This window comes from Herpailurus yagouaroundi, unplaced genomic scaffold (assembly GCF_014898765.1).
Source record: "Herpailurus yagouaroundi ecotype Mexico unplaced genomic scaffold, PumYag 207, whole genome shotgun sequence".
Taxonomy (NCBI): domain Eukaryota; kingdom Metazoa; phylum Chordata; class Mammalia; order Carnivora; family Felidae; genus Herpailurus; species Herpailurus yagouaroundi.
The window spans coordinates 5,592,042-5,659,271 of NW_024412438.1; the positions used below are offsets into that span (position 1 = coordinate 5,592,042).

At 50.4% G+C, this 67,230-nt stretch overlaps 5 protein-coding genes and 2 long non-coding RNA genes across 12 annotated transcripts; 6 read left to right on the forward strand and 1 right to left on the reverse strand.

Annotated features, from left to right (window-relative positions):
* The first annotated feature begins 5,475 nt into the window (after positions 1–5,475).
* On the forward strand, positions 5,476–12,767 carry S100A2 (S100 calcium binding protein A2). Of its 3 annotated transcripts, none has more exons than XM_040452917.1 (3): positions 5,476–5,589; positions 11,565–11,712; positions 12,529–12,767. In XM_040452917.1, exons 1-3 carry the CDS (start codon positions 5,498–5,500, stop codon positions 12,676–12,678), a joined length of 390 nt encoding a protein of 129 aa, XP_040308851.1. In that variant the 5' UTR covers positions 5,476–5,497; the 3' UTR covers positions 12,679–12,767. The 3 variants fall into 3 exon arrangements, with proteins under 3 accessions (XP_040308851.1, XP_040308850.1, XP_040308852.1); XM_040452916.1 differs by having other exon boundaries at positions 5,483–5,589; positions 12,526–12,767; XM_040452918.1 differs by lacking the exon at positions 5,476–5,589 and adding an exon at positions 10,167–10,278 and having other exon boundaries at positions 12,526–12,767.
* Positions 12,768–13,738: 971 nt separating this feature from the next.
* On the reverse strand, positions 13,739–24,125 carry LOC121015708 (uncharacterized). The gene is made up of 4 exons (XR_005783933.1): positions 23,457–24,125; positions 22,886–23,016; positions 21,886–21,979; positions 13,739–14,404 (listed from the first exon to the last, which is right to left on the reverse strand). It is a non-coding gene; the product is annotated as an uncharacterized LOC121015708 (long non-coding RNA).
* A 1,418-nt stretch (positions 24,126–25,543) lies between these two features.
* Positions 25,544–27,482, forward strand: S100A3 (S100 calcium binding protein A3). Of its 3 annotated transcripts, none has more exons than XM_040452328.1 (4): positions 25,566–25,581; positions 25,851–26,000; positions 26,640–26,785; positions 27,147–27,482. In XM_040452328.1, exons 3-4 carry the CDS (start codon positions 26,645–26,647, stop codon positions 27,309–27,311), a joined length of 306 nt encoding a protein of 101 aa, XP_040308262.1. In that variant the 5' UTR covers positions 25,566–25,581; positions 25,851–26,000; positions 26,640–26,644; the 3' UTR covers positions 27,312–27,482. The 3 variants fall into 3 exon arrangements, with proteins under 3 accessions (XP_040308263.1, XP_040308262.1, XP_040308261.1); XM_040452327.1 differs by having other exon boundaries at positions 25,851–25,985; XM_040452329.1 differs by lacking the exon at positions 25,851–26,000 and having other exon boundaries at positions 25,544–25,581.
* A 1,319-nt stretch (positions 27,483–28,801) lies between these two features.
* S100A4 (S100 calcium binding protein A4) lies at positions 28,802–31,235 on the forward strand. Of its 2 annotated transcripts, XM_040452920.1 has the most exons (3): positions 28,802–28,930; positions 29,802–29,957; positions 30,937–31,235. In XM_040452920.1, exons 2-3 carry the CDS (start codon positions 29,817–29,819, stop codon positions 31,099–31,101), a joined length of 306 nt encoding a protein of 101 aa, XP_040308854.1. In that variant the 5' UTR covers positions 28,802–28,930; positions 29,802–29,816; the 3' UTR covers positions 31,102–31,235. The 2 variants fall into 2 exon arrangements, with proteins under 2 accessions (XP_040308854.1, XP_040308853.1); XM_040452919.1 differs by lacking the exon at positions 28,802–28,930 and having other exon boundaries at positions 29,583–29,957.
* Positions 31,236–33,811: 2,576 nt separating this feature from the next.
* S100A5 (S100 calcium binding protein A5) lies at positions 33,812–36,475 on the forward strand. The gene is made up of 3 exons (XM_040452330.1): positions 33,812–34,128; positions 34,368–34,517; positions 36,195–36,475. Exons 1-3 carry the CDS (start codon positions 34,018–34,020, stop codon positions 36,336–36,338), a joined length of 405 nt encoding a protein of 134 aa, XP_040308264.1. The 5' UTR covers positions 33,812–34,017; the 3' UTR covers positions 36,339–36,475.
* Positions 36,476–37,471: 996 nt separating this feature from the next.
* On the forward strand, positions 37,472–38,674 carry S100A6 (S100 calcium binding protein A6). Its single transcript, XM_040452921.1, has 3 exons — positions 37,472–37,595; positions 37,973–38,131; positions 38,444–38,674. The coding sequence occupies exons 2-3, from the start codon at positions 37,994–37,996 to the stop codon at positions 38,576–38,578; spliced, it is 273 nt and encodes a 90-aa protein (XP_040308855.1). The 5' UTR covers positions 37,472–37,595; positions 37,973–37,993; the 3' UTR covers positions 38,579–38,674.
* A 1,443-nt stretch (positions 38,675–40,117) lies between these two features.
* On the forward strand, positions 40,118–44,203 carry LOC121015711 (uncharacterized). The gene is made up of 2 exons (XR_005783935.1): positions 40,118–40,608; positions 43,623–44,203. It is a non-coding gene; the product is annotated as an uncharacterized LOC121015711 (long non-coding RNA).
* Positions 44,204–67,230: the final 23,027 nt, after the last annotated feature.

Below are 67,230 nucleotides of genomic sequence, written 5' to 3' on the forward strand. Positions count from 1 at the left end.
TAGGTGGAGCACGTGACTCTCGATCTCAGTTTAAGCCCCGGGTTAGGTGTAGAGATTACTTAAAAATAAAATGTTAAAAAAAAAAAAAAAAAAGATCCTTGGGGAGCCTGGGTGGCTCAGTCTATTGAGTGTTCGACTTTGGCTCAGGTCATAATCTCATGGTTCGTGGGTTCGAGCCCCATATGGGCCTCTGTGGAGCCTGGAACCTGTTTTGGATTCTGTGTCTCCCTCTGCCCCTCCCTGACTTGCACTCTCTCTCTCTCTCTCCCTCTCAAAAATAAATAAATATTAAAAGATAGAAAGATCCTTTTGGGTAATTGTTTACTTTGAGTGGAGCCAGTTACCGCCTGAAGGGTGGTGTGCTGTAGAGTGGGTGGGAGTGCACTGGCTCTGCTGTACCTGAGGGTGTGTGGAGGGAGCTGTGTCCTCTCCGTGTCTGGAGGGAGGGAGATTTGGGAGATAGGGTCGTGTCCCAGTAGCACTTGGTGGCACGCGATCTGACATTCTCTGCCTCTTGTTCTGCTCTGCCCGCCCCGGTTCGTCCTTGACCAGGAGGCCACGTGACAAAGCAGTAGGACTGTCATGCCAGCATGGTTTCTTCTTAAGCTACCCCTTCCCTGCCATCCTGTCAAACGAGGTCTCCAGGGAAGCCTCTCCTCAGCCTGTTCTCAGTGTTACTGCTTCCGTCAAAGGGACATTGGCTATGTTCTATCCAAGGGCTCGGGGAGCATGTTTATGCTGTCACGGAATGCCCTTGCTTAGACTCACACATAACAACGCTTGGCAGGTGCCTTCAGGATGTGTGGCTTACAGCTATACAAGTTTCATTAAACATGGTCTTTTTTTCCCTTTACATGTTGTTTCGTTTGGTGATTCTTAGTGAGGTTCTGAAGTGGACAAATAAAAAATACCTCCACTTTGCCACCCTTCTCTGAGGGTTTCCAGAATCATCTTTTTTATTTTAATTAAATAATTAAATAATTAATTTTTAAATGTTTATTTATTCTTTAGAGAGAGAGAGAGAGAGTGTATGGGGACAGAGGATCTAAAATAGGCTCTGCGCTGACAGCCCGACGCAGGGCTCGAACCCACAAGCTGTGAGATCATGACCTGAGTCAAAGTCGGAAGCTCAACCAACTGAACCACCCAGATGCCTGGGAATCATCTTTTTTTTTTTTTTTTTAATCTTTATTTATTATTTTTCAGAGAGGAAGAGAGACAAAGCATGAGTGGGGAAGGGGCAGAGAGAGAGAGGGAGAAACAGAATCCGAAGCAGGCTCCAGACTCTGCACTGACAGCAGAGAGCCTGATGCAGGGCTCGAACTCATGAGCTATGAGATCATGACCTGAGCTGCAGTTGGACGCTTAACTGACTGAGCCATTCAGGTGCCTCTCATCTTTCTTTCTTTCTTTTTTTTTAATTGTTGTTATTATTATTTTTTAAGTAGGCTCTGTGCCCAATGTAGGGCTTGAACTCACAAACCTGAGATCAAGAGTCACATGCTCTACCGACAGCCAGCCAGGTGCCCTCCTCCCCCAGAATCATCTTTCAGACCTAAATTAGATTATGCCATTCTTTTTAAAAAAATGTTTTTAATGTTTATTATTTTTCAGAGAGAGAGAGACACGGAGTGTGAACAGGGGAGGGACAAAGAGAGGGAGACACAGAATCCGAGATCATGGCCTGAGCTGAAGTCAGATGCTCAACTGACCGGGCCATCCAGGTGCCCCTATGCCATTCTTTTGCTTAAAGCGCTCCAATGGCTTCCTGTTGTACCCAGAGTAAAACCCAAAGTCCTTATGCTGGCCTACAAGGCTCTGCATGATTTGGCCCCTCCTGACCTCCTCAGTTCCATCTCATGCCCTTCTCCCTTTCACTATCCGTGGCCCACCCACACCGCTCTTTTCTCCTTTCACACCCCAAACTCCTTCCCATCCCTGGGCCGTGCCTGGAGTGCACACCCGCCCCTCCCCGTGTGGGTGACTCCTCATCTGTCAGGCCTCCTCCTTCGCAAGTCCTTTCCTGGCTTTCCCGCCTAGGTGACGATTCTGTCTTGTGCCCCTTGTTTGCGTTCATAGCTCTTGCTACAACTTGCACCTTATATTTGTGTCCCGTCTTCCCTGTTTGATTACATGCTCCACTGGGGCCAGGGATGTGTCTGTTTTATTCACTGATGTGTCCCTCGGGCCTAGTGCAATGTCACTACCAAATAAATATTTGCTGAGTGCACGCATAAGGGATGAGCTGAAGACTTGGATCCTTGAGAGCCGCACTGAAGAGTTTAAGTGATGTGTTGGTCAGTAGAGAGACGTAGAAGGTTTTTGAACAAGTGAGTGACAGAATGGATACGTGGATACGTGGTGACTCCCTGAAGAAGGGAGTCCGGGCAGAGACTGGCCAGGAGGCAGCAGCTGCAGGCACAGAGAGGAAGGATCAGCGAGGTGGGTTCCCAGGAAAGTCCAGCCGCACTGCGGCTGGCAAGGCTGCCCAGCCTGGTCTGAGGCTTTATAGTGCAACGCAGAGATGATGCCCATGTTGGGGCCGGGATGTCTGGGGAAGTAGCAGGACCTGGGGCTGGGCTGGCGGGCTGTCTGAGCACAGATTCAAACCCTTTCCTTTTAGGAGTTGTCTACACTGAAGGATGATGATGCTCTGAGAAACAGGGAGAGAGAGAGAGGGAGGAGACAACTAGAAACAAGCAAGAGAGAGAAGTGTAGAGACTAATGACAGCCCCACCAGCAGGCATAGGAACAGGAAGAGGAGCCAGGAAGTAGCCAGGGAAGGGGCTTGAGGTGGAGAGGTGGCCGTGAAGGTGACTGAGGAGCGGGGCTCCTGAGTTCAGATCCTGGCTCTTTACTTAATCCCCTGAGCTTCTGTTTTCTGATCTATTAATCACAGACATTGCCCACAGTATAGGGTGGTTGGGAGGATTAAGTTAGGTAATGTATGCATTGTACTTAAAACAATGGCTACACAGAGCAAGCACTCGGTAAACTTTGGTTTCTTCCCTCCTACCTGCCTGCTGCCCTCTTTCTTTCTTAAGAGCAGATGTTTAGCCCAAAGCTGTGCAGGTTCAGAAAGTCATTTTTTTTTTTTTTTTATCACTTCACTTAGTGATGATCTTGTTCTGAGAGATTAATTCTTCTTCATTCTTACAACTGCATGGGAAACCCGAACATTCCAGAAATCAGCTCAATTTCTTCCCAGGAGGAAAGTCCCTTTGAGAATCCAAATGCAAGCCAGAGGCTAGTTGGTGAACAGAGAGCCAGGGTGACTGGAGGTGAGTGGTCTTAATGGGTTACCTGAGGAAGCCGGCAAAGTGGTGTGAGTGTCTACTCCTCTGCACGGAATCGGTTTGCTTGTCTAAGAGATGGAGTGTAGGGAGGCATTGAACTAGATCAGCAAAACTCCACTGTTTTTGCAGCTGGACCTGGGTGTTTTGCCAATTTTAGTGGGAGAAGTATGATAATTTCAAAGCTAGGAGAAACAATCAAGCGTATGAACAGGTTTTTCTCAATTTTAAGATTGACTTTACTATTATTATTATCTTAAAGTTTATTTACTTACTTTGAGAGAGAGTGGGAGAGTGAGTGGGGAGCAGCAGAGAGAGAGGGTGAGAGAGAATCCCAAGCAGAGGTTGGGTCAGTGTGGATCCTGACATGGGGCTGGATCCCATGACCCTGGGATCATGACCGGAGCCAAAATCAAGAGCCGGGTGCTTAACTGAGTCACCCAGGTGCCCCTGATTTACTTTATTATTTTTTCCTAAACTGTTAATATCTGATATTAGCAGATGACCAAATGAAGTGTCAAAGGACAAATACATATTAACAAGGAAAATGGGGATAAATTATTGTTCTTTTTATTTTAGTTTTTAAATGTTTATTCATTTTTGAGAGCCAGAGAGACAGTATAGAACAGGGGAGGGGCAGAGAGAGGGAGACACAGAATCCAAAGCAGGATCCAGGCTCCGAGCTATCAGCACAGAGCCCAGTGTGGGGCTCGAATGCACGAACCCTGAGATCAGGACCTGAGGCAAAGTTGGATGCTTAGCCAACTGAGCCACCCAGGCACCCCTAAAGTATTGTCCTTATGTTTTAGGGGCTGTATGGGGTTTGATTGTACTTTCATGTTGCTGAGATGTCAGACAACCCCATCTCGGCAATGATGTTGGTTCTAACTGTATGTCATGATTTCTCCTACTGCTGTATCTAAAACACTCATTGGGTGCTCACTCTGCGCTTTATATGTGTCATCTTATTTGATCTGTGAGGGGTGTGATAGCATCCTCACAATACAGGAGAGGAAACTGATGTTTTGAGGGAGATTAAGGACCATCTGTAATGTCAATGGCTAGTGTAGTGACTGTGGTAACTTTCATCCTTCTTCTGGTGAGAGTCCCTTGACCACAGAGCTGGGAACCTGACCCACCCTGGCCAGTCATATCACCCTGACTCCCTAGACACTGGGATTGGTTCATGGCTAAGTGTGTGAACCAAGCAGGGCCCATGAGGGCTCTTCCTGGGAAGAGCACTGGGTTTATAAAGCTGGGACAGACTGTGTCTACATTCCTTGTTCTGCTGTGGTAAGAGTAAAGCCAATGTGCAAAGAGATGAACAGGGATGAGAGAAGGATGGGTGGATGGATGGATGGTGCTGAGTCCCCTGTTCTAGCCCCAAGGCGATGGTTCATGGATCCTTTGAATTATCTCGGTGACATTACCAGCTATGTAACACAGTACATTCCCTTTTTTGCCTCCTTGAGCTTCTGTCTCTTACAGCTGGAAGACCCTGACTGATAGAATGAGAACATGGTGAGGTCAAGGTGAAAACCCAGAATTCAGCGTCTTCTCTGCTGTCACCGTTTCCTGGCATTGCACATCGATCTCTTAAAACGTCTCTCTTTAAACCACCTCCTCATGAGCAACACCGTAATTTTTAAAATCACTGCTCACCTTCCTCAGTCGACTTTCTTCTTTTTGAAACTGCCCTGTTCCCTTTCTGAGATTCGAGAAGCTCCTGGGTTCGTCAGAATGCGTCTCTCATGTTGGGTGTTTCTGGGAATAGCGTTAGTCTTTCTGCTTTATGTTGATTCCTGTCGGCACCAGTCTTACCAAGTAACGTCTTCCACCCTTGGAACCTCCATTCTGGCAAACGGTAGAGCTTTGCCAACCCAGGCCTGCTGCTTGCTGGGATAGCAGCTGGCCCCCAGGCTGCGAGGCTGTGAGGGAGCTGCAGGCAGGGGTGGGGGCAGGGTGAAGAGTCTCAGGCTTCCGAGTCAGACAGACACCAGACCTCAGGAGCTACAGGCCTCTGTACACTGACTCTGTAAAGAGTTGTGGGGAGGGGAGGCCAGTCCCCAAACCCGAGGTCCAGCAGTACAGGGGACTGTCTGCTTTCTTCACGAGGACGTGGATGCTGGTGGGCGTGGCTGGAGGCTGGGGGCACAAGAAGTGGTTTGTTCCTGACCAGATCCCCTGAGGAATGAGCCTCGTTAATGGTGTGCTCCTCTCCTGCTGCTTCCCGAACTGACCTTCCCCACCTCAGCACAGAGGGCAGCTGCCCAGCGGGGCTGGGCTCACCAGGGGGGTGAGGAAGGTGCTGACCGAGAAAGCAGGAGCCACAGCTAGACTCTCACCTCTTCCTTGTTGACAGGGGGAGGAGCAGAAGGGCTCCTCCCCGCTAGAAGCCCTTCTGGGTGGTGGGGAGCTAACCTGCCTCTTTCCCAAAGCACTGTCATGGGCAAGGAGGCATCTGGTGACACTGGAGAGAGTTGGGTGGGTACGATGGCAGCAAGCTGGCATCTAGAAGGTTTAGGGGGGCAGATACAGCCTGGTCTGGAAATGTGGTGTTGAAGGAAGGGGGGAGGACGGTGGCAATGAGGGACAGCACTGGCCATTCGCTAGCCATCTGCTCTGCATCAGACACTGGGGACACTGGGAATGGACGATACTCATTCTATTTGTCAGCAGCCCAGGCTAGTGGGGGAGACGCATGAAGAAACAGTCTCATAAAAGTTGCTGTTGTGGGGAAGGGGGCCAGAAGAACCCCTAAAGACTACGTGCGTGTGCGCTCTAGCATTTGGCGAGGCTGCAGAGCAGATGCGGGTGGTGCACAGAGGAGGCGATCTTTGAGCGACAGGGGACAAACCGAGATAACGAAGGGCTTAGGAAGGGCCCTCGGGCATGGGAGCCTGTGGCCTGTGCGTCAGCGAGCTTGGCCCCCGGGGAAGGCGTGTCGTGCTTGGCGGCCTTCTCCTCAAAGTTATAAGACATCATTATGTTTTCACCTGAGGGGTTACATGCTCAGATTTGAGTTTAGGAAGATCAGCCTGGCAGAGCTGAGAAGGGGTTGGAGCAGGGGCAGGGGCAGGGTGGGAGGGGAGTCCAGCTGTGTGTACAGCGGCTCAGGAACGGTGATGTGACAGCGGCTCAGGCAGTGACAGAGATGAGTGGTATTGAGTAGGCAGGTGGCCTGACCACCATCTGGAGGGCAGTGAGGGGGAAGCAGGAGGCTAGGAGGACAGCCAGCGTTCATCAGGTGGTTGGTGGTGTTATTTGTGGCCAAGAGGGGTCCTAAGGGAGGTGGGAGGTCCAGTGAAGGCTTCTTTTAAGCTTGCTTAAAATAGAGGCCGAGTGCAATTGGAGGCCAGAGAAAAGGGGTGGTTGGAGATGCCAGACCAGAGCAGGTGCAGGATATGGGCCCCTGGGCACTGGTGAAGTTGAGAAGTGAGTCCAAGAGGCTAGGGGTGGGTGTGGGGAGAGAATGGCAGAGAGACCGAGGGTGGTCAGTGTGGAAATTGGAAGGTTAGCGCTCTCGGGGTTCTTAATGATTGGGGCTTATAGAGGGAGTTTACCATTTGACCACCTATGTGCAAGCCGTATCTTGTTAATTGTGTGAACTTGGGCAAACTTCCCTGAGCCTCAGTTTCCTCCGTTGTCAAGTGGGTGAGATTGTACCAGCTTCCCGGGATGGTGGTGTAAGTTAAATGGAGTAATACGCCGAGATCGCCTTGGCACCTGCGCCCGGTAACCTCAGCCCCGCACCCCTCCAGCACGAGCTCATTGCGTGGTGGGATCATCAGGCTTTCTGGTGCCGACCATGCAAACAGGGGTAGTTAGACAAATTATTCAATGCAGTTTGTTATGAGAAAATATTTCAAAGCATATTTTGGGGGATAGAAGGATAATAGATGTTTGTGGTGAAAGGGTGGACGCTCGGAGGTGTGGTGGCCCTGGCAGGGGTCTCACGGTGGGCCCACAGCCCCAACCCTGCAGCCGTTTTTCTTTCTGCCAAACGGCCCTGGGGAAAGGGGTGTGTGGGCAGAGCTGGTCAGTGCCCAGCCCCTCACCCCAGGCTCTTCATCCAGCTTCCGTCAGAAGTCCGCCTGTGCTGCTCAGCAGGCTGTCCAGGGAACACCTTGCAAGTCAGGCAGGTGTGAGGGTGTGGGTGTGGGAAGGCCCCTTGGAGGTGAGTCAGCACTGCCTCCTCCTGGGTGAGTCAGGAGCAGGGCAGGTAAGGGCTGGGGAACAGGTCAGGTGGGAGGGAGGACGTGGAGCAGGGAGGGACCAGCCCGCAATGACAGGGCTCAACCACCAGGGGGCAGGAGCCAGGCGGGGAAAGCCAGCCACCCGGTGGGGGAGGCGGGGGCCGGTCGCCTGCGGCTGCAGAGCTGGGAGGAGGGGAAGCCTGGACCCAGCATCTCAGGCTGGGACGGGCAGAGTCACTGCCAGGGACGTGCCCAAGGCCCGGCGGTGCCCGCTGCCCGGTTGTGACCGGCTTCTCTGCCTTCTGGGCTACGGGGAGGATGTGGACCAGGGTTGGACCCTGGGGCCGTTCTATTCAACCCTCCTGTTCTGCTGGCTGGGAGGGAGTTGCTCAGGTCACACTGTGCGTTAGTGCAAATTGATGTCCCGGCCCAGGAATACAGCCACTTGCTGGGCCCCATCCCGGCCCGGCCTCCTGCTTAGGGACAGGTGTCCGGGTGCTGACCCTGGCTGTGAGCTGCTCTCCGCTCTCACATCCCTTCACAGTCCCTCTGTTGCTGTGGCTCTCTGACCTTCTCTCCCAGCTTCCAGGTCCCTGTCCCTGCCGCTGGGGGAGCTCAGCTGCCTCCCCAGGGGTTTGTGGCTGTTTTCTAGCCCAGTGTCTCTGTGCCACTCCTGGGATCGGGACAAATTTTGATTTGGTAGCAGAACCAATGGTGTGATGTTGGGAGGTGAGAACACCCCTTGGCTCCTAAATACTATCCTAGTGGGGGGCTCCCCAGTGCCCCCCATGGCTTTGAGTAACCACAAGCACTGGTTGGGTGTGGGTGAGACCCTTTGTTCCTGCAGGAACGGGTAAGACCCAGTCCCTGCCCAGTGAGCTCACCATGTGGGGGTGAGGGCAAGAGAAGACAAGCCCTCAAGTGATTCACCCGGGGCAGATTGTCTAGTGCGCAAGGACAAAAGGAGCCCGTGTATGGGACAGCAGGTAGATGTGGAGTCTGGCTGGGCCTGGGAACCCTCCATGGAGTAGGTGGCATCTAACCAGACTTTGAGAGAGCGTTGGGGTTTTGGCAGGAGGACAGGTGGGGAGCAGGGGTGAGCAGAAGCGATGGGTCTCGGCGCACCGGGGGACGATGGGCAGGCAGTTAGGGTGTGTGCAGACGAGGCTGGAAAGCAGGGTGGGGGGCAGAGTCCACGCACCTCACTGCCAGGCTTGGCGGAGAAGGCGTGGGCACCACTGCCACGTCTGAGTGAGCGGGTCCGGAGTGAAAACGGACAAAGTGCTTTGAAAGACAGTGGGCCTTACCCTTGGGGTGAGAGACTTTATTTCAGGCTTTACGTGACATAGGGTTTGACAGGGAGGAGCAGTAGCATGAGGGGTCCAAGTGCTTGGACAGGACGGGACACTGGGTGGCTGTGCAAATATGTGGGTTCCAAGGCCTGGCTTCACTTGCACGGTTCAGGCTGCCCCAAGTCCCATGGTGACCCCTGGAAGAAAGCAGCCTGGTTTTCCTCTGATCCCGTCAGCCCTTGGCCCCAGCTCCTCTGTGCTGTCTACCTCAAAGCTCCCAGGGCGCCCCCCCCCGCCCGCGCCCCGCCCCCCCGGGCGGCCCCCCGGCGCGCCCCCCGCCCCACGCCCCCGGCCCCCCCCCCCCCCCCCCCCCGCCCCGCGCAGGGTCTCCTCCCAGGCTGGGTAGGGGTTTCCGCTGCTGCCCTGGCCTCCAGGGAGTAGGCTGGTGTCGCTGAGTCACTGCCTGGGCATCTGGGCCTGGAAGGGTGGGTGAGTCACCTAGGACCGGGGGCGGGGCGCTGGGGGAGGGGAAGAGGCTTCGGGACATCTGGAGGAGGGAGGGGAGATGGGCCGGCAGGAAGGGCGGTGCCCACACGGGTGGGGGGAGAGGGGGAGCTTGGGAGGGGGCAGCAAGAAGCCAGCTCTTCCCGGAGAGCCCCTCCTCTGGGCTGGGTCCCGGACGCCCCCGCGGCGGCGTGTTTGCCTCTCTCTGGGCAAGGGGAGGAGTCTGCAGGGATGGGGTGTGGGAGGGCGGAGGCCCGCCCGCGGCCCCTCCTCACTCACCCACCCTCGGAGCTGGAGAAGGGCGCCAAGATTTCCCTTCTCCCTTCCAAACCTGCAGGGGCTTCCCTTCTGTGCACACGGGCTGCTGGTGTCCCTCCCTGCCTTCCTGCCTCCTTCCAGGCGCCTCGCTACCCAAAGGGGGCCTGTCAAGGTGTTTTCAGGCACATGATTCCCTCATTACCAAGGAGGATTGTGCCGCCAGCTCGGAAGCTTCCCTGCCCCGCCCCAGTCAGCTCGAACACGCGCGCGTGTGCACACATGCGTGCTCGCACACTAAACACACACACACACACACACACACACACACACACACACACACGAGGTCTGGGAAGTCCCTGGGTGCCTGTAGCCTGACTCACACATGAGCTGTGACTCGAAGGCCTGTGTCCTAAGAGCAAGGCCGGCATGAGTCTCTAGGCCCACAAACAGGGGCTATCTCCCCTCACCCTGGGTCCTGGCTGCCCCTTCCCCATGGTGCCTCCCAGCCCCCTCTGTGGCCTAGAAGGGGCCTTCTCTTCTGGCTGGCAGGCTGGGTTGGAGCTAGCAGTCTCTGGGAGGGAGGGGGCCAGTAGGGAGTGGGTGGGGGTGGCAGGAGGCCAGGCTTTGGCGGGATCAGGTTAGGGCAGGTTGGGGGCCAGTGGGGCGGGATATAAACCCCACTGTACGCACCTGGCCCTTGGCTTTCCTTCCAGAACCTCTCTGCCATCTGGTCTGGTGAGTGTGTCTGTCCTGCTGAGGGCTGGTTAGGAGGCCCCCTGGGTCTCCACCTTGTTCCTTTGTCTTAATCTTTGTCTCCATAGTTGCTTTTCTCATTCAGGGCCTCTCCCTTTGGGTGACCTTCTGTGAAGTGTCTGATCGAGGGCTCTTTCCAGGTTCCTCTGTGAGGTCTCATTTAGGGGTTACTCTGTGGCCTTCTCTTAGGTCTCACGGTCTGGGCATCTCAGTCTAGAGACCCTTCTTGGGGACCTTGGACCAGGAATATGATATGTGTGTGGGTGCTTTAATGAGAGTCCTGAGTTTGTTTGGTTTTGTTTTTTGTTTTTGCAAAGTCCAGGATTCTAGCAAGACTAAGGGACAAGGGCCAGGGATGTCAAGTGTGTGGGCTGCCTGGGTCCCTGTCCTGTGTAGTTCCATAGCTCTGCCTTCCGCCCCTTCCCATTTCCTCTGCCTTGAGAGCTAGCAGGATGGGCCCAGGGCTGTCCTTGCCCCTGACACCAGCTACTGTGGCCTCACCCCAGGACACCCTCTAAGCCTCCCGGGGCTGCTCAGAGCATTCTCAGAGGCAGAGCCTTGGAAAAGATGACCTCTCAGTTCTGTCCTTGTGATCCTGGTGCATAGGACACGCATTTTCTTTAATTCCAACCCCAATAGGACGCTCCCTGGTTCCACATCCAATAGAGACAGCACCCCCTGGCTCAGAGGTCTCCAGTGTGATGGGAAATACATCCCTCTGAGAGTCCCGTGTCCAGTGGAGGAAACATACTTGCCCGAGGGCGTTTCCAGTCTCACCCCCCCCCCCCCAGCCTTAGGAGTCCGTTGTCTTGAGGGGTGGGGGTGGGGGGCGGAAGTGTTTCCTCAGGGAAGCTCATACCCTGGGTTGCAGCCATGGCTACTGCCAGAGCCCAGTGAGCCCCCACTCACTGGCTCATGGAGAGGCCACCTCCCCAGTGCTGGCCTGTGGAAGGGGCTCCATAGAGAGGACCCAAGTGGGACTCCAGCCACCTTGCCATTTCCCTTCCCACAGACAGAGTGGGGAGCCCTGCCCTCAGGGGTGTGCCACAAGTGTGACCAGAGTAGACATGAGGCCCCTCCCTTGGTGACTTCCAAACACAGGGGAAGGTTTAGCATCTGTCCACAGTGGGCCCTGCCTAGGAAGGCCCTGTCTCCGGGGCGATGTGGAGAGGGGTTTGGAGATGAGATGGAGTTTAGGACACAAGGGCAGGTGGGTCCCCCTGGCTGGGCTGAAGTTGTCTCCATCACCTGCAATCCTATGGCCCCAGATCCAAGATGTCCAGTCCCCTGGAGCAGGCACTGGCTGTGATGGTCACCACCTTCCACAAGTACTCAGGCCAAGAGGGTGACAAGTTCAAGCTGAGTAAGGCGGAGATGAAGGCACTTCTGCACCAGGAGCTGCCCAGCTTTGTTGGGGTGAGTGGGGCCAGCTGGTGGGAGGGTCCTGCTGACCAAACATGGGGCACAGCCTCACCAAGGGGGTGAGGCCCAAGTGTGAGTGTCCTATTGCTGCTGTCCCTGCAGCTTGCCACAGGATGGGTGTGTGTGCTGTCAGGGCCCTCGGCATCCATCTGTCCAGCCCCCTCCCTGAATTGAACAAACCGGAGCCCAGAGAGGGGGAAATGACTGGCCCAAGAGCCCACAGTTCTGTCAATCTTAGTTTCCATATTATGTGCCAAACTAAGAAGGTGTATAGGGACACAAAAGCCCAGCTAACACATGTACCCTGGGACATTTTGCAGGAAAATGCAGTCAACTTTCAGTTGGCCCCTCACCTGTCCCGTAGTGACTCCTGGATAATTACGAAGTCAGGTCTAAGGCTTTGAACTTGTGAGGCATGGCCTTTTTTTCCTTTCAAATTTGTTTTTGGTTAAAATTTTCTAATTTTGTTTCACTTTGGCAGGTATTAAAAAGTTTTCCTTTTCTGAATTCAGAAATTTTTAGTTTCTTCATGAGCAAAATGGGGGTAGTGATAATGCCTACCTCGCTGGGCCCAGGGAATCCTGGCATGTTCCTCACTCCCAGCAGTGAGCGCTGGAGACCTTCCCCGATGAACATCCAGCTACCTGTCCTCATTCACAGGGCCCCTTTGTAGCTTCCAGGGGCTCCCTGCCCACCACTTGCCTGCTGCCCAGTGCAGACAGAGGGCTGGGCTCTGACCAGTAAGTGTGTGTTTGACGCAGGGGTGTGTGGAAAGCAACCTGCTGAGTCATTCCCTCTTGCTTTCAGGAGAAGGTGGATGAGGAGGGCTTGAAGAAGCTGATGGGAGACCTGGATGAGAACAGTGACCAGCAGGTGGACTTCCAGGAGTATGCTGTTTTTCTGGCCCTGGTCACTATCATGTGCAATGACTTCTTCCAGGACTCCCCAGACCGGCCCTGAAGCGAAGCTCTCACTCTACCAGGGGCCTGATGGGCCCATGAGGACTCTCCTTACCCTTTTATACTCAATAAACTTTTCTGTTGATCATCTTTTACTTGCTCATTGATGCCCTATACCCTGGCTGGCTCAGTTGGGGTGCTGGAAAATGAGGTCTTCCTTGGATCCCACCCCCTCTGGGCCCTGACTTTTCTGGAAATCTCACCAAGGCCAGAGCTGTGCCTTAGGTCCCAGACTTTGGGATTCCAAATACTGGTAAAAATTTGAGATAGTTTGCTAAAGTTTCCACACCCCCCCCCTCCATGACGATATTAAAAGGGGCAAAACCATCTACCATTGCTGTCATTTCATGAAAAGAAAGTCCCAACAAAGAGGGATATAACTTCAGAACAAAGGACAGACCTTGACATTCAATACTATGAGCAATCAGTTGTACTGGAATCAGCTCAAGAGGCATCAGTTAGTCTCATCCACCTGGCAGACCTTTGCATTGAGGACTTCTGTCAGGTTGCAGGCCCTATTTCAGCAGTGGCCCTATTTCAGCAAAGCTGTATTTCTTTTGATATTTGCTCTTAGATTGGCTCTAGTTTGAGTTCTTTCTTCTTCTGTGTGTCTCTACTGAAAACTACCAGGTGCTACTTCATATCAACATCCTGATTTTTTTCTACCGTTTTCCCTAAACTTGTAGCAAGGTTGCCATCTGTTCTGCACACTGTGGTGCATCAGGTGACAGCCAAATGCTTTGCCACCTGCTAACAAAGTCACTGACTTTCCAGCGGGCAAAGGTGAGGTCCTCATATTTATTCTTTCTCTCTTCAATTAATTACACATGTTAGGCTCTCTCTCTCTCTCTCTCTCTCTTTTAGTGGATCCCATTTCTAGTTACCAAATTCTCTACCAGTTACGACTGTATTCAGTTGTAAGGCACAGGAAACCTGACTAACAATGGCATAAAGAAATTTGCATTTAAGTGCCTTATAAAATAAGTCCGAGATTCAGAATTCAGACTCAGAGATCCTGTTCTGGCCCCCTATTGCTGCATTACATACCACCCAACACTTGGTAAATTAAAACAAATTTATTATCTCTCAAGGTTCTATAAGTAGACTGTAATCAGTCAATGGGGTTCTCATTTGGGACCTCTCATGCAGTTGAAGACAGATGTTGGGGCTGGAGTCATCAGAAAGTTCAAATTAATTCAGTTTCCAAGGTGGCTCACTCAATTACCCTGGCATTTGGCACCAGTTGTTAGCTGGGAGTCAGCTGGAATGCCTACCTGTGACCTCTCTATGTAGCTTGGGCTTCTCAGAACATGGCATCTAGGTTCTGAGAGGAAGTGTACCCAAAGTGAGCAGCCCAAGAGGCCCCAAAGGGGGCTATGAGGCTTTTTAAGATTTATCTCAGAAATCCAAGAGCGTCATTTCTGCTGCATTCTGTTGATCAAGTAAGTCATTATGCTGGCCCAGATTCAAGGAGAAGAGAATTAGGCCCCATCTTTTCATGTGAGGAGCAGTAGCATGAAGTTAACAGTGGCCATCTTTGGAGACTGTATACCATGGTCTGACTTCTAGCAACCATGTACAAAATGCAGTCACCTCCTTCCCCAAACCCACCTCATTAAGGCATCAATGTGAGGCCGAGGGGCTCGTCATCCATGTCAGGTCTGAATCTGGATGTCATCCATCTCTGCATGTACCTCATCAAGAGTGCTTCTCCTTGACTTGAGGATCTATGAAGAACAGATTCAATACACAAAGGTGAGACAGGTAATAAATACTCCTAGTCAAAAAGAGTGGTGGTAGATTGAAGGCACAAAAGTGCCATTGGTCCATAGCAATTCTGAAATGGAGTCAGACACATGCCATCAGATTCTTGACTAGTGTCCAGTTCTGCTTCCTATAAGTGGTTCTTGGATCCACTCTCTTGGCTCTCGGTTTCATTTTCTTTAACTCTTTATTTTCTGTACGCAATGTCTGTGTTTGTAGCTAAGCGGCTTTCTCAGCCTTGGGCCTTCTGCCCAAGGAAGTCGATCACCCAAAGCTTCTTTTGTTTGAATTGTCTCTATCCCTTTCAGTCAAAGCTTATGTAATTCCTTTAAAAATGTTGTGGACTTGGGGTGCCTGGGTGGCTCAGTTGGTTAAGCCTCCGACTTCAGTTCAGGTCATGATCTCACAGTTTGTGGGTTCTGGCCCCATGTTGGGCTCTGTGCTGACAGATCAGAGCCTGGAGCCTGCTTCAGTTTTGTGTCTCCCACTCTCTTTTCTCCTCCCCCACTCATGCTTTGTCTTTCTCTCTCTCTCAAAAATAAATTTAAAAATTTTTTAAAAAAGGAAAAAGGTTGTGGACTTCTTGTGTATCAACTTATAATTCACTTAATTAGACAAAAGCCACACTTAACAAATCTCTCTGAGACTGGTGCCTCCCTACCTTACACCGAGGAACAGGGAGCTGGGAGAAAGGCCCTCCTGTCTGAAAGGGTCTAAGAGGCACACTTCTTTCTTTCCTTTCCTTTCCTTTCCTTTCCTTTCCTTTCCTTTCCTCTTCTTTTCTTTTCTATCTTCTCTTATTATCTTAAATACAATTTATTGTCAAGTTAGCTAATGTACAGTGTATACAGTGTGCCCTTAGCTTCAGCAGTAGATTCCCATGATTCATCACTTATGTACAATACCCAGTGCTCATCCCAACAAGTACTCCCCTAATGCCCATCACCCACTTTCCCCTCTCCCCTGCATCCCCCACCCGCAACCTCAGTTTGTTCTCTGTATTTAAGAGTCTTTTATGGTTTGCCTCCCTCTCTGTTTGAAACAATTTTTCCTCCTTCCCTTCCTCCATGGTCTTCTGTTAAGTTTCTCAAGTTCCACATATGAGTGAAAACACATGGTATCTGTCTTTCTCTGGCTGACTTATTTCACTTAGCATAATACCCTCCAGTTCCATCCACATTGTTGCAAATGGCAAGATTTAATTCTTTCTTGTTGCCAAGTAGATTCCATTGTATATATAAACCACATCTTCTTTATCCATTCATCAGTAGATGGACATTTAGACTCTTTCCATAATTTGGCTATTATTGATAGTACTGCTATAAACATTGGGGTGCATGTGCCCCTATGCACCAGCACTTCTGTATCCTTTGGATAAATTCCCACTATTGCAATTGCTGGGTCATAGTGTAGTTCTATTTTTAATTTTTTGGGGGAACCTCCACACTGTTTTCCAGACTGGCTGCACCAGGTTGCATTCCCACCAACGATGCAAGAGGGTTCCCATTTCTCCACATCCTCTGAAATTCCACATGTATTTTCCTGAATTGTTAATTTTAGCCATTCTGACTGGTGGGAGGTGGTATCTCAGTGTGGTTTTGATTTGTATTTCCTTGATGGTGAGCCATGTTGAACATCTTTTCATGTGTCTGTTGGCCATTTGGAGGTCTTCTTTGGAAAAGCGTCTGTTTGTGTCTTCTACCCATTTCTTCACTGGATTATTTGTTTTTTGGGTGTTGTGTTTGGTAAGTTCTTTATAGATTTTGGATACCAACCCTTTATCTGATATGTCATTTGCAAATATCTTCTCCCATTTTGTCGGTTGCCTTTTAATTTTGTTGATTGTTTCCTTTCCTGTGCAGAAGTTTTTTATCTTGATCAAGTCCCAATAGTTCGTTTTTGCTTTTACTTCCCTTGCCTTTGGAGATGTGTCAAGTAAGAAGTTGCTGCGGCTGAGGTCAAAGAGGTTGTTGCCTGTTTTCTCCTGTAGGGTTTTGATGGTTTCCTGTCTCACATTTAGGTCTTCATCCATTTTGAGTTTATTTTTGTATATGGTGTAAGAAAGTGGTCCAGTTTCATTCTTCTGCATGTTGCTGTCCAGTTCTCCCAGCACCATTTGCAAAGAGACATTTTTCCATTGGATACTCTTTCCTGCTTTGTCAAAGATTAGTTGGCCATACATTTGTGGACCTAATTCTGGGTTCTCTGTTCTATTCCACTGGTCTATGTGTCTGTTGTTGTGCCAATACCATACTGTCTTGATGATTACAACTTTGTAGTAGAGACTAAAGTCCGGTATTGTGATGCCTCCTGCTTTGGTTTTCCTTTTCAACATTACTTTGGCTATTTGGGGTCTTTTGTGGTTCCATACAAGTTTTAGGATTGTTCTAGCTCTGAGGAAAATGCCAGTGCAATTTTGATTGGGATTGCATTGAACGTATAGATTGCTTTGGACAGTATTGGCATTTTAACAATATTTGTTCTTCCAATCCATGAGCATGGAATGTTTTTGCATTTCTTTGTGTCTTCTTCAATTTCTTTCATAAATTTTCTATAGTTTTCAGCATATAAATCTTTTACATCTTTGGTCAGGTTTATTCCTAGGTATTTTATGGTTCTCAGTGCAGTAGTAAATGGGACTGATTTCTTGATTTCTCTCTTTCTGTTGCTTCATTATTGGTGTATAGACATGCAACCGATTTCTGTACATTGACTTTGCATCCTGCGACTTTGCTGAATTCATGTATCAGTTCTAGCAGCTTTTTGGTGGAGTCTTTCGGGTTTTCCATGTAGAGTATCATGTCATCTGTGAAAAGTGAAAGTTTGACTTCTTTGCTAATTTAGATGGCTTTTATTTCATTTTGTTGTCTGATTGCTGAGGCTAGGACTTCCAACACTATGTGAAACAACAGTGGTGAGAGTGGACATCCCTGTCATGTTCCTGATCTCAGGGGGAAAGCTTTCAGTGTTTCCCCATTGAGGATGATATTAGCTGTGGACTTTTCTTATATGGCTTTTATGATGTTATGTTCCTTCTATCCTCACTTTCTTGAGGGTTTTTATTAATAAAGGATGCTGTATATTGTCAAATGCTTTTTCTGCATCTATTGACAGGATCGTATGGTTCTTATCCTTTCTCTTATTAATGTGATGTATCACATTGATTGATTTGCCAATATTGAAACAGCCCTGCAGCCCAGGAATGAATTCCGCTTGATCATGGTGAATAATTCTCTTAACATGCTGTTGAATTTGATTTGCTAGTATCTTGTTGAGAATTTTTGCATCCATGTTCATCAGGGATATTGGCCTGTAATTCTCCTTTTTAGTGAGGTCTCTGTCTGGTTTGGGAATCCAGGTAATGCTGGCTTCAAAGAATGAGTCCACAAGTTTTCCTTCCATTTCTATTTTTTGGAACAGCTTGAGAAGAATAGGTATTAATTCTGCTTTAAATGTCACAGAATTTCGGGGCGCCTGGGTGGCGCAGTCGGTTAAGCGTCCGACTTCAGCCGACTTCAGCCAGGTCACGATCTCGCGGTCCGTGAGTTCGAGCCCCGCGTCAGGCTCTGGGCTGATGGCTCAGGGCCTGGAGCCTGTTTCTGATTCTGTGTCTTCCTCTCTCTCTGCCCCTCCCCCGTTCATGCTCTGTCTCTCTCTGTCCCAAAAATAAATAAACGTTGAAAAAAAATTACAAATAAATGTCACAGAATTTCCCTGGGAAGCCATTTGGTCCAGGACTCTTATTTGTTGGGAGATTTTTGATAACCGATTCAATTTCTTTGCTGATTATAGTCTGGTCACATTTTCTATTTCTTCCCATTTGAGTTTTGGTATTGTGTGGGTGTCTAAGGATTTGCCCATTTCTTCCAGGTTGTCCAGTTTGTTGGCATATAATTTTTCATAGTATTTTATATTTCCCTGATAATTGTTTGTATTTCTGAGGGATTGGTTGTAATAATTCCATTTTCGTGATTTTATCTATTTGGGTCCTCTCTCTTTTCTTTTTGAGAAGTCTGGCTTCTTTTCTTCTTTCAAAAAACCAGCTCTTAGATTCATTGATCTATTCTACTTTTTAAAAAATTCTATATTGTTTATTTCTGCTTCAATCTTTATTATGTCTCTTTTTCTGCTGGCTTTGGGGTTTCTTTGCTGCTTCTAGTTCTTTTAGGTGTGCAGTTAGGTTTTATATTAGGGATTTTCCTCGTTTCTTGAGATAGGCCTGGATTGCAATGTATTTTCCTCTTAGGACTGCCTTTTCTGCATCCCAAAGTGTTTGGACTGTCGTGTTTTCATTTTCATTTGCTTCCACATATTTTTAAATTTCTTCTCTAATTGCCTGGTTGACCCATTCATTCTTTAGTAGGGTGTTCCTTAACCTCCATGCATTTTGGAGGTTTTCCAAACTTTTTCCTGTGGTTGATTTCAAGTTTCATAGCATTGTGATGTGAAAGTGTGCATGGTATGATCTCAATTCTTTTATATTTATTGAGGGCTGTTTTGTGAGCCACTATGTGGTCTATCTTGGAGAATGTTCCATGTGCACCGGAGAAGAATGTGTATTCTGCTGCTTTTGCGTGAAAAGAGGCACACTTCTAAAATTATTAGAAGCCAACTTGTTTATCTAGATCTATGAGACTTGTCCTTAAATCTTTTTAAGTCTCTACTTTGACTTCAGTTTTTCCCTGATCTCTTTTTACTGGCAAGACCCTGGATTTGATCTTTGTCCTGAAGCCATTTATTACTTCTAGAGCCATTTGCTGGCTGTAAAGATTGTTCGGGGCCCTCTATATTTCCTTTAAAAAGACTGAGTCTTGGGGCGCCTGGGTGGCGCAGTCGGTTGAGCGTCCGACTTCAGCCAGGTCATGATCTCGCGGTCCGTGAGTTCAAGCCCCGCGTCAGGCTCTGGGCGGATGGCTCAGGGCCTGGAGCCTGTTTCCGATTCTGTGTCTCCCTCTCTCTCTGCCCCTCCCCCGTTCATGCTCTGTCTCTCTCTGTCCCAAAAATAAATACACATTGAAAAAATAAAATAAAAAGACTGAGTCTTTTAGTTCATCTCTTTCTTCTCATATCATATTTTATCATAGGCATCCAGAAAAAGCAGGCACTTGTAACATTCCGCCTAAACCTCTCCTTAGCTAAACCCATGAGTTCATTAGGTGCTCTTTCTGTTTTCCATATTACCATAGACAGTAATGTTCCCAGACATTCCACTGCTACATAACAGGGGTTGCTTTTCTTAGCTTCAGTAACAATTTCCTCACTGTCCTTCCAGTTATTACTACTAACCTCCTGGAGGTCCGTGTAGCTTTCAGTCATTGCCTGGTCCCAAAGCCAATGACACGTGCTTCAGGTTTTTGTAACAGCGGCATCCCACTTTTGCAGGTCTTTGATGAAAGATTCAAGGAACCACCTCATGCTAACTTTCTACACTTTTTGTGCCAATTCCTTTATCACTACATTTAGGTTTCCATTTGGTCTGCATCCCAAGGTACATCAATGGACAATTAGACCAAATATTTTGTCATTTCCTAACAAGGGTCCCGGCTTTCCAGCCTGCACATATTGGGTTCTCCTGTCTCTCTGTCTTCCCTCCTCTGCTTAGCCAATTCCACATTTTAGATTCTTTTACTTTAGAACTCCAGTTTCAGATGCAAAATTGTCTATCCATTTGGAATTTATTCACCTATGAATTGCAGATAACCTGACCAATAATAGTGGCTTTAATTGTCTTATATAACAAGAAGTCTGGGGTGGGCAGTTCAGGGTTGGTTTGGGGCACTAAGTGTCTTTTCATTTTTTTTCTTTTTTCTTTGTAACCTATAGTATATATGCTTTTCCCTTCTTGCATGCTGCTTCATGATCACAAGATGGCTGCTATAGCTCCAGGTTTCACTGTCCATGTTCCAGTCTGGAAGATAGAGGAAGGGTAAGATGCAGAAATCTTTCACTGAGATTTATTTTTGAGAAGAGAGAGACAGAGCATGAGTGGGGGAGGAGAGAGAAAGAGGGAGACACAGAATCTGAAACAGGCTCCAGGCTCTGAGCTGTCAGCAGAGTCTGACATGGGGCTCAAACTCACGGACCGTGGGATCATGACCTGAGCCGAAGCCAGACGCTTAACCGACTGAGCCACCCAGGTGCCCCGAGACTTTGCTTTTTTATTATGCAGGAAGTACTCTCTCCAGGTAATTCCACTTACAACTCTTTGGTCATAACAATGAAATATGATGTAATGTGGCTTAGCTGAAACCAAGTAGCTTTAGCTGGGTATGTTGACACTTTGAAAGAAAAAAAGTTAAAAAAAATTAAAAAAAAATTTTTTTTAAGTAGGCTTCATGCCCAGCATGGAGCCCAATGCAGGGTTGAACTCATGACCCTGAGGTTAAGACCTGACCTGAGGCCCAAAGTTGGATGCTTAACCAACTGAGCCACCCAGGCACCCCTAGGTTTTAATAATAAGGAAAGAGAGACTGGGCAGTTGCTTTCTTACTTTTCTTACTTCCATGGGAAAGTGTGATGCTTGCCAGACACTTAGAAGGAGCTCAGACTAGAGCCCCGAAGACGGAGGGGAGCTGAGGGAGAAGGTACAGGGGACAACCTGCTGGTTCTCATGCTTCTGCGTAACCATGTGTCTGGGCCAGCGAGGCAGGCTGGTCAGGCCCAGCGACAAGAAGACAGAAGCCTGCCTGCTACCGTCTTGTAGGAGAGGGCCTGAGATGGAGAGAAACACGCCCACAGCTGCTCTCTCAGCCCCGTCACTAGACTCTCTCCACAGAGGAGGAAACAGGGAGGGAGCAGCGTCTGCAGTTCCTGGGGGTGTCCCTCCGCCCAGGCTCTCTGCTGGGCCTGTCGAGCACTGTCTCCTCGAGTCCTCACAACGGTTGGAAGAGGGCTGTGCTGGTAGTAACTGCACTTCCAAGAGGAGGGAATCGGGGCTGGGAGAGTCGAATAAGGAGCAGTGCTGGGACTTGACCCCGGTCTGTAAGAAAGGCCTCACGTCTACAGGACACAGGATACTGGAGTCAAAGGTCTTCCTCCCCTTCTTTTGGCTACGTCCAATGCCTTGGGGTTTGTGTGAAGGCAAGGGGACTTGGGTGACGTGAGAGTAAGTGAGATGGTTCATTTTCAGAAATACCAAATAAAGCTGTGCTGTCTAGTTACCAGTAGGTTTACAACCTATTGGAAATATGTATGAACCCCATCCCCGCCAAACAATAGAGTCCCAAACCCTTAGACATAGCACTTTCTGGTTCTTCTTCCCCTCTCCATTTTGCCGGCTGTGCAATGAGCATGAGCCAAAGAACTGGAGTCTCTGCCTCACCTCAAGGAATGTACATTTGTTCCAATCAGACTACTTTTTGTCTTATGTGGGCACAGGTGACTTCTGGGTAAGGCTGTAACCTCTGTCGTGCTCAGCCAATGAGGAACCAGGGCAGGCACTTACCTCTGTAGTGCTCAGCCAATGAGGAGCCAGGGGAAGGACTTCACACTAGGAGGTAAGTTTCTGTAACTGCCCCGAGCTTGCCTGTCCATCAGACCTGCTCTTGCAAGAATGTTGGTTAAAGCCTTGCTTCACTGTGTTGTAAGTCTCCATGGTCCCTCCTTTGATTGGGTCAGTGGGTTTATTTCTCACAGGGGAGCGGAGTCCAGACCTTCTTGGTCTCTTGATTCTGAATCAAGGGGAAACCCGACTCACTTGGTGGTGGTCTGATTGCTCACGATGGATCCTGGCTTCTGCTGGGACTTAGTTTCCCATTCTTGGACTGTTTTGGCTGGTGGAGACTGGCCTCAGATGGCTGGGCATTAAATGGGGCTAATTTCTTTTGCTTCTGAGCATTTGACACACTAACAAACGCCAGACTTACCTAGCTGGTCGCAAGAATCCTCTCACAAAATCTCTGCTGAGGCAGAGCAGGAGGGTCCAGAAAATGGCACTGTTCAGAGGACCGTTGGCCAAGTTACTTCCCACCTGCTCTTGGAGCTACAGCTGGAAGGAGAGCCCCAGGAGAGCCTCACCTCCTATCGGGGATTGCTGCCGCCTCAGCCTTTGCTCTTTTGGGTCTACCCTTGACAGCCTATTGACCCTCCAAGAAAGAGGTACTGGAGTCACAGGTGGCTTCTGAGACCGGGGAATGACTGAAATGGGGCTCCCCATGCTCCTAGCTTCAGGTCACATGATCTCTCCACCAGCTCACTGCTCCCATCTGGGAAGTGGGCACAACTGGCATTGACTTGGCCATCAAAAGCGGTAGCAGGTCTAAGCCCCACAGGCTCTCCTTGGTCTCAGTTCAGACATCCCCAGAAAAGGTTTCTCTGGCTGCAGCCCCAGTAATCAAACATTCCCTCCTCACCTCCCCACAGGTGGTTTAGATGATGAGAAATAACTCGCATCAGAGGGACAACAGCTCATGGCTCCGTGGGGCTTGGGGACTGGGAGTGCTTACCCTGTCCCTTGGGCCCAGATCCTTCTGGAACAAGCACTTGAATATCCAGGTGCTCTTTATTTCTCCTTGAGGTGAAGAACCAGACACTGACCTTCAGAGGGCCATGCAATTTCCCAAGAGCCTTTCAAAGGCTGTGGTGATAATAGTGGGGGCAGTGGAGGGGGAGGAGGAGAAGGAGAGAGAAGGGGAGAGGAAGGAGAAGGGGGAGGGCATGGGGAGAGGGGGAGGGGGAGGGAGAAAAGAAGAGGGGGGAGGGGAGGAAAGGAGAGGGGGAGGGAAGGGGGGGCGAGGGGGAGGGAGGGAGAAGGGAGGAGAGATGGAGGGGGAGGGGGAGGGAGAGGGAGGGGGAGGAGAGAGAGGGAGGGAAAGGGAGGGGGAGGGGAAGGAGGGGAGGGGGAGGGGGACAGGGAAAGGGGAGGCAGGGAAGGGGAGGGGAGGGGGGGGTGAGGGGGGCAGGGAGAGGGAGGGGAAGGGGAGGGAGAGGAGGGGGAGGGTCAGTGCTGTAGAAAGTCCTTCCCGGTCAGAGGGCATCTCTCCCACCCTCCCACCCACAGGTGGGGCAGAGACTCACCTTCTAGATGTGCTGCCGTCCTCAGCAGCAGGCTCCACGCCTGCATCGCCAGCTGTGGTGAGGGCTCCAAGGCACAGAATCAAGTGGACCGTGGAGGGTGGGGAAGGAGGAGCATCCAGGGAGCTGTGCCCGCCTCGCGGGTGAGCGCCCGCCCCTCCCCCCGCAGCGGGCAAACAGGCGCAGCCTCACTCGGGGAAAGGGGCCGTGGGCTGAGGACCCCGCCCTCGGTGCCGGCCCGCCACCCCCCTTTCCCTTGGCACGGATACCACCAACCTGGCCTACGTTTGTTTGTTGTCACCTGTGTCCCCCATTTGGTTGTCATCGCCACAGAGCCAGGACGAATCTGTCTTGTTTCTGAGCACACCCACGGTGCCTCAGACAGGTGCCTTAAATAGTTACATGAATAATGAGCGGCTCTTAGGCCTGCCACTTGTTAGGTATGTGACCTCAGGCAAGTCACCTACCTCTCAGTTAACATCTGTGCCCTGACTATGAGCAGGCGCTGTGTGTGCGTTTTGTACACACGGACTGACGTAAGCCCGGAAGGAATCCCGTGAAGTAGCCACCATTATTACCCTTGATCCGCAACAGATAGGGACGTGAGGCCCAGAGGGGTGGGGTGACCCTGCTTCAGCTCTGCCGGCAAGGCTGGGGTATCACAGGCTGGAGTCAGTGAGTGGCCTGGAATTGGATTAGCTGCTGGTCCCCACTTCTGTCCCCCCTGCTCCTCATAACCTTGCCTATAAAACAGGGCTAATCACAGCTCTCCCTTCCCTCCCCTGCTTGTTCCCTTCACCTGCAGGGGCTGAGTCCTCAAGGAGATGATGCCCAGGCTGGGCCTGGATGCTGGGCGCCCTGGCTGAGGTCAAGGTGTCGTGAGATCTGGGGCTGCCTCCACAAACAATAGGGCTTCTTTGGAGGCCTGGGTGCGGCTCTCCTCTCCCCCTTCCCACCCTCCTCTGGGTGTTGGGCTCTCGTGCTGTGAAACAGGGAGGGGTCTCTCAGGCTGGGGCATGCATGAGGGCACAGAGAAGTGATATGGAGGGATTTCCACGTCTGATAATATGGTGCTTTGTGCCTGCTCCAGCTAAAAATAACAAAAAATGCTGGATAGAATTAAAAAATAACATGTTTCAAAGCAATGAAGAGCTCACAGGGCAGTAAGAGAACGCTGAGTCCCAGAGGTGAGCAGGACACCAGGGCCCCTCATGCCCTGAGAGCACTGGCCCCACTAAGCCAAAAGGACCTTTGGTTTCACAGTCTGTGGAGTGAGGAAGACAGAGCCTGAAGCCCAGCGTTCGTGGAGGAGAGGAGACACAGGGGCAGCCCCCATGATGCTGGGACCCCAAAGGGCTCCACACTCCAGCTAGAGCCAGAGGAAACCCAGCCCCACCCCATCGGACCCTCCCGGAACGGAGGGCAGGACACAGACCTCAGGCTGTACGCACAGGGGGCCGTGCAGGGTCTGAGGTCACTCGCAGCACTTGGGGGCCGTGGGGGCCGCAGAGGAGTCAGCATGACCGTGGAAGGGCTCTGCCGGCAACTTGCCTTCCTCTTCCTCCAGGCCCGCTGAACAAGGTCTCACACGGGGGAGAGCCGTTCACAGCTGAAAGTGACCAAGGACACTGATCCAGAGGCCAGGCAGGGAGGGTGTCTCATACCTCAGTGTCCTCACTTGTAAATAGGGGGGGCTAAGCAGATGTCTCCAAGATCCTCTTTGGCACAGGGGTTCCCTAGGGGTGAGGCTAAGTGTGCCCCCCACTTTGCATGCTTCTAGGGTGCTTGTTCAGAGTGAAGAGGTGGGGACAGATGTGAGGGGTTAGCCTATCTCCTCCAACGGGCGCTGGAAGATCAGGGGTGGGGTGCTGCGCCCGGTCCCCAACTCTGGGGGCAGGCAACGAGGGGGTAGTGTCTGTGGCTCAGACTTGGCCTTTGATGTGTGCATGGATGGGGGGGTAGTGGGGCTGGTAATAAGGGCCGCCAGGGAAGGAGGCAGGGGAGCCCCTGGGGGCATCCTCAGCTTGACCTACTTGGGCCCCCATAATTGCTTCCTTCCTTCCATGGGAGAGTACAAATAGGGATGTCCTGTCTCTTGCCTCCTACAGCTGAAACGCCGACACCAGTGGTGAGTGCCAGCTGCTTGGGTCCTGCCCTGGATTGGGTGTTGGGCAGTTCGGGGTCTGTCTCCTGGCCCAGGTCTGGGTCTGGGGGCAGAGTGATGAGCACAGCAGGGACCAGAGAGGTGAGGGCAGTCAGATATGGTGGGCTCAGGGGTTCTTTGTACACTCAGGGGTGTGCAGAGCTGAGGTCTGCAGGGGTGGGGGCCGCGGGCTAAAAGCACTGGTGTTGGCTCCCTTTCCATGTTGTCCCCCACCCCCCCTCTTCCTGCTGAAGCCTGAGACAGGCCAGGGCTACGCCGCTGGGAAGAGGAATCCCTCCAGTCTCCAGGCACCCAGCTTCTGAAAGATCAAGCACGGTGGCATCAGCCCGGCTGGCAGGAGCCCCGAAGGGCCGCTGAGCACCTCTGAGGTTGCTATTCCCTGGGTTTGTGGCCCTTTCCTCTACTGAGAACCCAGACACCCTGCGCCACAGGGCTGTCACAAAGGGACCGCAGCCCCCAGCCATGCGCGCCTCTCACTCCACAGGGCCCAGCAGAGGGGAATCAGGGAGAGAGCCCTGGCACTGGCAGCCGCGCTGCAGACTCCTGTCCCCTGGGGGACCGAGCAGGGAGGCCCTGGGCTCCCCTGGGAACAGCCCCGCCTCCCCTCCGGCTGTTTCCTACAGAAGGAGCTGGGATCCTTTAGGCCAGGGGGCTGTGTATCTCATGGGGTGGTTGGGGCTGAGCCCTTCCTGGGTGTCAGGGATGCCCAAAGGCAGAGAACTGGGGAGTCCTCAGGGATCCCCAGTATGGAGGTGCAGTCAGAGGACAGGGCACTCTCCCTGAGAAGTGTGCGGTGATGTTAGGGAAACGAGACCTCCGCCGGGAGAATAACAGTGGAGGCAGTAGGGGGAAAATTAGAAGGAGCCGGAGAGCTTAAAGGAGAGGGCAGCTCAGAGGAGGTGGAGCTTGTGGGGCTGGAAGCCGAGTGGAGATGAAGACAGGACTGGGAGCAGACCCTGGGAAGCGCAGAGGGCAGAGGTGCCCTGGGCCTCTGGTGTGAGTCAGCCCTTGTTCTCCCACAGTGAGGATGGCCACACCTCTGGAGCAGGCGTTGGCTACAGTCGTGAGCACCTTCCGGAAATACGCGGAGCTCTCCGGGGGCAAGCACGGGCTCTGCCAGGCAGGGCTCAAGGAGCTGCTACAGAAGGAGCTGCCCACCTGGACCCCGGTGAGCCCCCTGGGGGCCCCAGGCAGCGCTGCCTGGACTCTGCAGAGGCAGAGCTGGGGACGAGCCCCCGGCAGGTGGGGTACAGGCGAGGCTGTGGGCCCCTGAGTTCTCATCCGTGTTTCGGGAAGACAGTCACTGGACCTGCTGCTTTGCAGGGCTGCTGGGAGGACTGATTCACAGCACCGTGGAGAGTTCCTGACGCGTAGTAGGCACTCAGCAGCCAGCAGGGGGGTCTGAGAAGGAGGGTTCAGGGGGCACTGAGGTTCAGGGGAGGTGTGGGACCACCCAGGAGGGGAGGGTGCAGTGGTGGCACGCTCTGTCCTCAGCCTTGCCCCCCCCCCCCCCGCGCCCCACTGCACAGATGGGGCTCCGAGAGTGTGACTACAGTGCATTCATGAGCGTCCTGGACACCGACAAGGACTGCAAGGTGGACTTTGTGGAGTACGTGCGCTCCCTGGCCTGCCTCTGCACTTTCTGCCACGACTACTTCGAGGACGTGACCCCTGTGACCCCCTGCTCCCAGTAGGCTCTGCTCCTGAGGACAGGGGTCTGCTCGGGCAGGACCTGTCCCCCCACCCCCGTCCTGCACCTCCAACATCCCAGCTAGAGAGTCACAGAGCTGCTGCCCCCTCCCACGGCCGTGACTGTGGTGGGGAAGGGCACATTCAACCCCTAATAAAGTGCTGGTGTCACTTGGTCTGGTTTGCTTCTTCTGGGAGGACAGCCGGGGCCTGGGGCAGAGTCTTCCCTTCTCTCCGGTCTCAGGGCAGGCGTCAGCTTGGCAGCAGCCTGGTCTCCAGCTCTGGCAAGAGCGGTGGGGTCAATACAAGGACAGCATCCAGGGGCCTTGGGGGGTTCTCTTTCTCCGTCTCTCTGGGGTCTTTGGAGGACAGCTGTGCTCACCACTGTACCACCAACGCTCTCTGGGGTCTTTGAAGAAGAAGCTCCCTTGGGCTGCCAAGGAGGACGCCAGGGCATCCGTTCCCTGGGGACAGAGCTCAGTCCTCTGTGAGGCCGCTCTGAGGAGGAGGGTAGGGGTGGGGCGTAGGGGTGCGGCGGGATTGTCCCTGCCTGGCTGTGGGAGTCCAGAGAGCAGAACTAATAGGATTAGGGTGTCTGAGGTCTGACTGGGGTACTGCTCCTGGCCAGGGAGGCGTGCCGCGCCCTGCATTGGAGGGGGAAGGGGACGCCTGGAGACAGACCCCGCCCCTGAGGCTGTAGCCACGTGAAGGTCAATTCGGGTTCGTACCGCACTGAGAAGCTGACCCCGTTCCCTGCCTTCCTTGTTTTGTGGGATTGCTCCTTTAACTTTGCACCCCGCCGTGCATGCTTCACCTTAACACCATCCCAACTCCAGATGCCCCCTCCCCACCACTCTGGGTAGCTGCAGTCCACCCCTGAGCCCTGCACCTGGCTCCCACTCCATCACCGCCTCAGCCAGGACCTTCGTCCACTGACATGCCTGGGATGGTCCCAGCAGTGACTTTGGGTGTTGGCCTGTTCCTCCTCCAGACTCCCAGCTGCTGCCCTGGGCCTCACTCAGCATGTCAGAGAACCCTCTAGAGAGGGGAAAGGCAGCACGAGCACTGAGCCTGGGTGCCCCCCCCCCCCCATAGTTCTTGGGCAGCCACATTTCTAGGGCAAATTTTGTTTAAGGCTTTATTTAATTTATTCTTTTAAGCAGGCTCCACGCCCCGTGTGGGATCACACAACCCCGAGATCGAGAGCGGCACACTCTACCATCTGAGCCAGCCGGGCGCATTTCCAGGGCAACGTCTCACTCGCCACCCAGCACCCCCTATTCTAGGTGCCCAGTGGGACCACTTCCTCCCTGGCCCCCACACCCACGGCACAGACTTCTTCTGGCACCTGAAAACTCAGGTTGTGCTGGGCCACTGGGGGGGTGCCCACTCTCCTGAGAGCCCTGCCTGTGTGGGCTCCCCATTGTCCAGTGTGCCAACCCAGGGCAGGGAGCTGGGTTTCCAGCAGGGCTGGTGGAAGGGGCCGCAGGAGGACTGTCTCTCCCTCTTCCCCAACCCCTGCCATGGGCAGGGCCTGGCCAGGGTATAAATAGCACGGACCGCTGGGCTCTCCCCACTCTTCCTCTCTTCTCACCCTCTCTTCTCGTCTCTTCCTCTTGGCCTGGTGAGTCGTGGCCTCCCAACTAGCACACAAGGGTGTCAGGCCGAGGCTGGGGCAGGCTGGGCAGAAGGAGCGGCTGGTGGGGGCCAGGTGTGCTAAATGGGTCCAGTGTGAGATTCCGATGTGGAGGCCCTGGGGGGTGTGTGTGGATGTGCGTGCACCTGTGTGCCTGCATGTGCAAGAGGGAAAAACACACGCACACACAAAAGAAGTGCAGGTGGCTGGATCTGACCTAGCTGAGCGGTACTGAGATGCTGGCTTTTGCACATGCTGTTGCTGTAGTATGTGATGGTGTGTGTGTGGCATGTGGGTGTGCACATCGGCGTGTGTTTGCTGGTTGCACAAGCCTGTGTGTACACACTCGAGTGTGGGGAGCCAAGTGAAGGCAACTGTGGCCGTTTGTCTGGTCGTGTCCTCTGAGATTCTGCCCTGCACCCGGCAGCCCAGCCAGAGGCAGCTCGCCTCCCCTCCCCTCCCCTGCATCCCTGCCCCCGCCACTTCACCCTGCCCCTCCCTACTCTAGGGCTTGGTCGCTGGTTTTTTCCGCTGCAGGCCCCTGGGCAGGCCTCCAGCAGCACCAGGGTGCGGCTGCTGTGGTCACGGGGAGGCCTGAGTGAGGGGTGGAGCCGTCTGTTCGAGAGGCCCAGCCTGAGGGAGGCTGGGGAGTTTGCTGCCTGAAGCATCCGCTTCCCACTGTGCACCTTCCCCACCAGGAGCTGAGCCCCACCGTTCTGGGGTCCTCCTCTGGTGGCAGCAGAGGGTCATCAAGTGCTCCCTGAGGGATGGGAGTGGGATGAGACATTCTGACATTCTGAACACAAAGTTGAGGGTGCGGATGGGGAAGATAAGGGTGTCTCTGGGACCCTGTCCTCAGATCCTGACTGCCACCATGGCGTACCCCCTGGAGAAGGCTCTGGATGTGATGGTGTCCACCTTCCACAAATACTCTGGCAAGGAGGGTGACAAGTTCAAGCTCAACAAGTCAGAGCTAAAGGAGCTGCTGACCCGGGAGCTGCCCAGCTTCTTAGGGGTGAGTGGCCACTGCCTGGGAGTAGGCCCCATGTGCCCCCTTCCCCACAGAGGAGGGGCAAGGCCTGGGTGGGGGCTGTAGCCACAGCAGGCATCTGTCACCGAGATGGGGAAGTTGGGGCAGAGAGCTTGCCCTGACGGCTTGGTTGGAAACACACTGAGCACCTACCACTCTCTTCCTAGAGCCCAGCAGGAAGAGGGCTGGGAATGAACAGGTAGGTTGCGGACCAGACTCTGCCAGGTGCTTTGCACAGCTTAACTGAAGGGAAACAAAAGCTCAGAGAGGCTAAATAACTTCCCAAGGTAGGCAGAGTGCAAAGCCGAGACCCGCGAGTCAGGACTGTCCTGTTGCCATCAGTCCAGCAATGAACAATTTTTGAGTCTGGCTTGTGAATGTAAAGACACAGTTATGGAGACACATGCTTACTGCGCCCCCCTGCCCCCGCCCCCAGCAATCACAGATCCCATCTATATCAAACTTTATGCAGTTTATGCGTTACTTTCTAGGTGCCTGAGTAGCTCAGTAGGCCAAGCATCTGACTCTTGATTTCAGCTCGGTCATGATCTCATGGTTTGAGGGTTCAAACTCCGCATTGGGCTCCGTGCTGAGTGTGGAGTCTGGTTGTTATTCTCTCTCTCCCTCGGCCCCTCCCCCCACTTGTGGTGTTCCCCCCCCCCCAATAAACAAATAAACATTGTACATTTACTTTCGTGACTATTGTCTGACTGGATTCTTGAAACAACCTTGGGGAAGACACTGCGGTCCCCCTCTCCAGCTGCACCCAGGTACTCAGACTTCCTCACCCCTCGGGTTGACCTTCTGTGGCCCCAGCTTAGCCCCTGAGAGCCCAGAGCAGAGCACCCAGGGCAGGCCTCCTGGGAGTGGCTGCACTCCCGTGCCCCCATCTGGAGACGGAACCCTGGTCTGCACTCGGCTCCATCCAGGCTTTGTGGTTCTACCTGTCGCCTCTTCCTTGCAGAAAAGGACGGATGATGCGGCCTTTCAGAGACTGATGAGCAACTTGGACAGCAACAAGGACAATGAAGTGGACTTCCAGGAGTACTGTGTCTTCCTGTCCTGTGTCGCCATGATGTGCAACGAGTTCTTTGAAGGCTTCCCGGATAAGCAGCCCCGGAAGAAGTGAATGCCCGTCATGCGGGTGGGGGGCCTGCCAGCTGGGGTCTCACCTGTTGGCAGTGGCCACAGGGCCTCACCCTGGCTCCAGCAGGTGTGTGCACGATGTGGATAAGTTCAATAAAGATTCTTGGAAGCTTTGAGGCTGACGGTCTGAGACTCTGAGTATGGGTGGGAGTTGAGGGGCACGTGGGGGGTGGGGAGCCCTGGCTGTTGGCAGCTGTTTTGTGCGGAGCCAACTAGTGAAGGAAAGAAGGGGTGAGTGGAAGGGCGTCCATGTGTATGTGTGCGTGATGGAATTGACTAAGGGGCCGAGGGCAAGGAAAACACCCTCTAAGACTTGGAACACCCCAGCCGGGGGGTCTTGGCCAGCACACTGTCTCCTCCCACCCCAGCCCCACCTCTGGAGGGACTGAAGGTCACATCTGCTCCTGGCTGGGGTCTGGGATGGAGTTGGGGCATGCCTGGGTCGGGGGGCGGGGGGAGGGCTGAACCAGGAGGGCCCTGCCACCCTTGGGAGGCCACAGCATTGCAGCCGGCTGAGGATATCACCCTCTCAACCTCTGTTCCTGCCCCCAAAACCGTGGGCCGAGGGCCGTTATCACTTAGGATCCTGGTCCTTCAGAGAAGGACAGAGGGCCTCAAAGGGGCGACAGGAGGGTGGAAGTGCAGAGGTTGGGGGGTGACCGTAATTTTTGAGATGAAATTCCAGACACATGATCTGATAAATGAAACGGGAATTTTCCTTCCCCCAGAAAATGTCAGTCGTGATGTTCCTTCCCTTCGGATTAAAGGCTCGTGGGTAACTGACCCCACACTGCTGGCCGCCTGGGTGGTCGGGGGGCCTTTCAGAAGGAGGCGGGTAAAGGTCGTGTCCAGCAACAGGGGATTTTGGTTTTCTCAACCTTTCAAGCTTCCCCTTTTCTTCTCATTACATTATGTTTTTCTCTCAAGCGTCAGAGGAGTGGGGCAGGTGACTCAGATGTTCCCTGAGTGTGACTGCAGAGGCCCCGGGTAGGATTTTGGTCCAGGAAGAAGCCTGCCTCCTCCCCTTCTGTCTCCCCCTGGCTGCCGTCTGCCCTCCGGGGAGCCTTCTCCTGCATCATCTCTCTGCTTCGGAAACTCCTGTTGCTCAGCGACCAGTCCCTGGGGCCTCTCCAGGCCTGCCAGCTGGGGCGGGGGTGGGGGGGGGGGGGGCAGCGAGGAACACCCAGGCAGGCCAGGGGGAAGCTGTGGCACCCACAGGCGCGAGCCCCTAATCGGCCAGCTCTGCTCTCAGAGAGAGAGAGGGAGAACAGAGGGAGAACGATGTCCCTCCTGCGATTCAGGCAGCTCCCCCTGACTCTTGCCCCGTTCATTCCTGCACCCTGAACCTGCAGCCTCAATCCGCAGCCTCTACCCATCACTGGGCCCTAACTCTTCCTGGGTCCCCTCCCTGTCCCTGATTCTAAGTCTCTGAAATTCTTTCCCACGAACACGAGTGAGGTTTAGAAGAAATCATTCATTTAAAAGCCCTTTAAAAACCTTAGGCTCCATACTTGCTAATGACCTTGACCACGCCCTTGGCAGGAAACATCTTCCCTTCTGATCCATCTCAAGGTGTGATGGATCTGCTCTGCTCCTGGTGTGGGTGGGAGGGCCCCAATGTGGAGAGTGACTAGGGCATGAGGAGATACGCTGTTTTTGGCCCATGCTTCCTGGGTCTTTTTTCCAGGGATTTTGGTTTCTCTTCCATCCTGTTGTCCCATCAGATTGTGAGTGGTGATCTGTGGTTGGGAAAACAAAGTTTCTGGGACTGACGATGTGTGTGCCATGATGAACCCTACATGCTCCCTTCCCCTCTGTTTGGAAACCAGGAAGGTACTGGCAGAGGGGTTTCTCCCCAGCCCCATCCCAAGAGGCTCTGACTCCGGCCTTCTTAGGTCCCTGCCTTTCTCATTGGCTCTTTCCTTCCCCTGGTTTCCTGGGGACCAGAGCAAGGGAATAAAGGCAGGGAGTAGTGGGAGGGGGACTGTTTCTGCTGTTGTCTGCCCTCTCCTTTCCTGGTGAGTCCTTCCTTCTCACCTCCTTGCTCATCCGTACGGTGGGGCAAGCTGGGCGTAGGGGCCAGTGGGTGACAGGCTGTGGTGACCACCAGCAAGGAAGACCTGGCCTGATGAGTGGGCATGTGCTCAGGAGGGAAGGCGGAGCCTGGAATCGTGGCTGTCAGAGTTTCTGGAGAAGTGGCTCTGGGCACCGAGGTGTGATCAGAACCGCCAGGATGCTGTTGCAGACGCCCAGAGGCCCTTCCCTCCGCTGTGGTCCTGGCTGAGTCTCCTGGAGCTGGAGAGAGGCTGAGGTTTTGGGGTGGTAAGAGGTGAATGACAGATCCAGTTCAAGAATCAAAAGGTGGGCTTTGGGCTGAAGGCAAGAGCCAGCTGCCTCCTCCTTCTTGCTCTGGACTCCACACAGATTTACCTGGCATCCCCAGGTTCCTTGGGTGTTGTCCCTTTCTTCAAGTCTGGTGGGGAGTGGTTTTCAAGTCTGAGTCATGGGAGCTCCAGCTGCAGCTTCCCCTGGTGGGCATGACAATGCTGAGGGACACAGGGGACCCATTCAAACCCAACCTCTGGATCCAGCTTTCAGAGTGATCCTGGAGATTTCAACAGTGCCCGCCCGCCCCTGCCCCACTGTTGGTCTGTGTGTGCAGTTCTCAGGGCCAGAGACTGGAGACCAGCTGGACAAGTCGGATGACCTCTCCCCAGTGTCCTGCTGAGATATTATCTCCCAGTTCCAGCCCCAGCCCCCTCCAAACTCTGGACTCTCTCTTTGCCCTGTCCTCCACTTCTATAATGGGACACTCCCCACTAACAGGTGATTCAGGCACCCAGGCCAAGGAGGGTGATTAGGGTGAGGGCTGCCTCTGACAAACAAGTGCCCAAGCTAGATGGGCCAGGGACCCTTCTCAACTCCATCATCTGCCTCCAGTTCATCTTCTGGGGAAGTCCTCTTGTCACCTGCCCCTAGAGCCCTCTTCCAGCATCTCCTAAGCAGGAGAGTGCGTAGGCTCCTTTGGGGGATGGTTAGTCTCATCGTCCCGGCTCTTCCAAGTTTGCCTTGGGTCTTATTACAACCTTCCCTGGCACATTTGGGTCCATTTGTTGGTAGATTTCTGTCTCATCCAGGGTTCCAGTTTCTGGTCCTTTAGAGAAAGCCTTGGGGCTGGGCTGGTGATGGGGAAGCAGAAGGTCCGGCTTCCGGAGGATGGTGATCCTCTCCTCCCCCTTCACCCTCCAGAGCCACACACTGATGGAGACACCTCTTGAGAAGGCCCTGACCACTATGGTCACCACTTTCCACAAATATTCGGGGAGAGAAGGCAGCAAACTGACCCTGAGCAGGAAGGAACTCAAGGAGCTGATCAAGAAGGAGCTGTGTCTTGGAGAGGTAGGTGACCTCACCCCCACCCCAAAGCCCGAGTGCTTCCTGTGTACATCATGGGGGAGGAGGAAAGAAGGGGAAGCACCATACCCCTGCCAAGGGCTCCCCTCCTGTGATGTTGGAAGCCCAAACTGCAGGGACACACATCCGCCCTCCAAGTGCTCTAGTCTCAGCCAGGAGCAGGATAGCTCAAGGGAACCATCAGAGACCTAAAGCAGAGTGTGGACATCTTGGGCCAACAGATGCAAGAGCTCTATGCTGGGAGATGAGTTGTGTTTCACTGGGAAGGAGGAAGGGTGGTGTCCAGAGGGTGCATTACATTCCGTGTGAAAGTTTAGAAGTCAGAGAGCCTTCTGTGTTGAGGCCAGGCCCAGGCAGCCATGGAAGAGCCTTTGAGAGGGATCATGGGGGATGAGGGGCGTGGGTGTCCAGCTCGAGCTGGGTTCAGCTCAAGGCCAGGGCCTGCACCTGACTCTCCACGTCTCCAGGACTCCCAGCTGGCACTGACACAGGGACAAAAGGGGTCATTCTGCTAGTTGTGACACAAGGTTGGAAGGAGACAGATTGCTTCTTGCCGGATGGTGAAGGTGCGAGGTAGCTGACCAGGGTGGGTGGGAGTGAAGGCCTATGAGGAAATTACTATATTATTTTTACAGTTAAAAAAAAATGGAGGCTCAGAAACATGATCCAACTTGTCCGAGGACACTAGTGAGAGGCGAGTACTCCCTTTTTCCTTGAAAATCCAGGGTGGGGTCCTTTCTGGTCACATCCTGAACCTTGGTGGACCTCCCCAGAGAGACTCTCTCTGAGTTTGGCCCTTTGGGCAGCGACTGGAGCAGGTGTGGGTATCACTGAGCCTGCCCTCTGCTTTCCCGCCAGGTTGTCTGCATCCTGGAGTTAATGAGGGCAAAGGAAGGGGCACGGGTCCCTTAGGGGTTAATTACAGGGGGACAGAAGCCCTGGGGGAAGGCCTAACTTTAACAGGAGCCCAGACTGGGGACAAGGATCTCGTCACAGAGAGGCTGTTTCCATCTCCATTTGTCCTGATGTCTGTCTCCCGTGGGAAAGCGGGAGCTGGGGGCAGTGAAGAGGGGAGGGCAGAGTGTGTCTGTATTTTCTTCCTGTCCCACCTGAGGGCCCCGTCTCCACCCTCTTGGCGGAGAGCAAGGGACCGGACAGGGTGTAGCTGAGCCAGGGACTCCAGTCCACACGGCTGGGCTGCAGGCTCTCCCCGCAAGGGAAGGCTGGGGCGGCCGCTCAGATCCAGCACGTTGATCTCAGGACGTGTTGTCCGGGTCCGTCCTCGACTATCGTCTATGGGGTAAGCCTGAGACTTGGATCATGCTCAGTACCACGTGGTCACCAAGACATTTCTGCTAGACATTGTATAAAATCTAGAGACTGTTTCTGTGGATGGTGGAAAGTGTTGTGGAAAAGGGAGGCTGGACGGGCTTTCCTACTGACATTTGCTTAGATTCAGGAGTCGGACCACTGAACCCTTGCATGGTTCCAGGCCTGTGCTGGGTGTGGGCTGGGGCAGTCTGGGGGTCGAGATGTTCAGAGTGCTGCTGACCCTGCTGAGGGTCACCCTGAGGCTACCCCGAGGGGGTGGGTGGCACAGTGCAGTGGTGAGGCAAGGCTGGGCAGGGTGGCTGACCGGACCCTCTCTCTGGGCTCTCTAAGAAGATGAAGGAGAGCAGCATTGATGACCTGATGAAGAGCTTGGACAAGAACCGTGACCAGGAGATCGACTTCAAGGAGTACTCAGTGTTCCTGACCACTCTGTGCATGGCCTACAATGACTTCTTCCTGGAGGACAGCAAGTGACCAGAGCTCAGCCCCTTGCCTGTGGCCTCTGTAGCTCCTCTCACAGACCCTCTGTGGACCCTTGCCCTCCTCTCCCTTCCGGACAGACCCTGCTTCGGCCTTCCTTCTGGCAGGGGAAATAAAAATGTTTGATTCCAGGCTGGTTTTGAAGATACCTTGTCCACCTGGGTTGGGGGTGTGTGGCACAAGGCAGAGCTTCTCTTCCAGGGGGTTGAGAGCCTCTGGGGTTAGGGTCCTGGGCTCCGCCCCTACTTCCTGCCCTCCTTCAGTGTGGATGTCACTGAGTTTACTGGGCTTCCAGAAAATGGGGAAGTTGGGCCAGGTTTTTTCCCTCGCTTCCAAGAGAAAGCTAAGGGAAGAGCTTGGGGAGGGGCAGGGTGGGGGTGGGGGAGGCTGGGGTGTGGCTCCTGAGTGCAGCGGTGGGCAAGCCAGTCCGAGGCCACAGGAGGCCACCCTGACAACACCCTTGCCAGCCCCCTTTACGTCTCCCCCAATTCCCCCCCCCCAGAACCCTCCCCCCCCCCCCCCCCCCCCCCCCCAGTCTGTGGGGTCCAGTGCTTTCTGCTGTCCCCACTTCCCTTTATGAAAGTCCTTTCTCAGGAGAAGATCTGGAAACCTTTTCACTGGAGCGTAAATAACTAAGGCCAGGGCCAGTGTGCACACAAAGGCGGGTGGGGGGGGGGGCGGTACTGCAGGTGGGATTCCAGGTAGGGGGGCGCGGAGGTGCGGAGGGCGCGGGGGCGCGGGGCTGCGGGGCTGAGGGGGTGCGGGCTGAGGGCTGGGGAGGAAGAAGGGTTGTGAGAGTGGTGCTGGGAGTTCTGCCGAGGCGTGGGCGCTGTAGATACCTTTAAATCGAATCCCGCAGACCCCTGGCTGCCCCCCTCCTTCATCTAGGGCTGATCCTGAACCCCGTCTGGGGATCCTAGCCCCCTGCCCCGGGGGCTCGGTGTCCCTGGATGCAGCGACCTCCCGTAGGATTCCCGTTCTTCCACCGGCTCTTCCAGCCCCGGAACCCGGAACAGCCCCGGGCAGGAGGGGGGCCCCCCGGGGGTGTGTGGTATAGACGGCTGGCGCCCGGCGGGCCTCGGCGGAAGGGTGGGGTGGGGGCGGGGCTGGCCTGGGGAGGGGGGCGGGACCGGGGGGGTGTTGCCCGGGGCCCCGGGGGTGGGCTCTGGCCCGCCCGGCCTCCGCTCCCCGGCCGCTAAAAGGCGCCCTGGACGCCACCCCGCTGGTCGCTCGACGCTGTCCCGCCGCGCGGTGAGTGCCCTGGGGTGAGTCCGGCCCGGAGCCGGCGGGCGGCTTCCCCGAGTGCGCCCCGGGCTGCAGGAGGGCGCTCCCCGGGAGCGTCGGCACCGCGTGTGTGCTGCCCCCCTAGTCCCCTCCTCCCCAACCTGCGGGACCCCTAGAGGCCGGGTCTCAGCTGGTGCCCCGTTTGCGCCCCGACCACCTCTCCTCCAGGACTGAGGTCCGCCTCTCCCAGCCTCCCCCCCAATCCCTCCCCCCTCTCCCCCAAGTCCTGGGCTGGCTCCTGACTCCTGCGCGGCTGGGCAAGGCAGTCCCAGGCGGGATGGTGGGGGCCGAGCTCTGGGGTATGTGGGAGCGTGGGAAGGCCCTGACCAGCCGCTCCACCCCAGCTCCCAGCCCAGCGCCCAGCCATGGCATGCCCCCTGGATCAGGCCATTGGCCTCCTCGTGGCCATCTTCCACAAGTACTCCGGCAGGGAAGGCGACAAGAACACCCTGAGCAAGAAGGAGCTGAAAGAGCTTATCCAGAAAGAGCTCACCATTGGCCCCGTGAGTCTCCCCCCCCCCCCCCCCCCCCCGGGGCCCCAGAAGCAGGATCAGGAGAAGGGGAGGTGCCATGGGACTCACAGGTATCCACGTCCTGGGGCCCAAGTCGCATACCTGACTGGGACGGTTGGTCAGCCCTCCTATGCAGCCCCGTGCTCGCTGTCCCTGAGTAACTCTGCAGGAGCGAGCACTACAGCCAAGTGACCCCGGGGGGGACAAGCCAGCACAGGGCCACTTGTGTGAGGGAGGGGGAAAGGGAGAGAACCCAGGGCTCTCACCACTGTTGAGTCTGGATTTCCCATTCTAACGTGTTAGAAGCTGCAGGATGCTGAAATCGCAAAGCTGATGGATGACCTTGACCGGAACAAGGACCAGGAGGTGAACTTCCAGGAATATGTCACTTTCCTGGGAGCCTTGGCTTTGATCTACAATGATGCCCTCAAGGGCTGAAAATAAATCAGGAAGGTGGAGACACCCTCTGTCGGTCCTAAGTCAAATCCAGTGGTGGGTAATTGTTCAATAAATACCTTTTTTGGTCAAGTTTTCCTCTGTCCTGGCTTCCTAGTGATTTGTTCCCCTCGGTGCTGCACCAGCCATCATACAGTTTGCTCATGGTCACCTCTGCAAGTGACTCAGCGATGTCCCCTGCCTGGGGCCACCCTAACAAGGCCGCTACTAACTCATAAGGTGCCTTTACATCAATTAGAAAAGGGTCTCACTCGGGGCAAAGACATCTTAAGGAAGTCCCCAGTAGAGGGTCCCCAGCAGAGGGGGTTCTGGGATGGGAGTGCCGAAGGAGATGGTTCCTGAGCCAGGCTGTGCTAGGTCCAGAGTGGGGCAGACATAGTCTGGCCGGGGTCCCTGAACACAAAGCTGTTTTGTTCTGAGTGTGCTGAGGGGAGAAGGGCCGTGGGGTTGGACCCATCCACTTTCTCACCGCGGTGAGACGGAGCAGAGGGCACATCTGGCCCAAAGCTTGGCTGGAGAGTGTTCTGAGGCCCTGGAGGACACTGTATGGCTGAGTCCACAGCAGCTGCCCGTGGCCCAGTCAGAGCTGGGGGGCCTACTTTAGGAGTCTGTCCCTGTATTTAAGTACAGGGTCCTTTGTGTTGGGGGTGGTGATCTGAGGAGCAGGTACCTGCACAGATAAATCAGGGGGTGTTCAAGAAGGAGGCAGGGTGGGGTGCTCACCAAGGGGGCAGAGTGAGGGGTGCTCACCAAGGGGGAAGAGTGAGGGGTGCTCACGAAGGGGGCAGGGTGAGGGGTGCTCACCAAGGGGGCAGGGCAGGGTGCTCACCAAGGGGGCAGGGTGGGGTGCTCACCAAGGGGGCAGAGTGAAGGGTGCTCACCAAGGGGGCAGAGTGAAGGGTGCTCACAAAGGAGGCAGGGCGGGGTGCTCACCAAGGGGGCAGGGCGGGGGTCTCTGGGGGTGGGCCAACTGCAGGTTCAAGTCTTTCAGTCAATACTGAGCTGGCCCATCCCTGCAGCCTCAGCATAATGACTCACCCTTGGAACGCAGCCTGGCTCTCAGCCCCGTCAGGGAGGGTGACTAACTGAATGATTGAGTCCATTGTTTGCATTTGTGTTTTCAGGGTTGGGGGTTCAGGGTGAACTGTGTCTCAGTCACTGTGCTCAGCCCTCCAGGCCTAGTCTGAGCCAGGCCAGCGCCTCTGTTTTGGGCACCTCAGAGGGGGGCCATGTTCTCCTTCCTCTGTCTCTTCCCCACTTCCCTGGGGGCCCAACTTAGTGGAGTTGTCTTCCTTCTCTGTGGGGAAGCGAAGAGAGCAACTAGCCCCTCCTCTCATCGTCTCTCCTGCTTCCAGGGAGTAGGAAGTGACACTGGTGGGAGCAGGAGAGACCCAGGGTCCCCGAGCTCCCCGAGCTCCAGGTCTGCAGGGCATCGTCCAAGCCTTGCTTGGCTCTATTCAATTCCCTCTGGAAAAGTACCTTCCCCACCCACAGTGGCTGCCAAGTGGTGGAGCCCGCGCCCTCGTGTGGGCAGAGAGCAGGGTGCTGGGGGAAAGTGGGATTGGTCTTCTTGAGCCCTGGGGAGGGCGTGGGGGGATGGAACCCACAGCTCTGGCCCTCACGGAGCCCTTCTTATGAGGAGGGAGATGGGACTTGGCTGCCCAGGGAATGTCAGCAGGGGATCTTTTGGCTCCAGCAATTGATTCCCATATAAAGCCCCTCGACTTTGTCTAAGACAAGCCTGCATGAGTCAAGGAAAGAAAGGCGACAAATAGAATTTGAACCCCGCACCTCCTCTTCCCTCTTTCAGGGGAAGACTTGGTGCAAAGAGGGAGGAGGAGCCGCTCAGGCCAGGCTCAGCCCCACGTTTCCGGAGAGCCCTAGTGCCTGGAGGGCCAAGAGGCCGAACACAGCCCACCTGCTAGATCAGCAGCATATGGTCCCCAGCTTCTGCTTCTCCACGGTAGTGGAGGGAATGGGCACATGGATTTTAAAAATAAAACAAACCCCAAGTAAATAGCAAAACTTTTTGTTGGCTTTAAGGGTGATTAAAAAAAATTTTTTTTTAATGTTTATTTATTTTTGAGAGAGAGAGAGAGCACAAGCAGAGAAGGGGCAGAGAGAGAGGCAGACACAGAATCCGAAGCAGGCTCCAGGCTCCAAGCTGTCAGCACAGACCCCATGCGGGGCTCCGGCCTCGAACTCACAGGACGTGAGATCAGACGTCCTGCCGACTGAGCCACCTAGGCACCCCAATTTTTTTTTTAAGATTTCAGTTTTAAGTAATCTTTACCCCCAACTTGGGGCTCAAACTCAACCCTGAGACGAACAGTCTCACACTCTACCGTCTGAACCAGCCATGCACCTGAGGGTATGATTTTAAAGGTTTTTAGGGGCCCCTGGGTGGCTCAGTCAAGCATCCGACTTCGGCTCAGGTCATGATCTCACAGTTCCGTTCGTGGATTAGAGCCCGACGTGGGGCTCTGTGTTGACAGCCAGAGCCTGGAGCCTGCTTCAGATTCTGTGTCTCCCTCCCTGCTCATGCTCTGTCTGTCTCTGTCTCAAAAATAAGTAAACATTAAAAAATTTTTTAAAGGTTTTTTTCTGGGGGGGGGATGGTGGTGGGAGGAAGCAGTATTTCTAAAGGAATCTGGTAGGTGAAGACATTAAACGTGGAATCGGGGGTGGAAATGAGCACAGACTGCTCATTTTTATCTTGTTTGCCTTTAATTGACCTAAAATTGAAGTAAGCCCTGTGTGCTCACTCGGTGGTGTGGGCGTCTGGGCTTAGAGGAGAGGGAGACGTTCAGAAGTGAGCCGGGGGCTTCATTCATGCTCTGTCCCTTTGCTGAGGCTGATCTGGGAAGTCCAGTTCACCTGCAGGTGGGACGGTGGGAGTGGCTGTGACCCCATTCCCGTAGCTGAGGCTCTTTCCCCCGTGGATGACCCCCTTCGACCTAGTCATCCTGACACCCTGAGGCTGAAACCACAGGGCAGCCCATTTTGTAAGCTGGGACGGGGCCAGGAAGAGGGTGCAGAACTGAGTCACAGGACGTAGCTCTGTTCTCTGTCCAACAAATCTGAAATTGTTAAAGATGATGCCACTTTACATTTGTGTAGCACTTTTACTTTTATAAGACACTTTTGTATCCGTTGTCTTTTGTGAGCCTCAGGTTTGTGTGTAGTATGTATTGTTAGCCCCATTTAATGGGTGAAAAGACTAAGTTACAGGTAACTAAGAGCCTCTACCTGGGGGTGCGGTCAGAGCTTGGCCGTCCCCCTCCCCTCAGTTCACTAGTGCGCATCTTATCATGACGTAGTTTGGCCATTTTTGCTTCATCTTTTTCTTTTACATGTTTTAATTGTGTACAAAATGATCTATGGAACACATCTAAGAAATAAGAATCGAGGGGCGCCTGGGTGGCGCAGTCGGTTAAGCGTCCGACTTCAGCCAGGTCACGATCTCGCGGTCCGTGAGTTCGAGCCCCGCATCAGGCTCTGGGCTGATGGCTCAGAGCCTGGAGCCTGTTTCCGATTCTGTGTCTCCCTCTCTCTCTGCCCCTCCCCCGTTCATGCTCTGTCTCTCTCTGTCCCAAAAATAAATAAACGTTGAAAAAAAATTAAAAAAAAAAAAAAGAAATAAGAATCGTGCACAAAACCCTTGAGTTTAAGAAATGAATGTTACTTTTACTTTGCAATCCCCTGGATAGCCTTCCCCATCTCATCTCCCTCCCTTCCAGTGGAACCATCATCTCATCATTGTGTTTATCATTTCTTCTTTCTTCAATAATAATTTTTGCTCCTGGGGCACCTGGGTGGCTCAGTCAGTTAAGCATCCAACTCTTGATTTCTGCTCAGGTCATGATCTTTCAGTTCACGGGATTGAGTCCCAAATTGGGCTCTGTGCAGACAGTGAGGAGTCTGCTTGGGGTTCTCTCTCTCCCTCTCTCTCTCTGTCCCTCCCCTGCTCACGTTCCTGTGTGTGAGAGTGCCCTTGCAGTCTCTCTCAAAGCAAATAAGCATTAAACAAGAGAAGTGTTTAAAAAATATTTTTGCTACTAATATTTTAGTATTAAATACTAAATATTTAATCTTCTGTTCCAGAAAAATGTATTAAAAATTCCATCTGTTCATCACTCTGTAATGTCCGTTGTGTAGTAAATGTAAGAGGGTCTGTTTTCAAGCTCTCTTTTCTGTTCCATTGATTGATCTACTTCTATGCCAATGCCACTCCATCTTTAAAAAATTTTTATATTTCTGTAATAATCCTTGACACGTGGTGAGGCAAATCTCTCACCATGCTCTTCATTTTCAGGGATATCTCTGCTATTCTCTACTTTAATTAATTAATTAATTAATTAATTAATTAATTTTTGGATTCTACTCCTTCTGTCTTTATTTTCCAGAAGGAAACTGTCCTCAATCTTCTAGTCCATTAAAAACCTGCCATGTGTGATTGTGTCATCCTTGATGATCTTCCCTGCAGATGACACAAATGGCCTCACATTGCTTCAGTCCACTGGACAGTATTCAGGAGCATGTGATGCCATGGGCCACTCTCTTTTGCACATCACACATTACTGGCTTGGTTTGCAACACACTGCAGGCTCTGGTGTTTCTTGGTCCTCTACTTTAAAATATACACGTCAGCGTGATCTTGTTAAGTCCCACAGAACAACTTGTTGGGGTTCTGTTTGACATTGCATAGATTCTGTGGATCAGCCTGTGGAGAATGTTGAATCTTCCAATCCATGAACATGGTTTACCTCTCTATTTATTTAGATCTTTAATGTCTTCGAATAGCATGTGATCATTCTCACCAATGCACACTTAATTGTACAATTTATTGACATTGTTGCAAATGGCATGTTTTAAAAAAATGTTTGTTTTTGTTATTGGTATAGAAATGCAATTGAGTTTCTACATGCTTAAATATAAAACAAAACAAAACTTACCATTTTAACCATTTTCAAGTGTTCAGTTTTGTAGTTGGGCAACAGATCTCCAGATCTCTTTCATCTTGCAGAACTGAAATTCCACATCCATTAAACAAAAACTCCCCATTTTCTACCCCTCACCTGGTCTCTGGCTCCAGCATGCTGCTTTCTGTTTCTATGAATCGACTGCTTTAGATATCTCATGTAAGTGGAGTTATACAGTATTATCTTTTTTGGTGACTGCCTTATGTCACTTAACATAATGTCTCCAAGGTTCATTCATATATAACATGTGACAAGATTTCTTTCCTTTTTGTTATTGAGTTTTGTATTGATTTTATATTCAGAAACTTTGCTAAATTTGTATTATTTCTAATAATTTAGAATCTTTTGGGTTTTCTTTAGAGCCAATTATTTCAATCTGCAAATCAAAATTTCCCTTTTTCTTTTATAATACATATGACTTTTATTTATTTTTCTTTCCTATTGCTTTGGCAAGGACCTCTTGTATTTTGTTAGTACCTTGTTAAATAGCAGTGTTGGTGGACACACCTTTTTGTTTCTAATCTTAAAAGAAATACTTTCAAATGCTACACCATTAAATGTGATATTTACTGTAGTTTTTTTTTTAAAGAATCTTTAATAAGAAATTAAAGTTCTCTTTATTCTGTTTTCTGAGTTTTCATTTAAAATCATGAATTTATATTTTTAAAATGCTTTTTCTGCATATATTAAGATGATTGCTTAATTTTCTCTTTTAGCTGTTAATAATGAATTATGTAAGTTTATTTTCTTTTTAAAAATACTATATTTTAAAATGTTTATTTATTTTTTGGGGGGAGGGGAAGAGAGAGATGAGAGGCAGAATCCAAAGCTGGCTCCATGCTGTCAGTGCAGAGCTGGCCTCAGAGCTTGCTGTCACAAACCGTTAAGATCATGACTTGAGGGGCGCCTGGGTGGCTCAGTCGGTTAAGCGTCCGACTTCGGCTCAGGTCACGATCTCGCGGTCCGTGAGTTCGAGCCCCGCATCAGGCTCTGTGCTGACTGCTCAGAGCCTGGAGCCTGTTTCAGATTCTGTGTCTGACCCTTCCCCGTTCATGCTCTGTCTCTCTCTGTCTCAAAAATAAATAAATGTTAAAAAAAAAAAAAAAGATCATGACTTGAGCTGAAATCAAGAGTCAGACACTTAACTGACAAAGTCATCCAGGTGTCCCTATAACTACTTTCTATCATTAAACCATTTTTATATTTCTGGGATAAACCCATCTCAGTCATGACGGGTCAGTTTTTATATGTTGCTGAATTTGGTTTGCTAGCATTGTATTTCAGATTTTTACTCTTGAGTAAAACTGGTTTATAATTTTCCTTTCTTGTATTATCCTTGCAGGTTTGGATATAAAGGTTATACTGGCCTCATAAAATGAACGGGAGAAAGTTTTCTATCCTCATTTCTTTCTTTCTTTCTTTTTTTTTAACTTTTATTTATTTAAGTGATCTCTACACCCAACATGGGGCTCCAACTCATGACTCTGAGATGAAGAGTTGTTCACTCCTCCAACAAAGCCAGCCAGGAGCCCCTTTCTTCCTCCATTTCTAAACTTAAGCATATTGTGTAGAAACCTGAAATTTGTTCCTTGAATGGTTTTCATGAATCTCATTGGTAAAATCTACCAGGAGTTTTCTTTGTCATAGACTTTGAACTACTGGTGCCATTTCACATGGTCATTGAGCCATTCAGTCTCTCTACTCCCTCCTTGTGTCAGATTGGTGAGATTTTTCTTTAGGAATTTACCCATTTCATCTACATTTTAAAATTTATTGATATAGGGGCACCTGAGTGGCTCAGTCGGTTGAGCGTCTGACTTCAGCTCAGGTCATGAACTTGCGGTTCATGAGTTCAAGCCCCACATCAGCCTGTCAGCACAGAGCCTGCTTCAGATCCTCACTCTCCACAGCCCCCTAAATAAATAAATAAATAAATAAATAAATAAATATTTATCAATATAAAATTATTCATTATATACTCTTATTATTTATATACTGGAAACACGAAAACTCCTCTTTTGGTTCCTATTGTTAATTTGTGCCTTTCGTTTCTTTTCATTTTCCTTGAATAATATTGTTAGAGGGATGTCTTTTTTTTTCCAGTGTTTTTAATAAACTAAGTTTGGCTTTATCAATTCTATTGTATTTTTGTTTTATATTTTATTAAATTATGCTCTTTTATTTTCTTCCTTCAGCATAGTTTGGATTTATTTTGAGATGACTCATTTATTTGTAAAATTTTGTCTTTTCTAATATATGACTTTAGGCTGTACACTTTCCTCTAAGAACTGTTTTCGCCACACCCCAAAATATGTATATTGTTGTATTGTTGTATATAAATATGTAATTGAATTGTTAAGCTCTAAGCATTTTCTAATTTAATTATGATTTTCCATCTTTTTAAACATTTTTTTTTAAAATTTTTTTTCAACGTTTATTTATTTTTGGGACAGAGAGAGATAGAGCATGAACGGGGGAGGGGCAGAGAGAGAGGGAGACACAGAACCGGAAACAGGCTCCAGGCTCTGAGCCATCAGCCCAGAGCCTGATGCGGGGCTCGAACTCACGGACCGCGAGATCGTGACCTGGCTGAAGTCGGACGCTTAACCGACTGCACCACCCAGGCGCCCCTGATTTTCCATCTTTTAATCAATACTTTTTAAAAGCCTATATTTGTATTAAAATATTTAAAAGTCTATAATTTTCAAACATATGCCTTTCTTATAGGCATCCATTTGTTATTAATTTTTAGCTTATTTAAATTGTAGTCCCATAACAGGTATGACATCAATCTTATGGAATGTGTTGAGATGTCCATTCTCCTTCTTCTAGCATGTAGTCAATTACATAAAAGTGTAGAGCTTCAGAAGAGCATGTATTCTATAGTTTTCTATTTCCTTTTTTCTTATGGAGATTTTTGTCTGCTTGTTCTCTGAATTACTAAAAAAAGGATGTTGAAATATCTCTCCACGGCTGTGAATTTATGAATTTCTTGTTGTAATTCTGTTAATATCGGCTTTATATATTTTGAGGCTATGTTATTAAATGCAGAAAGTTCAGAATTGTTATGTCTTTGGGGGATTTTTGTATTAATATGTGACTATTTTATCTTTGATAATGCTCTTTATTTTTTTTTAAGTTTATTTATTTGTTTATTTATTTAGAGACTCAGAGAGTACTAGTGGGAGAGGGGTAGAGAGAGAGGGAGAGTGAGAATCACAAGCAGGCTCTGTGCTGTCAGCCCCATGTGGGGCTCAAACTTAAGAACTGTGAGATCATGACCTGAGCTGAAAGCACTGGTTATGGATAGTAAGAAACCCTCTTTATGGCTCCGAAGCATTTTTCAGGAATTGAAGACAAGAGATGAAATATTAAAACAAAAGAGGCTTCCATTGCTCTTCTTACTCAAGAAATTCCAAGGTTTTTGGGAGTTCTGAGCCAGAAACTGGACGAAGTCTAAGTATAAATGAGAAATATACGTTGGTCATTTGAATGACCAAAAATACATATTTCTTATATCACAACATCATACTCCTCTTCTTTTCTCTTTCAATGTTGGGTTTTTAATATTTATCTTTATTGATTTTGTCCTGAATGTATACATGAGGCATTGCAGACAGAGACAAGATTTCTTATTAATGACCTTAAATTAAGTACATAACCAAGGTGTCAGGGCTGCCTTGGCTCAGATGTCACCCTGGGCCAGGCCACATTCGGGGAGCAGCATCCAAGGCTAGAACAAGGAAAAATGATTTTTCTTTACTTATAAAGGGGGTTTAAAAAGAGAGAACAGGCCACAAATGGAGTCAATAAACCAAGACTTAACACCTGACCCAACTGCAGCCTCAACCTTTCCCAGGAAGGTGAACTTTAGCTAGTCAATCTGGAATTATCTGGCCAGCATTAGTGAGGTGATCACTGATAGACCCTGTCTGTCCCCCATACGAAGATGAACTTGCCTCAAACAATCGCCCCCCCCCTTTTTGGTAGAAATGTCTTTTTCTTCTGCTTTCTTCTGTCTGTAAAAGCCTTCGATTTTGTACAGCTCTTTGGAGCTCCTATCTGTTGGATGGGATGCTGCCTGATTTGTGAATCGTTGAATAAAGCCAACAAGATCTTTAAGTTTTACTTTGTTGAATTTTGTTTTTTAACAAGGGGAAGAGGACAGTTGTCCTCTTTTTTTCTGAAAGAGTCTCCTTGGAAGTATCACAGGCCTGAATCTTAACACCACCCTTTGAAATGTGAATAAAATTTATCCAGGAAGCAAACAGCCCTGGTTTAGGTCCCAGAGATGTCTCTAAATTCTGCCTCTTCATCTCTATTAAAGTATAAATACCTAGCACGATAGCCTGCCAGTCTCCCAGGCACCTTAGGCATAGGGACCTACTCCAGGTGGTAAGCACCTTCCCTTGGGAGATAAGAGAAGTTTTATTATTCTTTTGGATCAGAGCACTTAACTACACAAATGGCTACAAATATAATCCTCAAGGTATGTGACGAGTCTCAGGAGGCTAGGGCTTGTACTGCACCACAGAGCACTGCCCTGAAGTTTTATTTCCAGACTCAGCCAACCACTGTTAATGAACTGAAATGCATTCTTCTGTAGATGTCTTTATGTGCTTTATACTTTACATGTATAGCTGCACTAAGATGCAACATAGGTGTTTTTGTACACTGTAATTACATTATAAAAATGGGATCATGAAAGATACCACTCTCATTTTTTCTCATTTAGCCATATATCACGGAAATCCCTTCAAGTCAAGCCGGCAGAGCTCTAAATCTTAGTTTTAATGGCTAAATCTTTGTTTTAATGCTACGTGGCAGGTGGGCAGGGACAAGCGAAAGAGAAACTTTAGTGAGCCGGGGGTCATTCCCAGTGCGACGTCCAAGGAGCTCTTTACCCCCGCGCCCGGTCCTCCGAGAGCCCAACTTCCTTGCCCTGCCCTCCCAGAGCTCAGGGGGAGGAGGGCAGGTGAGAGGGCCCCTTCCTCTCCTCAGGAAGGCCAGAGTCACAGCTGTTGGACGGCTTTCTCCTGCCTTCAGGCTCAGTTCACGGCTTTGGGACAGAGAGGGTTCCAAAGGGCTGCCCCACCTCCCCCCTCAGGGGCCACCCTTCCCTCTTCCGGAAGTCCGACCTCCGGAAGCTCCCGAGCTGCCCTGCGCCTGTCTGCGGCGCCGCCGCCTTGCTCTTCTCGGGCTTCCCCCGTGCTCCGGAGTGCTAACGGAGCTTCCCTAAGCCAGGCTTTGCCGGCTGGTGGAGAAGGGGGGGGGTATCCGGAGGTGGGGGGCGAGTTCCATGCTCAGGAATGGCGGCTCTGGCGGCTCTGGCGGCTGTGACTGATTTCCTTCCGGGTTATTCGGAAGCAGGGCCACTGATGACCCAGCGGCCCTTGGCGCTTCTGCTTCCAAGACTCTTCTCCACAGAAACTATTAAACATTATATTTTGTGACGGTGTTAGTATGAAGACAAATGTAAACCAAGATGGATTCATTATTATATAATCATTACTATTGTATTCAAATTTCTTGTGTTTTTAAAAGAAATGAAGATGAACACATTTCCAGCACCCTTGGCATGGTGCTTCCTGGGCCTGATGGGTGCCCCCCATCTAGAGACCAGCACTTCACTTAGGGAATATTTTCTTCTCAAGAAAAAAAAAAAAACAGCTTAGTCTTTCTTTTTTAAAAACACAACTGTATTGAAGAATTGAAATTAGGATCTCGTAGAGACACCTGCACACTCATGTTCACTGAAGCATTACAATAGCCAAGATATGAAAACAGTCCAAGTGACCATAAGTGGATGAATGGATAAAGAAGATGTGGTGCATACAAACACAATGGAATATTATTCAGTTGCGAGAAAGAAGGAAATCCTTCCATTCACAAAACTTGGATGGACCTTGAGGGCATTATGCTAAGTGAAATGTTGGAAAGAGAAAGACAAATACTCTATGATAGCACTTATATGCAGAATCTAAAAAAGTCAAAGTCCGAGAAACAGGGTAGAGTGGTGTTTACCAGAAGTTTGGGAGTGGGAGAAATGGAGATGTTGGTCAAAGGGTACAAACGTGTGGTTATGATGAACAGGTTCTGGGGATCTACTGTGCAGCATGGTGATGATAGCTAATACTGTATCATGTACTTGAATGTTGCTGAGAGAGTAGATCTTAAAGGTGCTCACCTTAAAAAAAGAAAAATAGTAACTATGTGTCAAGATGAAAGTGTTAGCTAATGTTATGGTGGTAATCATTCTGCAACATATAAATGTATCAAATCAACATGGTGTACATGTTAAACTTACATAATGTTACGTGTCAATTATATCCTAATAAAGCTGGGAAAAAGCAAAATAAAATGAAAAACCAAAACCAAACCAGACAAACAAAAGCTTTGAGATATAATTCACATACCATAAAGCTGACCCTTTTTAAGTGTATAATCCATGGTATTTTGGGTGGGGGTTTAGGACAACAGACATTTATTCTGAAGGCCAGAAGTCTTAAATCAGGTGTTGGCAGGGCCACATTCCTTCCAGAGGCTGGAGAGGAGAATTGGTTCTTTGTCTCTTTCAGAGTCTGGTGGCTCATTGCTTGGCTTGAGGCTGCCTGCTCCAGACTCTGCCTTGGGTCACACTGCCTCCTTTCTGTCTGTGTCAAATTCCTCCCTGCCTCACCCTTTCCACCCCCTCCCCCCTTAAAAAATGATAGTAAAATGCATGTAACATAAAATCAACAATCTCAACCATTTTAAGTGTTCAGTTAAGTAATATTAAGCACATTCACATTGTCATGCAGCAAATCACCATCCACCTCCACAATTATTTTCATCTCTCTTTTTAAATTACTACTTTTTGAAAATGCTTATTTATTTTGAGAGGGAGAGCACAAGTGTGGGAGGGACAGAGAAAGAGGGAGAGAGAATCCCAAGCAGGCTTCACGCTGTCAGCACACAGTGCAGTGTGGGGCTCGATCTCACAAACTGTGAGATCATGACCTGAGCTGAAATCAAGAGTCAGACACTTTACTGGCTGAGCCTCCCAGGAACCCCAACAGTTCTTTTCATCTTACAAAACTGAAGCTCTGTCCCCATTAAACACTAACTCCCCATCCCCCTCTCCCCTAGCTCCTGGCAGCCACCATCTACTTTCTGTCTCTGAATTTGCCTCCTCTAAGCACTTCATATAAGTGTATGAATATCTCTTTGAGACTCTGCTTTCAATTCTTTACTCTCTCAGGTGCAGCAGTAGGAGCTCCTCTCCATTGCCCCACTAGGTGTCCAGGGGTGCCCTTTGGGCGTACAGTTGTCCCAGGGGTGCTATGGAAAGCTGTGCTCCTGGTGTGTGTGTGTGTGTGTGTGTGTGTGTGTGTGTGTGTGTGTCAGGGTGATGACTCTCACTGGCCAGGTCTTGCTCAGTGGGTGGTCAGCTGGTGGGGTGCTTGGGGCAGAGAAAGAAGTTTCTACTCACATGAAGACTTGAGCAGGGATCAGTTGGGACCTTGGGTGCCAGTGGGGTGAAGATTGAAGGGCCAGATGCTCAGGGGCTGCATTCCACCCCATCTTCTGGGCACTGGCCAAGGTCTTATGCTTGGTTCCTTCTCTCAGTCCTGTCACCCAGCTCCACCTGGACAATGCACGCTGACTCTCTGACAGTCCTTCCAGTTGTGCTCCTCCGTGTGGCCCACACTACAGACTGCTTTCCTTCTCTGTCATGTCCTGGTGTCCCAGGCTTCCTTCTGTCACCTTTATTCATGCCAGAGGCTCAGTTCTAACTGTACCTTAAGTTCACAGCAACACAAAACCAATTTGAGTCAGAAGGGCTCATTCTTAGTGATTGATGGGACCAAAATGTCAATACCTGTATTTTGGTGTTTCTTTCACACATTATTAAATATGGAAATGAATACCTGTATTCTCTGTGAAAATTTTCAGGATCTATAACATTAAGAACCTGGAGCTATGTAACATATTAAATATATTAAAAAAATTAGAAACATGCTACAAAACGTCAAATGAAACAAAAACTTCAAATATAAATATTAAACATGCATTATTATTCTTCTTTTTTTAATTTTTTTTAACATTTATTTATTTTTGAGACAGAGAGAGACACAGCATGAACGGGGGAGGGGCAGAGAGAGAGACACACAGAATCGGAAGCAGGCTCCAGGCTCTGAGCCACCAGCCCAGAGCCCGACGCGGGGCTCGAACTCGTGGACTGCGAGATAGTGACCTGAGCTGAAGTCGGACGCCCAACCGACTGAGCCACCCAGGCGCCCCAACATGCATTATTATTCTAATCCAAATAAGTTGTTAACTTAATAAAACATCAGACAAAAAGTAAATTAAATGTTATACAAAAATAAAGAAAATTTAGCTTTGAAAATGAAGGTAAAATGATATCTTCATCAATGGTGCTGTCCTTGGGCTGTGAATGTAGGTTTTTTTGGACAGTTTTCCAGCTGCTGAAAACACTGATTTTACACTGAGATCGACATGGGGGCGACTGACTTCATCTTCACATGATACCAATTCTTGTTTAATAAATGAGATGCTTTTGAATTTTTTTGAGGGCATGCAGTCTTTATCACTAATAGTATGTAGTTTCTGTATTAAAGAGTATCAATTTGCTTCATCTTCCTTAATTACTTCATTTATGGATAGAGATTACAATAAGGAGAAACTAGTATCAGTTTCAGTGCTGAAATGTCTGTCCACCACTTGCTCAGAGATAAGAATAATTCTTGCGTAGGGACTTTGCTTTGTTGATTGGCATTTTCTTTCTTCTTTTGCAGATTATGAAGGTGCAGAAGAGTGTTTCCCAATAGAGTAAGTCTTTGATTTGAAATTTTGATATCACCTATAATTCTTAGGTACATCTCAATATATAAATGATTAAAATTTCAGATTAAAAAAATACTGAAGTAATATTGCTATACCAACAAAAATGTTAATATTTTGGTACCTAAAAATTACACAGTAAACCAGAATACTGAAATATGGAAAACAGGCATTGTAATCACTTACCCTTTAAAACAAGCAAACAACCACATTCCTCCCTGTGGCTCTGTCTCTCAGCAGAGGGAAGATGATGCTTCCTGCTCAGTTTGCCCTGGGGAAACCAATTCCAGAAATGGTCAAAATTCATTAATGCAATGCCCCTAAACAAAATATTTCTGTTTTCTTATCAAATCTTCCTACAAATGTATAATTACCATTTTCATGACAACACACAGCTCTTCTCTGTTGATGTCCCTTAATTTTAGACATTTACATCTTTCCTAGGTGCCCTTTCCTCCAACCAGTTACAGATTATGTGGGGTAAATATATTCATAAATGTAGTGTTTACTTGGGAGTTAGTCTCAAGAGTGTGAATCATTACCAGAAAAAGTCAGTTCTGTGGCTCATGTCCAGCTCTGGCTTGTTATTTTATATTCTGAGAAGTGTCCTTCACAGCTCAGAGCCATGGCGTTAGTTTAGGAACACACAAATGTATGATCCAAAACTTGATGGGGAAATTAAGTTTGGTAAGTAGAACTTCTCCAAGAAACTGGGAAAAGCCTTTAAAAAAATCTGGGTATGTGTGTGCATATGCATATGTGCCTGTGTGTTTCCCCATTCCTTGCCTCCGGTTTTAGGGAAAAATGTCCCTCCCTTTTAGTGCTCCCATCTGAGGTCAGAACACAGGGTTGGGAATGATGGAACCCAAGGGATCAGGCTGCACCAGGGCCTGGAACCTGGATCCCTTTCCCCCACGTGGGAGGCGGCGCTGACAAGCCTTCTGTCCCATCGCTGGTCCTTTGGCTCCCCCTGCCGACCATTCATTAACCACTCAGCGCGGTCGGCCTGTGGGAGCAGCCTGAGAGGTCTGAGGTGGCTGGATTGCCCTGGGATTGCCTGGGGAACCTGATGGCCAGATGTTGGACACTGGCTGGCTGGAGCAGAAGCCAGACCCTTCCGCTTGTCTTTAGGGCCAGACCACACAGCCCTAGTGACAGGCAGTCCACAGTGAAAGGAAAAAGTTGGATTAGACTTCCTGGCCCTAGTTCATCTTCCACATTGCTGTCACATTTATCTTTCTGCCAATACAGCTGGTTCCATAGCTTAAAATCTTATACTGGCTTCTGCTATGGACTGAATGCTGGCGCCTCCCCCCGATTCATATATTGAAGCCCTAATCCCCAGTGTGATGATATTTCGAGGTGGGGGCCTTTGGGAGGTGATCAGGTTTGGATGAGCTCATGAGACTGGAGTCCCTGTGACGGGGCTGGTGTCCCTCCAGGACACGCTCCGCTGGGACAACAGCCTGCTGCTCACTTGCCAGACACTTGCCCTGGTCTTCTGATCTTGCCATGTGTGTTCCACAAGTTGTTCATGGGATTCCTCCTGTTTCCTGAAGCCCACCCCAGGTTCAAACGTCACCTCCTTTGTGATATCTCAGATCCCAGGCACAGGTAAGAGCTCCCATACCTCTCCATGCTGGTCTTTATCACCCGGCAGTGTAACCTTCTGCCCCCCTTTCTTCCCTTCCCTCTCCTGATACCCACTGTGAGCTAATGGATGGAGCAAGGGACCATGCCATTTCATGTTTAGTTAGTACAGGGCTTAGCACATAGTAGGTGTTTGACAAGCCTTTGTCGAAGGGGTGAACACACTTCCACTTTGTAGAGTGTTGTAGGATAAAGGGCGGGGCCAGTACCTGTGGAAGGGGTTTTATGTAGGACTCTGACCCCATCAGGCATCATCTTAGGAATACAGTCAGGGCTCATTCTTGCTGCTGAGTGGTTGGTGGGGCGACCCAGCTCCCGGTGGGCACAGACCTAGAATCTCACTCTCGTGTGAGCTCCAGTAGGGCACGAGGAACCCTGGAGGCCATGTGCCTCGTGCCCAGCACCGTGCTTGTCCTAAAGCAGCCTCTTGCTAATCATAACCAGCTTACTGAGTGCACGGACTTGGTGGGGTGCAAATGGACGTAATCCTGTTCTCTCCAAATGTTCTCCGATAACTCCTTTTGGCCACCATCCTTCTCTACCCTAGAATGAAATCCTGCCAGTCCCACAGCCTTTCTAGTCACCCAGGTTTCTTCAGATGGGAAGAGCCCCAGTCAGGCCCCCACCCCCCACCTGCCTTGGGGAAGCTGTGTTGGGAGGGGCCTGAGGGCAGCCCCTTCACCTTCCCTCCTTCCCAGTGTGTTTACAGTCTGGCCTTGGAGTCCTCATTGGGTGGTGGGGGTTTGTCTGGATTCCCCTTGCCTCCTTTGGTGGATCCCTGACAACTCCCCATCCTATCAGCACTGCCCCTGACCTCCAGCAGAAGTTTCCACACTGACTCCTGGCCTGGGCCAGCCTGTGTGGGGTCCACATGTGGCTGCAGGACCTGGGAGCCTGCTGTGCAGACCCATGGGGGGCAGGCAGCCTTCCTCTTGCAGAATTTCGGTGCAAGTCAAGAGTCATGCCCCAGTTCCCTGGACACAGCCCATGCTCTCAGTGGTTCTCACTGGCATCAGGATAGAGGGGAAGCACCTTGTCCCCCCTCCCCCGCCCCCAACACCCCAGTTTACTCCTCTCTCTGAGCCTTTCCTACCTTTGAGGTGAGGGATGCATCAAGTCACCGGACTTTGTGTTTGGTTCACCTTTTCTGGAGAAGGTGGTCAAGAGCCTCTCTTCAGAATGTGTAGAAACATAACACCCTTTGTGCTTGCTTTGGGGTAACAGTGCAGAGGGAGCCTGTGAACCGGTTCTCTCTTTGCACCCAGTCATTTTAGGTTGTGGGAGAACACACGCACAGCTGGGTTGAGCTCACTGAAGGACAGGCCTGCCGCCAGGGGGTTGAGGCTGTGTGGGTGGAGACCAGCGGAGGGCGCCCAGCTGGGGATCCACAGGACAGACCTGGACGTGAACCCCGACTCTCTCATTGTCTTTCACAATTGTCTCATCTCTCAAATGAGGGTCACTCTGGAGCCTACCATGCAGAGGTGAGGTAGACCAGGGTTGCCTCCCGGGAGATTGGAAGGAACCCTGGTAGAGTCATTGGTGTGGCTTCTTGATTCCTCAGAGGTGGGGCAGCTGTGGGAGTGGGTGGGAGTGAGGTCAAGAGCTCAGGCTTCTTGGCTTGGCTGGAAGCATCAGGAGGAGGATAGGTGGGAGGTGGGATTCACAGTGAAAGATTCAGTGTAGGGGAAACCAGTTTCTGCCCCTGGGTGGGTGGCTGTTGAAGGTGAAAGCCAGAGATAAGTGCTTGCTGAGTGTGCGCCACCCCCCACCTGTCCTTGAGGATGCACACACAGTCTGAGGGGACAATTGGCACTGTTGGTTTTTACGAGAGAGAGAGAGAGAGAGAGAGAGAGAGAGAGAGAGAGAGAGAGAGAACAGCTCAGCCCTGAGCCCCGGCCTCTGGAGAGTGGCCCTGGTGGGCAGGGAAGGGGGTCCTGTGACCTCTGAGCCCTAGTCCCAGTTCTTCCCTCACCCACTCCTCCCCATGGGCTCAGCCTCTCCTCTCTGGCTGACCTGCACAGGGACCTGGGCCTTGGCCTGGGCAGCTGACCCGTGTTCTTTCAGTTTTCTTGCGAAAGTTTCCACCCCACCCCCCACCCCTAGCCAGTCTTGGAAATGGAAACTCTTACTTCATGGAGCTGGTGAAGGAAGCCAGCTACACAGAGCTGGCGAGACTCACTGGACCAGATGGCTGGTGTGAAAGGACTCGGCAAGTTCAGGGGGCCCTGCGAAGGGCCATGGAGGCCAGCCGGGCCCCAGTGTCACTGCTGTATTCGTTTCCATCCACGTGGGTCTGACCACTGTCTCTTCCTCTCCTGATGGTCTCGCTCCTCACCCCTTGGGGGAGCTTCCCTTCCCCATCTCCACCCCATTCTGGTGGTGCTCCCAATTATACCGCCTCACTCTTACTTGCCCTGGCATGGGCAGGCATGTGACTGCAGGCCTGGCTGACCATCAGCACGGTTCCCTGGTGCCAATGGCCCTGGCCAGCCTGCTGTTCTCTGTCTCTTCTGGCCCTGTGACAGAGGAGCACTGATAGATGGTGGCCAACTGGCCATCCTGACCCGGCCGCAGTGTGGCTCTGTGTAAGTGAATGATGCAGCAAGAAGGGGCTCGTAGCCGAGAAGAAGTCGTATCTGGGCACTGGAGGTTTAGCTCCAGGTGATGTGGCTTCCTAAAGGCAGGTTTTGAAACCATGTCAGGTAACTGTGCTGGAGTTTCAGCGTGACAGGTTTGAGAACATGAGGGAGAATTGGAAAAACTATTTGGAGGACGTCCTCCAAATTGACATCCTTTGGAATGTTGTGTGGGAGTAGAATTCTCTGGGTCTTTTGCTATAACTATAAACTTTGCATAAGGGAAGTATCAGAACACTCTTTTCTCCAAGCTTCAAATCCAGCTCTTGTGGATGAGGTCACTCTGGCCACCAAGACTGTTTGAAGGTGGGGCCAATCAGGATTCTTCCCTGGGGGAGGGCTGCTAGGGAAACAAGTTCTTTTTCCCCTGGGACTTCCACATGTGGATAATAAAAGCCGGGATCCATGTGCCTTCTCATGGGGGGTGGGGACGCCCTCCTAAGGTAAGAGACAACCAGTTCTTCCAAAAAAGAGGAAGGACATCGAGGGATCCATCCATCCATCTAGAAAACAGGTGGTATTATTTGAGTCTTGGAATTTTCCTGTGTTCTCCAGTGATGTGAGCTCTTTTTTTTTTAATTTTTTTTTCAACGTTTATTTATTTTTGGGACAGAGAGAGACATAGCATGAACGGGGGAGGGGCAGAGAGAGAGGGAGACACAGGATGTGAGCTCTTTTTTAACTGAAGGTACTGTTTGGTGAGTTTTGTTCTTTCCAGCCCAGAGTCCTGACTAAGACATCCCCTCAGAAGGCCTTAGGCCCTGTATTCACATTTTATCATAGCAACTCAAATCCTCAGTGACTCCTCTCCCCTCTCCCCACACTCTTGGGTCACTGTCTCCCTCTCTGCTGACCATATAACTGGGAATAACTATGAGATTGTTCTTGTACGAATGTCCTTTTCACCTATTTGGCTTTCTAAGTAACTCTGTGAGGGAGGTGGGCTGGGCAGGACAGGTGAACCCTACTCTACAGGTGAGGAGACAGGAACTCAGAGAGGTGCCATGTGTCCATGGCTCAGGGCTGGGGGCAGTGTCAAGACACCAACCCCAGTGTGCAGGTGCTGGCCCTGGGCTGGGACGGTATGGTAGGAGGGAGGGCTATAGACCTGAAAAAGCAAGGAGAAAAAAAAGCAAGGGGACCTGACGTCCACTTTGGAACCCCAGAGAGACCTCAGATGAATGGCTCCAAGGATGGGATGAAAAGTGGGGCTGGTGATGCTTAGGGCAACTGAAAGTCTGCCTGCAGACCAGTGAGCCGGCCACACCTGTCTCCTCTTTTCTGTTTCCTGCCTGCAGAGCAGTAGTTCCCCGGGCCCAGCTCTTGTCTCAAGAAAATGAACAAGCACTCTGGAACTTCTTTCTTGGCATCCCAGGACAAAGCCTTCCTAGTTGTGGCATGAGCAGCTGGTTCCCTGTCCGTTCAGTGAAGTGCAACTCTCATGCCACATAAACAGCACTTCTGAGCGACCTTCCCACTCAGGGAAAACAGATGTGCGCATAGGAAAGAAAGCCTCAGCTAGAAGGGCTACCTAGGAAAACTAATTTAGTCTTTCATTCGTAAGGAAATAAAATCACCAGCCCGTAAAGAGTACTGGCAGCACAAAAGAGAACGGAGAAAACAATGCGCAGAATAACCTACAGTCAAAGAAGAAAACGCAGAGAAAATGTAGGAGAGGACTGTGTCTTCAAAAAGATTTCAAAAAGCGGGTTTCCAGAAAAGTGACTTCAGTGGGAAAATTTCTTGCAATGGAACTAGGAGCTGGAAGATATATAGTGATGTAATGTAAAAAACATAGATGCCTGTTCTTAACCAGAAACAAAACACCCAAACCCCAAGCAGTTAGAGACTTCAACTAAAACAGAAAACAATAAGGTGATGGAATGAGGGTAGGGGTGAGGCATGGGCCACTGGGGTAATCAAGGCCCTTGGCCCTGGGGAGGGGTGAAGTCCTTGCCTGCTCTCATGGCAGCTGGTGGGGAGGCGCTTTAATACTGGGATTATTCTCTGGGTAAAATTCAACCTACCTTGGGAGTGGATCCGCTTTGTCTCTGTAAAGTTCAGAGCAGGTATGACCCCAGCCTGTCCTCATCGGCTGGGAGTTTACCAACCGTGCTCACCCTCACCTGTTGCTGGAGGGTTGGCTGCAAACACTTTGCCCCATTAGCTTCCCCTCAGCCACCGGAGGAACCCAGCAGAAGGAGGGGCTGTGGCCTTAGCCACAGAGCGTCCCCTAGGAAGTTCCCAGTCTAAGAGGGGAGGCCCAAGTCCTGCTCTGAGAGGGCTGTCTCCTGAGTCGCTGGTCTAATGGTAGGGATAGGGCTTCTCTCTCGGTGGGTCAGAGCAAGCCTAACATCAATCCCTTTCCTGCTCTCCAGTGTAATGCCATGAAGGTAATGATGTACCCTTGGCCTCCTGGGAGCAGTATTGGGAGACAGGGTATGTATGAAGGGAGGGGACATCAGGCCTGTCAATTCAGAAGAGCAGGCAGGACCTGGGAAGCCAACTGTAGAGCAGCCTGGGGCCACTTCCGAGGCAGGCCAGGAGGGGGCAGCAGTATTACTTCAGCAGGAGAATGGACAGGTGGAGGAGGAAGCTGGTGGGATCCTGGGGGCTCTCAGAGAGAGGGTGGCGAACAGTTTGGTGGCAGTTGGTGGGCACAAGGTAAAGGAAGCTAGGGAGGTGCCCATCCTGTGTCTTAGGTTTGAGTGGTCTTCTTGGGCTGCCTGCCATAGGGCTCTGTTCACCAGAAGTTGAGAAGCTCTGTCTTACTGGATTCTGGGTGGGGGAGGTTGACTTTTCCTCCACCTCCACCCACTTCCGGTAATACCTGGTTTTGATGAAGAATACCCTCTTCTCTCTTCCAGTGAGTTCTGCGTTTTCTCTAATCTCAGGAAAGTTCTGTTGGCGTTTCTTTACTAACTGATAAGACCCTCCCCTGAGACTTTCCCTTCCAAATATTTAGCAACATCATTTACATTCATGAGTACTTCATATGTTTTTCATTTCTTGTGTTTTGATTTGGGCAGAAATGAGGAAAAGGTTGAATTTTGCATGTGACTCATGATATAGTGACGTGGAAATGTTGGGGTTCAGAGTCAATGGCCAAGAAAGAATTCTTGAGACATCTTTAGTGCAAAAAAGGGGTTTCATTAAAACATGGGGACAGGACCTGTGGGCAGAAAGAGGTGTACTGGGGTTGTGAAGAGTGACTCATTATATACCTTCAGGTTGGAAGGGTGTTAGGGATAGTGTAAATCTCTAAGGAATTTTGGAAGCAAGGTTTCTAGGACCTTGAGAAGCCTGTTGTTAGGAAAATGTTCTTTATTACTGTTTAGTAAAAGCTCAGTCGTGAGGACCTTCAGATGTACATTAGGGGGACATATGCTTGGAGTATAATTGCTAACATATGTTTGGGGAGATAAAGGAAGTTTCCAAAGGAAATTTTTAAAAGTTTATTTATTTTGATGGGGCAGTGGGTAGGACAGAGAGAGAATCCCAAGCAGGCTCTGTGCTGTCAGTGTGAAACCCGTTGCAGGACTCGAATCCATGAACCGTGAGATCATGACCTGAGCCGAAATCAAGAGTCAGATGCTCAACCAACTGAGCCACCCAGGTGTCGCCCAAAGAATTTTTGTATGTTAAAGTAGACTTACAGGATCCTGGGGGTTGGGATGTTAAGCTAAGATTGCCTTTTGCCCTGAGCAAAGTGCCATTCATCATCAAGGCAGCTGAATTCCTAAAGGAAGTTCATTGCCTCTTTCAAGGACTTGTCAATGGGGTGTCTGCAGCAAGAAAATGTAATTTTTTTTGCCTTTGTTTCCCACATCATTTTCTTCTGCAACTTTTTTTTCTTACAAAGGCAGAATATCTTTCTTGTAAATTCTTTGGAAGACTTCTCTTTCATACCACTGGCCAAAACCAGGTTCTGGTTCCAGAAGCAAAGAAAGCCTTGAAATGTCTTGGCATTTTCAGCCTTCCTCATGGAAGGTGATCTGCCAACAAGAAGGGTCTGGTGGGTGCTGCAGATGGTGAAGGGGCAGGAGAATTGTTGTAGAGAAGCCAGAAGACCAAGTCCTCTGACTTGCAGGAGGAAGAGGTGGGGAGCTCAACAGAACACACAGGTCCAACGTGTAACAGAGGGTTGTGCATTGTGTGAGGAGTGTCCCCCATGTTGGGGTTTTTGTAAATATGAGATCAAAGCCAACTCAGTCTTTGTTTTAATTCCTGCCAGTTTCAACCACAAGGACTCACCTTGAACCCAAGGGGCAGAGGCTTGAATTGTATCTTTGGCAATATACTCCCCTCCTCTATAGGGAATTCCCTGGGGCATAGGTGGGAATGAAGAACTAGGAGCAGAACGTGTTTCTTTCTTGGATTTCCAAATCTGAATGTCTTGTCCTGAGCAGTAGGAGGACAGTGGTGCAAATATAGCACATGGCAGCTGCCCGTCTGATGCGGAGGAAACAGCCCTGCCCTGGGGGAGACTCCATCTTTGTAAGGGGCAGTGGGACCTGGTACTCCAATAAGGCCTTGGCTGGAAGTCAGGGGCCCTCACTGGGGGACTTTTGGGGGTGTGATGAAAATCTGGATAGGTTGCTAGATGAAGAGTGGGATCAGGTGCGCTCAGCGAGGGAAAGGCCTGGGAGGGGTTAGAAGAACAGATCTGGAAGTTTAGGGTGAGAGCTTAGAAAGCAAAATGGCAACTCATTTGGCCACCTTGGGAGTTGCCAGGACCCTTGTGGGGCCAGTGAGTGTGAGCAGGAACCTTACCTCACTCTGCACTGTCCTGGCGTGGCTGAGCACAGAGCTGCACAGAAGAGGGGGTGACTCACTCCAGGTCTGAGACACAGCTCTCTAAACATGCTTGGGGGTGAGCATGGGCTTTCCTCCTGAGCCCAACCTCCAGACCCTGGGAATGGCCACCCTAACAGAAGTGAGGAGGCTTCTCATCTTGTGTGTCAGCAAACTTCTTGGCTTGCCAACTAAGTGGTTAGCAAATTGCACAGGTGTTGTCTCTCTCAGGAGTAAAAACCCCATGCCTCCAAGGAAAGCATGAGTGTCTGGGTTAGGCTTTAGGGGCTCTGAGCTAGGACTTGGTTCTGTCCCTCACCAGCAGTGTGGCCTTGGGCAAGCCACTTGTTTCTCCAGCCTCAGTTTCACCATCTGTAAACCAGAGGTGCTGTCCTTGGCTGTTGTGGGGGGTGAGGGGAACAGACCACAGTTGGAACCACAGCTCAGCCTCTGTTAGCTGGGTGGCTTCAGACAGATTAACCTCTTTCCGTGCTTGGTTTTCTCACCCAGAGATGGGCATTGGGTTATCTAGAGGGTTAAGGCCGTGCCTGGCACCTGGCTGACGCTCAGTGAATGTTAACTTCCCCTCTCCCTTTTTAAATTTATTTATTTATTTTACAAGAGAGAGTGAGAGACTGGGGGGGGGGGGGAGAGAGAGAGAGAGAGAAAGAGAGAGCATGGGGAAGGGGCAGAGAGGGAGAGAGGGAGAGAGAGTGCAGGGAAGGGACAGAGAGAGGGAGAGAGAGAATCCCAAGCAGGCTCTGTGATGTTAGCACAGAGCCCTACACCGTGAACCCGGGATCATGACCCCAGCTGAACTCAAGAGCTGGGATGCTTAACTAACTGAGGCACCCAGGCGCCCCTCCCATTTTCTTGCTGAGCTGTCAGTTCAGAGATTTTAGCCATTCACCTCCACCTACGTATTTGCTAATTTTTGCCAGGTGCAGGACTGTTGGCAGCAGCAGCCACAGTGCAAAGCCAAAACAGGATGGGTCACGTCTCAGCCATTGACAGGGATTAACATTAGACTGAGGGCCTGGCTGAGACCCAGAAGGAGCCACCACCCTGACTTGTCTTGAGAACTAACTGGGGCAGAGATGGTCTTGTAGTCTGTGAAGTCCACGGGACAGGGAGAGACACAAGGCGTTAATCCCCAGGAAGGAGGGCATTTCCCGCAGGGGGAAGGAACCTGCATTTCTCCAGAGTTCCTGCAAGTGGCCAGGAAAGGCTTGATGTCTGCTGGCCTCTCTTCCTGGCTGAGACGCAGCAGGGGTATCCGTGGGGGAGGAGATGGTGGGGGGAGGGCGCTGTCAGCTCCTCTTTCAGCATTTCAAGGTTCGATTTTAGAGTCTTTAAGTCTTGTGGTTCCACTTTATGGTTGTGACTGAATGTCCCCTTCATACTCTTGAACTCTTTGATTATGATTTATACTAATCCCCCTGCCACTGCTGCTCTGCTACTGTAGAGTCATGGCTGACAACATTGCTAGCATAAGACATAAAAATAAGCATATTTAAAATAGAAGAGTCCAGCAATTCAGGGCATGGACCCTAGGGCTGGCGACCTAAATTCAAATCTAGCCTCTGCCATTTACTACCTGTGTGATCCTGGGCAAATTACTTAAGCCCACTGTGCCTCAGTTCCCACATCTGTGAAGTGGGAGTGAAAATAGTGTTTCCTACCTCTTAAATTTGTTGTGAGGATCACACGAGTCCATGTGTAAAGCCTTAGAAAAGTGCCTTGCACAAAGTAAACTGAAGGATAAGCATTAACTATTCATATCTTTGCAAACTCTCCAGGGCGCTGTTCCCCCGGAGACTACACACCGTGTCTCAACCCGGCTAACACAGCCAGGCTCTTCAGTTGTCGGGAAGGGTGGCTGTTTCCTCAGAGAAGCCCCAGATAAGGCACTCGGTTTGGGTTGAGGTGCCATGTTGTATGACAGACATTTCGTTATCACTAATGTCACCCTCCGTACCTTGAGATGACCCACCATGCGAGCCCAATGGCCTGAAGAGCTGTGATTTCCACCTCCTATTTCATACCTGGACCGAGTCGGTAGGACTGTTTTAATTCTCTCTCTCTCTCTGTCTCTGCTGATTAAATGTGGATGGAGTCGAATGCGGGTCTGGTGGCATCACACCCTCCACCGTTGCTGCTACTACCACCTCCAGTGGACACCAGACCCCTCGCGGAGGACTCTCTCTGTGCCAGGCACCATGCCAACCTTTGTGTCTTAACGTTTATTCATTTTTGAGAGAGAAAGAGAGGGACAGAGCGTGAGTGGGCAAGGGGCAGAATGAGAGGGAGACACAGAATCGGAAACAGGTTCCAGGCTCCGAGCTGTCAGCACAGAGCCAGACGCAGGGCTCGAACTCACGAACCGTGAGATCACGACCTGAGCTGAAGTCACATGCTTAACTGACTGAGCCACCCAGGCGTCCCCCCCACCTCTTTTTTCATGCTAACCACTTTGTAAGTGTTGTCTTATTTAATCCTTAACAACTCTGCGAAGTTTATTTTATTTTTTATATTTAAAAATATTTTATTTTATTAAAAAATTTTTTTTAAACGTTTATTTATTTTTGAGACAGAGAGAGAGACAGAGCATGAACGGGGGAGGGGCAGAGAGAGAGGGAGACACAGAATCGGAAGCAGGCTCCAGGCTCTGGGCCATTAGCCCAGAACCCGACACGGGGCTCGAACTCACGGACCGCGAGATCGTAACCTGAGCTGAAGTCGGACGCTTAACCGACTGAGTCACCCAGGCGCCCCTAAAAATATTTTATTTTTAAGCAATCTCTATACCCAATGTAGGACTTAAACCCACAACCCTGAGATCAAGAGTCACGTAGTCCGCTGACTGAGCCAGACAGGCACTTGGTGTGAAGTCCATTTTATTATCTGCATTTTACAGGTGAGGGTGCAGGATTCAGAGAGGTAACTTGGCCACATGGCTTGGAGGCAAAGGAGCCAGAATTCAAGCCTGTGTTTGTTTGGCTCCCAAGGCTGGTGCCATTCACCGTGGGATCCCACACACCAGCCTCCTCACCTGTGTTGTTTCTTCAGCACAGAGACAGAGTCTCCCATGTCTTTCCAGCACACAAAGACCTTGAATCGTAAGCCTGGCATTTGGGACATGTGATTCATTTTTTATTTTTTATTTTTTATTTTAGAGAGAGTGAGAGGCACGAGCAGGAGAGAGAGGCAGAGGGAGAGAGAGAGAATCTCAAGCAGGTTCCATGCTCAGCATGATGCTTGTTCCCATGACCCAGGGGTCATGACCTGAGTTGAAATCAAGAGCCAGATGCTCTATTGACTGAGCCACCCAGGAGCCCAGGACATGTGATTTTAATACAGTAAAGAAACTGGCACATCTGGGCTTCCCTCCAGGGTGCATGAGCTTTCCAGAACTTTCTTATAATTTCCATACTATATTCAAGCTGTTGCATGAGGAGGCCCAATTGTGTCTGGATTTATTCTTTCCTTGTGAGCCTAGGGCAAGGAGTAGTGCAGGAGATTCAATAGAGGAGGGGAATGTCAGTTTACCATACACATGTCTGTTGTCTCTTTTACTCCTCGTAATTTGGGAGTGCTTCCAGCTCAGTGCTGTTGGTGTTCTGGGTGGTTAGCACTTGGATGGGGGAAAGACCCTCATTCTTTAGATGATTTTTGCTTGTTATTTGCTCTTATCTCAGAGACAGAGAAAATGAATATAAGCTTTAATAAGATATACAGAAGGTGATTCCTAGGTAGCAGAGCAGAGACCGTGGCAAGGAGAGCTTGATCAGATCTCATCTCATATGATCTTAGAAATGCAAGTGGAGTAGAAGAGGGGCAGCATATGTTCACATGTTCACTGTAACAATATAAAAAATAACACAAGGAATAGCCAATTACCCACCAGCTTAAGATGTAAACCATTATCAAAGACCTAAATGTAAGAGCTAAAACTTTAAAACTCTTGTTAATACAACATAGGGGAAGAGCTCTGTGACATTGGATTAGGCAATGATTTCTTGGATATGACACTCAAAGCTCAGGTAACAAAAGAAAAAATAGATAAATTGGACTCCATCAAAATAAAACTTCTGTGCATCAAAGGACACAATCAAGAGAGTGAAAAAGGCAACCCACGAAACGGGAGAAAACAACCTTTGCAAATCACATCTCTTAAGGGGTCAATGTCCAGAATACATAAAGAACTCTGACAACTCAGCAATAACAAAAAGCGAACAATCTGATTAAAAAATGGGCAAAGGACTAGAATAGACATTTCTCCAAGGAAAATATACAAATGGTCAAGGAGCACATGAAAAGATGTTCCATGTTACTAATTTTTGGGGAAATGCAAATAAAAAATGACATATCACCTCATACCCTTTAGGGCTGCAGTATATAATTGTATATAATGTATAACCAGAAAAAATCAAATGTTGATGAGGAAGAGGAGAAATTGGAACCCTCATGCACTGTTGGTGGGAACATAAAATGTTGCAGGTGCTGTGGAAAATAGTGTGGCGGTTTCTCAACAAATTGAACGTAGAATTATCATATGATCCAGCAATCCATTTCTGGGTATATATTGAAAATAATTAAAAGCAGAGTCTCAAAGAGATATTCGTACATCTATGTTCAGAGCAGCATTATTTGCAAAGGACAAAAAGTGGAAGCAACTCAAGTGTTCATCAACAGAAGAATGAATAAACAGAATGTGATACATACATACAATGGAATATTATTCAACCTTAAGAAGGAAGGAAGTCTTGTCATCCATGCTATGACACTGATGAACCTTCAGGACATCATGTTAAGTGACATAAGCCAGTCACAAAAAGACAGACACTGTGTGATTCCATTTATATGAGGTCCTTAGAGTTGTCAAACTCACAGAGACAGAAAGTAGATGGCAGACATCAGGGGCTGGAGGTTGGTTGGGGGTTGGGGGGGTGGTTGGAGCAGAGAGTGTTTAATGGGGACAGAGTTTCAGTTTTGCAAGATGAAAAAAGTTCTGGAGATGAATGGCGGTGATGGTTGCATAACAGTATAAATGCACTTACTACCACTGAATTGTACCCTTAAAAATGGCAAATTTTATATGTGTTTTACCACGATTAAAATAACTGTATAAACCATTACAAATAGAGTTGAATCCTCTTGACTCCCACTGCCCTCTACTACACTCAGAGAAACTGACATCTTGAATTTGATGTGTATTGTTCCCTTTGTGTATTTCATTTAGTTTTGTTTGTTTCAAATTTTATACTTCTGAAACTTGATTTATCTCTGCTTAGCATTATCTTTGTGAGAGTCATGTTGATATGCATCATGCTAGTTCACTAATTTTCACTTTATTGTGTTTTATTTCACCTTGTGAATTCTGTGCAATTCATCTGTCTATTCTCATGGAATTCTCCTATTTATTCCTATCTCCTACCAGATAGACCACTTTCTTTTTTTGCTGTTACAGACAGCAATCCCATAAATATCAATAGGGAATGTGTATTTCTGACTACATGTGGTATTGCTGAATTTTCCTCCACAGAGGTTATGTGAATTTATATTCCCACCAGCAGCTTATGAGTTTCTGTTGCTCAAAGTCCTAATCGTCAGATTAATATTTTTCCTGACCCTGCATCTAAGTGATTACTCAACACTTGCTTTTCCATCATTCCTCTTTTGTCAACTGCTTGTTCTTACCCTTTAGGCATCTTCTCTCACATTG

Coding starts and splice junctions, on each gene's coding strand:
- S100A2 (XM_040452916.1), top strand. CDS start 5,498: ATGGTGTGCTCCTCTCCTGCTGCTTCCCGAACTGACCTTCCCCACCTC. Junction 5,590..11,564: donor GGGCTGGGCTCACCAGGGGG/GTGAGGAAGGTG, acceptor CTATGGCCCCAG/ATCCAAGATGTCCAGTCCCC. Junction 11,713..12,525: donor AGCTGCCCAGCTTTGTTGGG/GTGAGTGGGGCC, acceptor TCTTGCTTTCAG/GAGAAGGTGGATGAGGAGGG.
- S100A3 (XM_040452329.1), top strand. CDS start 26,645: ATGGCCACACCTCTGGAGCAGGCGTTGGCTACAGTCGTGAGCACCTTC. Junction 26,786..27,146: donor AGCTGCCCACCTGGACCCCG/GTGAGCCCCCTG, acceptor CCCACTGCACAG/ATGGGGCTCCGAGAGTGTGA.
- S100A4 (XM_040452919.1), top strand. CDS start 29,721: ATGAGACATTCTGACATTCTGAACACAAAGTTGAGGGTGCGGATGGGG. Junction 29,958..30,936: donor AGCTGCCCAGCTTCTTAGGG/GTGAGTGGCCAC, acceptor TCTTCCTTGCAG/AAAAGGACGGATGATGCGGC.
- S100A5 (XM_040452330.1), top strand. CDS start 34,018: ATGGGCCAGGGACCCTTCTCAACTCCATCATCTGCCTCCAGTTCATCT. Junction 34,129..34,367: donor AGCATCTCCTAAGCAGGAGA/GTGCGTAGGCTC, acceptor TTCACCCTCCAG/AGCCACACACTGATGGAGAC. Junction 34,518..36,194: donor AGGAGCTGTGTCTTGGAGAG/GTAGGTGACCTC, acceptor GGGCTCTCTAAG/AAGATGAAGGAGAGCAGCAT.
- S100A6 (XM_040452921.1), top strand. CDS start 37,994: ATGGCATGCCCCCTGGATCAGGCCATTGGCCTCCTCGTGGCCATCTTC. Junction 38,132..38,443: donor AAGAGCTCACCATTGGCCCC/GTGAGTCTCCCC, acceptor CTAACGTGTTAG/AAGCTGCAGGATGCTGAAAT.